This window comes from Callospermophilus lateralis, chromosome 1 (assembly GCF_048772815.1).
Source record: "Callospermophilus lateralis isolate mCalLat2 chromosome 1, mCalLat2.hap1, whole genome shotgun sequence".
Classification (NCBI taxonomy): domain Eukaryota; kingdom Metazoa; phylum Chordata; class Mammalia; order Rodentia; family Sciuridae; genus Callospermophilus; species Callospermophilus lateralis.
Window position 1 is genome coordinate 125,999,999 of NC_135305.1, and position 72,089 is coordinate 126,072,087.

Here is a 72,089-nt window from a genome sequence, read left to right on the forward strand (position 1 = left end):
CCTTGACTCTCCCCCAGAATATTATGGACCTGATCCACTTATCAGAGAATATATTTGGAACTTATTTTGTTCCATGATAGTCTCCAACTCTGTCCATTTATTTACCAATGCTATAATTTCATTCTTCTTTAAGGCTCAGTAATATTCCACTCTGAATATGTACCAGTTTGTTTATACATTCAACTGTTGAAGGGCATCTAGATTGTTTCCACAGTTTACCTACTGTGAATTCAGCTGCTATGAACACTGATGTCACTGCATTACTATGGTGTGCTGATTTTAAGTCTTTTGCATATACACCTAGGAGTGGGAAAGCTGGGTCAAATGGTGGTTCCATTAAAAGTTTTGTAAGGAATCTCCAATCTGCTTTCCAAAGTGGTCACACCATTTTGCAGTCGCAAAAATCTAAATACTCTTTTGCAGACACATTTAGTTTCTCTCATAACTGAACAATGGGTCTCACATAATCAGGTAATTTTGCACTCCTTTTCTTTTTTGTACTGCCATTTAATAAGTGTACATGTCTTTCAGGTGCTCTGCTAATTTCTTCCTCTGTCAACCTCTGGAGGTGGCTGAAGATCCTGTAGAATTTGGACAGGCTGCTCAAGAGCTTCTTGTCCTTCACCAACTGCATCAGGTTATCTGGGATTATCATTTCCCCTGACCGTATTCCAGGCTCCACAGATCACTTCACCCAATTCCATGGCACCAGCACCAGAGAGGAGAAATGGGCTGGGGCAACCCCTGGGCACTGTCTGCTGAGGACCCAGTGTGCCTGTCTGCACTAGTCCCTGCTCTGGGCCCAGAGCTGAGGCCCATGGAGGCTTGTATATGAGCTACAGTGAATGTTGAGGAATGTGTATATATTCCACTGTGAGGAGATACAGTGATATATGCCACAGTGGTTCTGGTGGCCCAGCTGTACGGACAATCTTATACCCTAGATGTATGCTAATAGAGGAATTGGTGATAGGAGACAAAATCTGCTGTTTAGGGCAAGCCCCGCAGAAGAATCCTAATGTAGACCATGGGAGTTTGGTAACAGTCATGTCACCTGCTGTAGAGAATTATACACCTTTTGAATTACAGCTCATGGTGAAAATCCTGTTGCTGGTAGGTACAAAACAACACCAGTCATCACTTTAACATGAGGCCAGAACTGTGTTATTTGCCAGTCAGAAGGTCAAGGAGGCTCAACATAGTGAATACTTTGCATCTGGGAAGGAGCAAGAGCAGGGTTCCCTCCCAATACTCCACATGGGCACATGGTAAAGGCCCCATATCTCCAAGTTTCCAGTACCAGACACTCTCCCAGGAGTCCCATGTATGTCCCATGGGTGGAGATGAGGCTTTGGGTACAAGGTGAGTGTGACACTACTGCTACCCGAGGGCTCCAGTTCAACAATGTCTAATAATAATACAGTGAAAGCTGATTATGCAAAGTCTCCTAACCACGTTAAAATTAAAAAGGCATGCATAATTATTTTAATAATGTTATATAACCCACTATATCAAAGAAGTATGTATCATTTCCACAAAGATTGGATGAACATTATTTATGATATAAATTACATTCTTTTTCTCAGGTCGTTTCTTTGAAATATGTTACATGTCAATTTAGACAGTAAAATTTTCTCAGAAACATCTGCTCTGTTTTCTATTTTCTCATTTACATTTGTTGAGGTAGATTTACTTAACCAAATAACCGAAGCATGATTGGTAATTTTCTAACCATTGAGTTGTTAACAAAAATAACATTTACCCTTTGATATTTACAACCACATAATATAAATGTGATTCGTGTTTTTTAGAATAAATTCAACTTTGAAGGAAAATGATGTTTGTTTCAAAACTACAGTTTGATCAACTATCTTATGAAAGTTCATAATTTAAGTAATATACTAATATAACACTTCTAAATCTATATAGTATAATTGCTTAAGTTCTTATTTCTTCTGTTTAGATATAAATGACATTTACCATTCTTGTGGTTATACATGATGCAGAGTTACACTGGTTGTGTATTCATATATAAAGACAAAAGATATATAAATAATATAATTTAGGGGTATAAAAGCAATCTTTTCATTGTTCACTGTTACAAGCTTCTGCTATTGTTACGTTTGTGTTCATAGAAATGCAATTTGGATTTTAAGTGACTTTTTTGATCACCATGCTTTAGTAAAAAGAAAATAAACTCTGTGTTTGAAAAGTCATGAAGATATTTTGATGCCAGGTCATAATCACCAAAGAGTGACCTGAGAAAGAAATGATCCTGATGATGAGGTGATCTTAATTCAATTGGTGTGTCTCAGGTGGCTTCCTTCCCTAGACATACATATGTTTTCCCAAGCAGCTCATGAACAAAATGCCCATACTTTCATGAAGAGAGAGTATTCATGTGGTCATGAAAATAGATTTCCACTCACAGAGGTGACCTGCCTATAGCCAGGTAGCAACAGCAGAATCCAACCCTGAGTTCTAATATGAGGTTATTTCCTATGGGAAGCAGCCAGGTACCTCAGAGCAGATTGATGACACTAGACCTTTCATCATGGCAGACTGATATTAGTTCTCAGTGAAATAGGCAATTACCCTTGAAAGACCTTGTTTTCCTTGCCTGTAGCGCTTCTACCAAAATGGTTGTCCATGGACTTAGTGAACACCTTAACCACCATTGTGTTATTCAACGTGGGTCTTCTGAGCACAATGCTTATGTCACAGCCAATAATCAGGTCATATTCCTGCCATTACTACTCTTACATTTCCCCAACATTCTAAAACACCAGGTCTGACAAAAAGGTTAACTGGCTTTTGAGGAGTCAAAGATGAATCCTGGCGAGTGGTTACACCCATATCCAATATATGATGTTTGTGGCATAGGCAGGATTCCTGGAATTGGAATGAGAGCATGGGAATGGGAGTGCTCCACTAGTGACTAACTAGCACAATGTTTGCTTCCCATTTCAGTAATTCAACTCTATATTTGTCTAGTGCAGAGGACTTAGTTCCAAATGAAGGACACAAGAATGACTGCTGTAACCTGTGTCCAAGCCTCCCTTTTTCTACTAATGACAATTAGTCACTAGACCAAGTTGGGGCTATTGGGATATGATTGGTCTTGATAATCAGGGGAATTAAGTTGCCACTGCTGACTCAAATAAGGAGACAATGCATGGAAAGAAGCATTTCTCTAGTCCTTCCTTGGACCGTGGTTAAGATCAGAATACCAACACAATCCACTTCAGCAGGGCTATTGCTGCACCAATGTTGTCTGCAGTGATGATTTGGACCATTCCACCTGGCACTACTAGCTAGAGATCAACACTATCCAAAGCACTTTTGGTGGTCAAGGGACTTAGAAATGGGAAGTGAAGAAAGTATCAATGATGATCACAGGAATTAAAATTCTATGGGAAAATATTTATTTTAATTTGAATGTATTTGAATATGTTTTCCTTCCTCTGTCTGATCCTAGTGTCATCTAACATAGATGTGTTAAAAATAGGTAACTTTAGCCAAGCATGGTGACACATGCCTGTAATCCCAGCTTCTCAGGAGCCTGAGGCAAGAGGATCATGAGATCAAAGCCAGCATGAACAAAAGCAAGGCACTAAGTAATTCAGTGAGACCCTATCTTTAAATAAAATACAAGATAGGGCTGGAGATGTGGCTCAATGCTCTAATGATCCTGAGTTCAATCCCTGGTACCAAAAAGAAAAAAAAATTAGTTAACTTTATATTTCAATATTTAATTTACAGGATATCAAAATGGAGGGAAATGAACATAGTTGAGGTCAAAAAGTATATTTTATTTTATTATTGGGAAAAGATGAGCATTTTTGTCGTGGCGGTTTTTTGGATAATTTTATCTTAGTAGATGTGGCCTGGATATCATATGGATATGGGAATGAGTTTCTGGTTAACACAGGTGGGATATGGTGCCTTGTTTAGTTACAAATTTCATAGCTTCAGTTTATTTCTTAAAATTGATTATATGTATATTTTTGGTAGTAGGAAGAACGCTTTCTGTTATACTAGCCATGGAGGATAAAAGTGAAGCCCTGCAATCCTGTGACTCATGCCTGCATATGTGTATCTATTGAGCCACTACATAGAGAGGAGAGCTCAGGTTGTTCACATGTCCTTGGATTAACCTCCAGCATGTTTTTTTTAAGAGAAAGAGTGAGAGACAGAGAGAGAGAGAGAGTAAGAGAGAATTTTTTAATATTTATTTTTTAGTTTTCGGCGGACACAACATCTTTGTTTTTGTATGTGGTGCACGCCGGACCGCACGCATGCCAGGCGAGCGCGCTACCACTTGAGTCTCATCCCCAGCCCTCCAGCATGGTTCTGATACTTCAATTCTTTCATAATCCACAGTAACTAGGAAGTCTGACTCTATTTTCATTTTACCAAGTGCAAGGAATGAGTGGTACTAGATGGGGCATCTGGATATTTACCATGGAATTTAGCAGCATAGAGCAGCTTTCTGAGTATAGAATGGCCTTCCTGGTCCATGATTAGTCAGATATGTTGCCGATGTGGTGAAAAACTAAACAAAAACAATTTAGAGGAGGAATTTTTTTTTGACTCAGTCTTTCAGAGATGTCAGTCCATATATGGCCATCTCCATTGCTCTGGGCCCAAAGTGAGGTAGAATATCATGGCCAGATGACATGGAAAAGAAAAGCAACTTGAGTCATGACCATCAGAAAGCAGAGAGACCTCAGCTCACCAGGAACAAAATATAAACCCCAGTGTCCCATCTGCAGTGATAACCTCATTCAGCCATAGTCTACCTGCATATAGTTACCACCTATATCATTGGATTAACCATGGATTAGTTTACACCTCACAACCTCTTCATTTTTCCTCTCAAGATTCTTGCATTGTCTCACACATGAGCTTTTGCAGGACACCTATATTCAAATCATAAGAATCCCTGAATGCCCATGTGGGAGATCTCTCTTCATTGATTTCTGTCCTCAAATGCATGGCACAGCTGGGCTTTCTGAGACCTCTCTCAATCATCTCTAGATTTTGGGAGTAAGTGTGTGTTTGGTCACCATGCAAACTATGAATCCTCTGGGCATAATACTAATAGGAAGCCACTCAAATAAACTGTGGGGACAAAAGAAGAGTCTGAGGATTTGGAGGTTCAGCATTCAATTTCCTTAAAGCTGCTTTGGGCAAAGTATCACCCTTGACTTCCCTGAACAATGGTTACAATCACTTTTCAGTTTTTAACACCTTTGCCACTCTTCCAATTCATCTGAGCTGTTTGTTTGTCTTTTTGTTTGTTTATTTGTTTTTAATCTGGGTCTAGTTCAGATGGTCTGTTGCCCTTCCATGTTCCTGTCCATGGGCAGGGCAGCTCCCTGCCGAGAGACCACTGATGACAAATGCCTCAGCATAAGGTCACCATGGACCCTCACATTCCTCATAGTTTTCTCAGTAGCTCCCAGGTGGACTTTGGTTTCATCTTTGGCATTTTATTTAATATTCCTCTTGTTGTTGACAAGCTTTTATACATTTTACATATTATACATTGTTTATTATTCAACTGCCTTCTTTTATGGATTTACTACCAATTTTATTTTTTTCCATTAATTTGATTTAATTTAATAATGCATTTCAAATATGCATAGGAATAAATGGGCTGAGTGTTCTTCAGGAACTCTGTTAAAGCTTTCAATAAAAGGCAAAAAATAGAGATTTGAGGTTACATTACAAATATGAACCTGAAGTGCAAAAATTATATATTATGAGTTCAAAGAAGATTAGCACAATAACAATCACACATTTTGTAGAATTACAAAATTAGAGTCTGACCATCACATAAAACTGAATGGATGACCATCTCAGGTCAAAATAAGTAAGGTAAGGAAATCCCTCTGGATAAACAAAACCAAAAGATTATTCAGAAGACAATCTGGAGATTGATCTTTTTTTTGCCATTTTCTTTTTTAATTTTTATTGTTGGTTGTTCAAAATATTACATAGTTCTTGATATATCATATTTCACACTTTGATTCAAGTGGGATATGAACTCCCATTTTTACCCCGTATACAGATTGCTGAATCACATCAGTTACAATCCATTGATTTACATATTTCCATACTAGTGTCTATTGTATTCTGCTGCCTTTCCTATCCTCTACTATTCCCCCTCCCCCCTTCCCTTCCCTCTTCTATCTCTACCCCCTCTACGGTAATTAATTTCTCCCCCTTATATTTTTTCCCTTTCCCCTCACTTCCTCTTGAATGTAATTTTGTATACCCCTGAGGGTCTCCTTCCATTTCCATGCAATTTCCCTTCTCTCTCCCTTTCCCTCCCACCTCTCATCCCTGTTTAATGTTAATCTTCTTCTCATGCTCTTCGTCCCTACTCTGTTCTTAGTTACTCTCCTTATATCAAAGAAGACATTTGGCATTTGTTTTTAAGGGATTGGCTAGCTTCACTTACCATAATCTGCTCTAATGCCATCCATTTCCCTGAAAATTCTATGATTTTGTCATTTTTTAATGCAGAGTAATACTCCATTGTGTATAAATGCCACATTTTTATCCATTCGTCTATTGAAGGGCATCTAGGTTGGTTCCACAGTCTTGCTATTGTGAATTGTGCTGCTATGAACATGGATGTAGCAGTGTCCCTGTAGTATGCTCTTTTAAGGTCTTTAGGGAATAGTCCGAGAAGGGGAATAGCTGGGTCAAATGGTGGTTCCATTCCCAGCTTTCCAAGAAATCTCCATACTGCTTTCCAAATTGGCCGCACCAATTTGCAGTCCCACCAGCAATGTACAAGTGAACCCTTTTCCCCACATCCTTGGCAGCACTTGTTGTTGTTTGACTTCCTAATGGCTGCCAATCTTACTGGAGTAAGATGGTATCTTAGGGTGGTTTTGATTTGCATTTCTCTGACTGCCAGAGATGGTGAGCATTTTTTCATGTACTTGTTGATTGATTGTATGTCCTCCTCTGAGAAATGTCTGTTCAGGTCTTTGGCCCACTTGTTGATTGGGTTATTTGTTATCTTATTGTTTAATTTTTTGAGTTCTTTGTATACTCTGGATATTAGAGCTCTATCTGAAGTGTGAAGAGTAAAAATATGTTCCCAGGATGAAGGCTCCCTATTTACCTCTCTTATTATTTCTTTTGCTGAGAAAAAACATTTTAGATTGAGTAAGTCCCATTTGTTGATTCTAGTTATTAACTCTTGTGCTATGGGTGTCCTATTGAGAAATTTGGAGCCCGACCCCCTAGTATGTAGTTCATAGCCAACTTTTTCTTCTATCAGACACCGTGTCTCTGATTTGATATCAAGTTCCTTGATCCACTTTGAGTTAACTTTTGTGCATGGTGAGAGAAAGGGATTCAGTTTCATTTTGTTGCATATGGATTTCCAGTTTTCCCAGCACCATTTGTTGAAGAAGCTATCCTTCCTCCATTGCATGCTTTTAGCCCCTTTATCAAATATAAGATAGTTGTAGTTTTGTGGATTGGTTTCTGTGTCCTCTATTCTGTACCATTGGTCCACCCGCCTGTTTTGGTACCAGTACCATGCTGTTTTTGTTACTATTGCTCTGTAGTATAGTTTGAAGTCTGGTATCGCTATACCGCCTGATTCACACTTCCTGCTTAGCATTGTTTTTGCTATTCTGGGTCTTTTATTTTTCCATATGAATTTCATGATTGCTTTGTCTATTTCTACAAGAAATGCCATTGGGATTTTGATTGGCATTGCATTAAACCTATAGAGAACTTTTGGTAATATCGCCATTTTGATGATGTTAGTTCTACCTATCCATGAACAGGGTATATGCTTCCATCTTCTAAGATCTTCTTCTATTTCTCTCTTTAGGGTTCTGTAGTTTTCATTGTATAAGTCTTTCACCTCTTTTGTTAGGTTGATTCCCAAGTATTTTATTTTTTTTGAGGATATTGTGAATGGAGTCGTTGTCCTCATTTCCATTTCAGAGGATTTGTCGCTCATATACAGGAATGCCTTTGATTTATGCGTGTTGATTTTATATCCTGCCACTTTGCTGAATTCATTTATTAGCTCTAATAGTTTCTTTGTAGACCCTTTTGGGTCTGCTAGGTATAGAATCATGTCATCTGCAAATACTGATAATTTGAGTTCCTGTTTTCCTATTTTTATGCCTTTAATTTCTTTCGTCTGTCTAATTGCTCTGGCCAGTGATTCGAGAACTATGTTGAACAGAAGTGGTGAGAGAGGGCATCCCTGTCTTGTTCCTGATTTTAGAGGGAATGCCTTCAGTTTTTCTCCATTCAGAATGATGCCAGCCTGAGGCTTAGCATAGATTGCTTTTACAATATTGAGGTATGTTCCTGTTATCCCCAGTTTTTCTAGAGTTTTGAACATAAAGGGATGCTGTACTTTGTCGAATGCTTTTTCTGCATCTATCGAGATGATCATATGGTTCTTATTTTTAAGCCTATTGATGTGGTGAATAACATTTATTGATTTCCGTATATTGAACCAGCCTTGCATCCCAGGGATAAAACCTACCTGATCATGGTGCACAATTTTTTTGATATGTTTTTGTATCTGGTTCGCCAGAATTTTATTGAGGATTTTTGCATCTAGGTTCATTAGAGATATTGGTCTGTAGTTTTCTTTCTTTGAAGTGTCTTTGTCTGGTTTAGGAATCAGGGTGATGTTGGCCTCGTAGAATGAATTTGGAAGTTCTCCCTCTTTTTCTATTTCCAAAGCATTGGTATTAGTTCCTCTTTAAAGGTTTTGTAAAACTCTGCTGTATACCCATCCGGTCCTGGGCTTTTCTTAGTTGGTAGTCTTTTGATGGCTTCTTCTATTTCCTCAATTGATATTGGTCTGTTTAGGTTGTCAATATCCTCCTGACTCAATCTGGGAAGATCATATGACTTAAGAAATTTATCGATGCCTTCACTATCTTCTATTTTATTGGAGTATAAGGATTCAAAATAATTTCTGATAATCTTCTGTATTTCTGAAGTGTCTGTTGTGATATTGCCTTTTTCATCCCGTATGCTAGTAATTTGAGTTCTCTCTCTTCTTCTCTTCGTTAGCATGGCTAAGGGTCTGTCAATTTTATTTATTTTTTCAAAGAACCAACTTTTTGTTTTGTTAATTTTTTCAATTGTTTCTTTTGTTTCAATTTCATTAATTTCAGCTCTGATTTTAATTATTTCTTGCCTTCTACTACTTTTGCTGTTGTTTTTTTAATATTTATTTTTTAGTTCTCGGCAGACACAACATCTTTGTTTGTATGTGGTGCTGAGGATCGAACCCGGGCCGCACGCATGGCAGGCGAGCGCGCTACTGCTTGAGCCACATCCCCAGCCCCCTTTGCTGTTGTTTTGCTCTTCTTTTTCTAGGATTTTGAGATGAAGTATTAGATCATTTATTTGTTGGTTTTTTCTTTTTTTAAGGAATGAACTCCAAGCAATGAATTTTCCTCTTAGAACTGCTTTCAATGTGTCCCATAGATTCCGATATGTTGTGTCTCTGTTTTCATTTATCTCTAAGAATTTTTTAATTTTCTCCTTGATGTCTTCTATAACCCATTAATCATTCAGTAACCTATTGTTCATTCTCCAAGTGACACATGATTTTTCCATCCTTCTTTTATCGTTGATTTTCAGTTTCATTCCACTATGATCAGATAAGATGCATGGTATTATCTCTACTCCTTTATATTGTCTAAGAGTTCCCCTGTGACATAATATATGATCTATTTTTGAGAAGGATCCATGTGTTGCTGAGAAAAAAGTGTAACTGCTTGATGTTGGGTGGTATATTCTATATATGTCAATTAAGTCTAGGTTATTAATTGTGTTATTGAGTTCTATAGTTTCCTTATTCAACTTTTGTTTGGAAGATCTGTCCAGTGGTGAGAGAGGTGTGTTGAAGTCTCCCATGATTATTGTATGGTGGACTATTAGACTCTTGAACTTGAGAAGAGTTTGTTTGATGAACATAGCTGCACCATTGTTTCGAGCATATGTATTTATGATTGTTATGCCTTGTTGGTGTATGGTTCCCTTGAGCAGTATGTAGTGTCCCTCTTTATCCCTTTCGATTAACTTTGGCTTGCAATCTATTTTATATGATATGAGTATGGACACTCCTGCTTGTTTCCGAAGTTCATATGAGTAATATGATTTTTCCCAACCTTTCACCTTCAGTCTATGTATGTCTTTTCCTATCAAATGCGTCTCCTGAAGGCAGCATATTGTTGGGTCTTGTTTTGTGATCCATTCTACTAGCCTGTGTCTCTTATTGGTGAGTTTAAGCCATTAACATTTAGGGTTATTATTGAGATATGGGTTGTGCTTCCAGCCATATTTGTTTATTTATGTTACTGAACATGGTTTGTTTTCCTCTTTTATTATCCCCCCCGCCCCGCTTTACTGTACTACCTCCCTCTGTTGGTTTTCATTGATATTTTCCATTTCCTCTTCCTGTAATATTTTGCCAAGGATGTTTTGAAGAGATGGTTTTCTAGCTGCAAATTCTTTTAACTTTTGTTTATCGTGGAAGGTTTTAATTTCCTCTTCCATCCTGAAGCTTAATTTCGCTGGATACACAATTCTTGGTTGGAACCCATTTTCTTTCAGTGTTTGAAATATGTTATTCCAGGATCTTCTAGCTTTCAGAGTCTGTGTTGAAAGATCAGCTGTTATCCTGATTGGTTTACCCCTAAATGTAATCTGCTTCCTTTCTCTTGTAGCTTTTAAAATTCTCTCCTTATTCTGTATGTTGGGCATCTTCATTATAATGTGTCTAGGTGTGGATCTCTTATGATTTTGCACATTCCGCGTCCTGTAGGCTTCTAGGATTTGGGATTCTGTCTCATTCTTCAAGTCTGGGAAGTTTTCTCGTATTATTTCATTGAATAGATTGCTCATTCCTTTTTGTTTGTACCTCTATAACTTCCTGTATCCCAATGACTCTTAAGTTTGGTCTCTTTATGTTATCCCATATTTCTTGGATGTTCTGCTCATGGTTTCTTAACAGTCTTGCTGAGCTGTCTATGTTCTTTTCAAGTTGAAATACTTTGTCTTCATTGTATGATGTTCTATCTTCTAAGTGTTCTACTCTGCTGGTAGTATTCTCAATTGAGTTTTTAAGTTCGTTTATTGCTTCCTGCATTTCTAGGATTTCCGTTTGTTTGTTTTTTATAACCTCTATCTCCCTGTATAATTGATCTTTTGCTTCTTGGATTTGTTTATGTAATTCATTGTCGAAGTTGTCGAAGTGGTCTTTCATTGTCTGATTTTGCTGTCTAATGTCTTCCTTGAGACTCCAGATTATCTGAAGCATGTATATCCTGAATTCTTTATCTGACATTTCATCTGCTGCAGATATTACCTCTTCTAAAGTTGAGTTGACCTGCATGGCTTGTGGTCCTTTCTTTCCTTCTCTTTTCATACTCTTCGCGTTTCTTTCTGCTTGGTGAAACTGTTGTGTTATTGTTTTTCCCCCTATATATTTATATTGCTCTTATATAGTTGCAAAGTCTCCCTCGCAGGTGCTGGTGGTGGCTCTGCCCCTCCTCCAATTGGGGCAATGTGCCTACCATGCCGGCAGGCCGGTGGGCCTGTTCTTTCTGTGGTCGCAGATCCGCCTACCTTGCAGGTGTGGGCAGCGGCTCTGACCCTCTGCAGGCTGCTGTGCCTGTTCTGCCGGTGGGTTGCAGGTCCGCCTACCTTGCAGGTGTGGGCAGCGGCTCTGTCCCTCTGTGGGCCGCTAGGCCTGTTCTGTCTGTTGGTTGCAGGTCTGTCTACCTAGCAGGCACTGGTGGCAGCTCTGCCCCTCCCCCAACCGGGGCGATGGCAGGCCACTGGGCCTGTTCTGCCTGTGGGTCGCAGGTCCGCCTACCTTGCAGGCGCGTGGGGCGGCTCTGCCCCTCCGCCGGCTGCTGTGCCTGACCTGCCAGTGGGTCGCAGGTAAGCCTACCTTGCAGGCATGTGGGGCGGCTCTACCCCCCTCCGCATGTTTCTGGGCCTGTTCTGCCGGTGGGTCGCTTTACTACCAATTTTAGCCTCAAACATTGTGTTTGACACATCTCATTCTGCAATGTACCATTAATACCCACGTTTGTTCTTTTTTTTTAATCGTCCATGTTTTATGTGGGATGTCTAAAAGCACCAGAATTCAGCATAGAAAATTCTTCCTGAGGTAAGGTATGTATGGCTGGAGGTGGGAGGAAATGCCAGAGAAGAATGTGCAGGCATATTTGGAAGACCTTAGATAGAGAAGCCTCTCCAGGGATGACTTCTGGACAGTGGTAAATCATTCCCTGAGATTTGCAGGAGGCACATGCAGTCATGCTGGGAGAAGGAAATAGACCCTAGGACCTCCATCTTCTCACACTGTGCTCCCTCCTACAGAATCTGGACCTCAGTGTGTTCTTCCTAATGAAATTCAACTAGCATGGTCTGCCATGCTTACACATACAATTAGCCTCCTTCAGTACATTTCCCAGGTGAGGTCCTCTGTATGCCTTGGCTCATGCCAGTGTCCTGGGGGTGACTTTGTGTTAGTACAACTCTCAGAATGTGGTCACTGCAGCCCCAGATACAGTTTAAACTCTCCTGATGTCCATTCAGGGACTGAAGTTGGACTCCTCCTGTTCACCCCCAGGGTTGCTTATGCAACCCCAGCTTATCTCCTGGCTTCCTCTGAATTCCCTTACACTGACACTTGCTGGTTGAGGATTAACAGAGTAGCAGTGCCCCTCCTGAGGACCCCAAATCTTCTGTCACTGGAGAGCCTGTTGTCAGGATGTCCAGCCTCACTCTGTTTCACTTGTGCCAAAATGTAACCTGTCCTATGTCTCAGATTGGTGGCATTTACAATGCATGGGAAGTCATGGCAGGTCAAGTTCCTGTTACCAGGGGCTTTGTTTCTGTTAGAAGACAATCCATCAAATGCAAGCCTATCTCCCCACATGCAATAGTTAGAGAAATTTTGTCAAACCTTGTGCAGATGCAGGCTTCTTAGGTACTGAGAAACCAAGACTCGTGTGTTCCAACTAATGTCATCACAGATAGTAACAGACTTCTGCCAATGTGCTGTTTTCTGCATGTGTTTTACCTTTTCGTAAGTTCCTCACTGCTCCACTACCATCTTTCATTGTGATTGGTTTATTTTTCCCCATCATTCCACTTTGGTTACCTTTCATATACTTTTATCTATATTTGAAATTTATTTTCATAGTGGTTCTACTATGAGTCACAACCATAAGAAAGCGACAGTTGCTTTACACCAACTACTTTACATCAATACCAACATAGTTTGCAATGATGCTGCCTGAGTTCTATTACCATGTTCCCTCTCCTCCTACCCTCATCTATTCTTGCATATGATGCTATTGTCACAAGTATGATGTGCATTTTGGCATTCTTGTGCTCATTTCCATTCTTGATTCAAACTATGAACTTTTTTCTCCTGTCTTTTCATTCATATGGTAAAATGGTAATTATTTCAGGTGTTTGTTAGAATGATGGAAAGCTAACACAACAAGAATGCAGAACCACAGTCTAATCCCTGCATCCCCCTCCTGTAGCTGCCCCTGCAACCTTCCACTGGATTCCAGGCCTCCTCCCTGCAGAAGAGCTTCAACTCTTTCTAGTCTTCAGTTCCTGCTGGTCTCTGCTGCCCCCTATTGGACTCTGTCAGGGAGCATTCTAAGCAGTTGGATGAAGAGTTTGAAGTTAAAGAATTGAAATTGCCCTAAACACCACCATTGGGTTCCAGGCTGACTCCATCCCAAGTATAAAGTGCCTGGTTCTCTCAGGTCTCTGGCTTGTACTGGTCAAGTGCCAGGACACAGACTTTACAAAAATATGCTCTGTGTCTTAACATGAGAAACCCTCCCTCTCTGTACCCCCACTAACTCAGCAATATAAGAAAATAGAAGATCCTTGCCAGGATGGTAAGTCTTGTACCTGAGGTAGAGCTATGAAAGGGTCTACTCATATCACCAAAGATCACCACAAGTGCCAGGGTTCTTAGGTTCTCAGAGGCTTCTCAAAGAGAACTTGGATCTAGAGAACTAGACTCTAACTGAGGATTGTGAGACTCAGAACCATTGTTATGCCCCCAGACAAATACTCAGTCATCCTCTGCCTCAGAATCCCCAATTCCCCACTCTGCAGTGGGACAATCATGTGACATGAGAAGAACCATTGGGGATAAAATGGAGCAGAAAGCTAAAGACACCTGGGCCTAGGAAAGATGAGTGTTCTATAGCCACAGACATAGTCTCTAAGGTCTGTGAGTAGAAATCAGGCAGCTGGAGGCTATAGCAAGTCCTTCTGACAGAGGAGCAACTGGAAAGGCATACCTACTCTTTTTCCCCAGGAGAGACAAGCCAGGCTCCAGGGACACTGAGAAAAGGTCCAGCTAGACCCAGACTCCTTTGTCACTACCAGAATTTAGCTCTCAGTGAATGTCAGTCTGGAGAAATGGAGGGTGTGGACATCTAGAGCTGCAGCTGCAACAGCTAGGGAGATCCCCTGTCAGTCCCCTGAGAATTTCCCAGGATCCAGCCAGACCCGGATTTCCGAATTTCTGAGTGTGGCCACCATGTGAGGATGTGGTCTGTGGTGAGACAGCTGCTGCAGGTGCAGGAGCTGGAGGGGGGAGGGGACTTGGAACTGGGTGATGGTATAGCTGGGGATGCTATGTTTAGGGACAGTCCCTTTTTTCTCCCTGAAACCTGGGACAGTCCCTGGGGGAAACCACAGCTTCTAGATCCTAAGTAGTGAGAGAGTCATGCCCATATGGGGGTGCTGTGGAAGGAACAGCTGTAGCCCAGACTCCTAGGATGGAACCTGCCACCAATCTCCAAGTTGTGAGGAGTCCAAGGCCAGAGGCAGGAGTGAGACATGTACCCTAACAGGAGAGAAGCAAAACTGGCTCAGGGAACTCCCAGGGGTTGCCCACTGAGCCCTGCAAGACATCTTTTATGCCACCTTGTTCATCTACAAGGTCAGTGACATTTGGGGTTTATTAGCACCAGTCCTGGCCCTCAAAAAAAAAAAAAACATTGTGCAATGGAAAGATCCAACCTGGAGATCCCTGAAAACTGATCTGATGAGTTAAGAAAAATCATTCAATTATGATTACCATCCTTCACTTTATCTCTTTCTTCCTTCTCTTTATGATCATAATTGATAATTGTGAAGGTTCTAAGACTTTATCATATTTTCAAACTAAAATGCAAGCCAGCCACATTTTCACAGATGCTGCAGAACACAAAAGACTCCTAGATCAGAGACAAAGAACAGATTGTCACTCACAGCAATAGCAGATGCCCAAACAACAGCATTTTCTTACACTGTTTTCACAAAGCCATGCAAAGAAGGTCAGGTGACATTTGTGCACCTGAGTTGAGCACCCCAAATCTTTTATTTAGTACAGCAAGCCTACCAGTTCTCTGCTCCAAAGGGAAACACTCTCTCTACCTTCCAAGGTTGCTCACTCTGCAAACATCTTGAAAATACAGTCCAGAATAAAGGTGTTCAACACTTTGGCTCAAGAAACATGAAGAAAGGCAGAGCAACATTAACATTTTTTTTCCTGACAACCATGATCTATACCAACAATGGGAAATCCCATTTCCATTACCACATCCCATGGATATGGCTAGACTGATTTTCACCAAATGTAGCAGGAATTTTGATTAGTTTATAACTCAAAACACGGACCAAGCAAGTCCTCAAAGAAGTCTTTCAGAAAATTTACCTTGGTTGGTCTTAGCAGGTCCGTTTAATAATTGCTAAAACAAAACAAGACAAATTCCCACAGGGCTGCAGCTATGAATTTCAAGGGACGAATTTAAGATCTTATGGTATAACAAGAAATTATGGTTGACAAAAATTCATTGTATATTTCAAAGTAGCTAATAGAGAGGATTTTGAAAGTTCCCCACACAAGAAATGATAAATGTTTGAGGCAATGCATTTGCCAATGAGCCTGATCCAGTCATTTTAAATATATGTATAAATATAAATACACAAACTTAAATATCACTCTAATCCATAAATGTGTACAGATATTATGTATAAATTAACATTAAATGTTTTTCAATGAATTTCCTGGCAGAAAAATCAACAGGAAAACAAAAAAACAGATCCACACTGCAGTCCTAAGAGGGGCAGAGCAGGGAGCTTTCTGATCAGGATCTAAAGTCCAAAGTCCTACGGATCTCAGACATTTGTGTACTAGTCTTCAGGGCATCAGAGTGCAGAGAGGTGAAGGAGCCCAAATAGCAGCAGTGCACAAGTAAGGCAGAAGAAAGCTTTATTCAATCAGGTTCAGATTAGGCCCATGTTTAATTGAGCAGCTATCATAGGCCTGACTCTGAGATTTGAGTTTTCCATGCACTGAGCAGCCTGACACCATCTGAAAAACAGTGTCATCATCAACAAAGAATGTCCTGATGCCACTCAAAGACCAGGCATCAAAATACAACTCTAGGCTGGTTGCCTCTTGGCCCTGTGGCATCATACAAGTAGGGAAACTTTCTGAGCTTCAACTTCTTCATATTCAAATAGGGGAGGATTAAAGTGTGTAAAGCACTCAGTGCTAAAGCATCACTATTACCATTAAATTATGAATAATATACCTTCCGCTCAATGCACCCCAACTCTAAGCCTGTGCCCATCCCCCTCCTCCTTTGGCTTAGCAGGGAGCCAGGCACAAGTCTTCCAGGTGGACCAAGGACTAGAAATGCAAGGAACAAGCTCATTCCTAGTTTCTAGCTCATCCTGCACCCCACTTCCTGAACAAACTTGGACCCTACATTCAACTTCTCTGGGTCTTAGTTTTCTCATCTGTGAAACAGGGATACTTGCCCTAAGGATAGCCCAAGAGTTATTCTGAACCCCAAAGTGAGACAGCAAACAAGGAAACCAGCATTCATCAGACACCTGCTGGTCTCAATAACCCTAATAACCTCCCTGATGCAGAAGAACATTCTCCCCATTTTACAGACAAGAAAACTGAAGCCCAGAAGTGATCTATGGCTGAAGGGACTCAACATCTTGATCTCACCACCACTGCTTGTCTGGGGGGAGGGGTACAGAATCACTCCCTGAAAGGAGGATCCTTTCCTGATTTGAGAGAGAGCCAGACAGGAGCAGGCCAGGCTTGGCCAACCGAGCCAAGGTAGGATTGGTCTAAACTGGCCAGAGTGCAATGTGTAGGAGTTGAGCCTGGGGCCTGATCAGAAAGCCATAGCCTTGTCCCCTCCTCCTGACACAAAGTCTTCTGGTGCTCCTGTTCCAATGAGTGCTCAGCCAATTTCCACAGCATCTCTAGGCCCCTGGTGACAGTCCACAAACCCATGACGTCCTTGGGGAACTAAGGAAAGATGCAAAAGATGATTCAGGAGGGCCCCACCCAGGGCTCCAGGGGTGGGGCCAGACAGGTGGCTGCCCTGAGGAGCAGTTGGGCCCTGGGTCCTTATCATAGCAGGGCAGTTAGCAGATGTCTCTCTGCAGGAGACCCCCAGGGGTAACAGCCATGGGCCCTGGATCAGGACAACTGAGGACAGGGACAAGAACCAGTCCAGGGTGAGGAAAGGGCCAAGGGCCTCATGGACCTGTATATACTATAGCAGTCACTACAATCAGAAGGACCAGGACTATACCCTCTATGGACCCCATGCCACAAGGGCCTCTGACCCTGAGAGCAGACAAGGCCCAGGGTAGGCCACTGGGTACTGGACCCTCCTGCTGCTTCTGGACCTGCAGAGCCCTTGGAGCAAGTAAGTAGTCTTGGGGGAACATGGGAGTCTCAGTTGAAGCTGGGAATGGGTGGTAGAGGAGGAGGGCAGGAGAAGTGGCAAAAGGGGTGACAAAGTATCAGCCTGAGACACTGGCCTAAAGTGCTGATTTTTTGTTCATTGTGGGTTTGTTTGAATTAATTTTCAACATTGTATTGAAGTATTATTTATCTTGGTTCCTCAGTCTTTTTGCACTAAGGATAGTGCCTCACTCACTCCCCCTAGTCCATTATTAGTATCTCCCATTTGCACAGGGTTCAGCCTTTCCACTCCTCCTTCTCCCCGCTTCTGCTTGGCTGTGCTCTGAACCCTTATGGTTTGGCTGAGCCACTGATGGTGGGAAGCAGGGATCCAGTCATCAGACCCTCAGCCAAGGGTCCTCAACCAGGGCTGCATCCTGAGGTTGCCTCCTTCCCAGAGCTGTAGATGCATGACCATGTCTTGTATTTTGTGACAAAAATGGAGGTGCTGGGCAGTGAACCCAGTGATTGACCCATAATAAGCCCCTCTCTACCACTGAGCTACATCCCCAGCTCTTTCCTATGATGGTGTAAGAGAAGAGGTTTTCTGCAAAGCCCTCCCCCTCAGAATGAAGTGATGGTTTGGTTTGGTATCCCCAAAGGATGTGCCCTCACTGCCTTGTTCATAAACATTTCCTGGGAGCCAGGCCTGGATATAACAGAGAAAGCTGGCCTGCACCAAGAGACCTATCTAGTTATGGGGGACAAACTCGTGGTCCTTTCAAGGAGCCATAGAGTTAGAGAAGGGGTGCTCCTTCTGTGGGTTGATGCCCAAGCTGGTATCACAGATGAATGGGTGCTGGATAGTGATGGGATAGCCCAGCACACACACTAGAGCTTCACAGAGAGTGTAGGGGGTGGGCACTAAGGAAAGCAGGGAGCTGCTGGGCTGAAGCAGATGGAACCCCTAGGTCTGGTGCCCCAGACTAGGTTCTGCTGTCTAGGTGCAGGCTTTGGGGGATTTAAGTCAGAGTCTAACTTGTGCTTTGGAAAAACTGGTTAAGGTTTGGAGTCTGTTGTGAGACCAGAATTGAGTCCAGGGACAGAGATAGAAGATAGAGATGGGGCAGCAGCAGGGGATCTGGGAGTTGGTGAACTGGGACCACAGACGGCTCCTAGGCATGGGGAGAATGCACTAGTCCACATGCCAAAATTGCTATGAAATTGATGAATGAATTTAGAGCAATGATACCTGAGAGGAATGGGCACTTTCATGGACTGTTTATAAGGATTTCAATATACAACAAATTCAGCAAATAGGCAGCAAGTCATGAAAGAAACTGGGTTTATCTACAGTGTGTAATTCCATTTCTCAAAATTTATCTTAAGGGAGAAAATAAAGCCATAACCAAAGATTTACAAACAAGACCATCTATCTAGCTTAATGTTATTAATAATGGGAAAAATTGGAGATAACACAAATATCCATGAGAAAGGGTGTGACAGAGCAGTGTGGCATATCATAAAGCATCTTACACAAACCTTCAAAGTTATATTTGTAAGGTAGACTCTGGCAACAAGTTACTGCTTAATAATGTTATTTTAATAATGTCATGAGAAAGGAATCAATTTCATAAAAATTGTTTCTGAAGCATATTTATTAATAAGAAAATTCATTTTAAAAAAAGATAATTGTGTGCATTTTCAAAAGCCTATCTTTAAAATTTGAAGAATTTTTTTAAAAAATTTTTAAATTTTCCATAGTATGTCTCTGGCTGGTATAGTTTCACTTCATTTAAATTTTAGTTTTATAGCTTTCTGACTTTATGAAAATGTTCACACAGAGAAATATTGCATTTTCGTCATCTAAAATAATTCTAATAAAATAGTAACAGTTTTGTAAATATATAAGTACTTTCCTCAAAAAAAAAGAGAGGGGCTGAGGTTGTGGCTCAGTGGTAGGGCACTTGTCTCCAACATGTGAGGCACTAGTTACAATCCTCAGAACCACGTAAAAATAAATAAATAAATAAAATGAAGGTATGTGTACATGTACAACTTAAAAAATATATAAAAAGAAAAGAAAGAAGTATATTATATACAGAAGATAAAAAGTAAATAGCAGACATTTTCTGTTACCCTCTCTTTCCTACCACCTTTCCCCAAAAACCCATTCCACTTTCCACGGCCACTGTCTTGTTGGTCTGTATAGTTCAACTCTTTCACTGTATGTGCATTCTTGAAAACACACACACACACACACACACACACATTCAGGGGGAGAGAGTTGGTGTTGAGATTTTATTTTTTGAAAATAAAGTCATTATATACTGTATATTACTCGAGAATTAGCTTTTTAAGCTATCTATAATTGATTTTTTAGATTAGTCCATATGAATCTTTGATATTCTCATAAATAACTATCTAGGAAAAGTTTGTATGTACCAGAATTTTGTAATCATTCCCCTTTTAAGGGTCACTTCAGGGAGCTGGGGATGTGGCTCAAGTGGTAGCGCGCTCACCTGGTATGCGTGCAGCCTGGGTTCGATTTTCAGCACCATGTACAAACAAAGATGTTGTGTCCGCCGATAACTAAAAAATAAATATTAAAAAAATTCTCTCTCTCTCTCTCTCTCTCTCTCTCTCTCTCTCTCTCTCTCTCCTCTCTCTCTTTTAAAAAAAAAGGGTCACTTCAGTTGTTTCCACTAGAAAATACGCGAGTGATGATGCATTAAAAATCTGGGGGTGGGAAGTCAGCATAGTGTACTTCTGTATCTCTAAAGATTAAATGCCTAAAAGTGAAAATTCTGGATCTCAGAGGAATTCCTTTGAGATTTTGTAGGTAGTTCCAAACGACTTCCAAAAGGCTGCTCCAATTTATACTCACTACAGTGAAAGACAGTGCCCTTTCTCCTACCTCCTTGCCAATAATGTGACGTTGTTGATCTTTTTTTACTTTACCCTTGTGTTAAGAATAAAGGGAATGTGTTTGATTATTATTTATTTCATTATTGGTCAAATGTCTATTCTTTCTTATTTTTGACTTAGTGTATTCCTCCTGTGAATTAAGAAGTCATTTTGTTGCCTGCTTTTTTACTCCATTGCTTGTATCTGATTATATTGTCTATAGAAACTTAACCCCTTGTTTAGAAAATGTGTTATAAATATTTTCCCTTGGTCTGTTTTAGAACTTTTGTTTATGAGGTCTTCCACCATAAAGTGGTTGTTAAGCCTATTGTGTCGCATTGGTTTAGCCTTTTCTTGATGGTTTCTGTGATCCATGCCAAGTTTAGGAAGGTGATTTCTATTTTGATATGATAAAATTATTCTTCTATTTTGTTCTAATACTTCTGTTGGTTTAGCAAATATGTGTTTAATTTTATCTGGAGTTTGTGTGCATAGGCATATAACTTATTTTATTTGCCAAATGGAAAGACATCTGTTGAATATAAATGAGATTTTTATCAAATGCTAAATGATGACTTATCATATTCTCTCTGTGGTTCTCTTAAAGTATTGGTTTATTCCTGCATCCTTCTACTTTGTTTTGATTATTTTAGCTTTATGATGTGTTTTTTGTATTTGCAAGGGGAAACAATGCATAATTATTACTGTTTTGTAAAATATTCACACATACTCTCCATCTTTCTTCCTGTTGAACTTTGGAATCAATTCCCTAATTCTCAAAAATCATTCTTTTGGTGTTATGTTTGTAATTTCTGGGAATACATGGTTGATTTGAGATGAACTGATACCTTTATAAAGCTCTGCACTTTTACCCAGGAACACGACATGCTTTCTATTCACTCACTTTTATGTTCACTAGTCAAGTAGTCCTGTATTTTATTCATTGAAACTCTAGTGTTATTTATTTATAAATCTTAGTTATGTGTTGGTGTTTCAAATATAATTTTATTGAAATTGAAAATTTCCCGCAATTTCATATCCTAAAGTGATACTTATGCAGCAGAGAAATCTATTCATTTTTATATGTCACTCTTATGTTCAGCCACTTTAATTCTTGTATGGGTTTTAACAGTTCAACTAATTCTCTTAAGTTGGTTGGTTTGTTTTTTAGTAGACTAGCACATCATTTGCAGGAAACATTTTCACTCTCTTTTCTTAATACTTACAACTTTTTCCCCCTTCATCTGTTGAATATTGAAAACTGTGAGTGAGCAACTTTCCTGGTTTCTACCACAAATGTTTTTTTTTCCTTTACACATGAAGGTTGTTGTAAGTTTTGGAAGACACCTTTTAATAAGTTGAGGAAATTTACTTGAATACCTTCATGCAAGGATAAATGTTTCCTCTCTTATTCAGAAACAAGAGTTGGGTTCATATTAATATTACACTAAAGTCTGACTTGCCCAAGACAGGAGGGGTATAGGACAGACTGAGAAATGTCAGAAGAGCTACTTATCTAGAACAGGGAGCCGGATCCCATCCCCAAAGACATACCACAGTGAATGAGATATGTCTTCTACACATATTCTACACTAATTTCAAAGAATCTAAGTGCATGTCTTTAATACAAACATTGTCAAATAGTCCTGATGCTAAGGTTAAAAAATGGTGATCCCAATGCAATGAATAATCTTCCAATGTAATATAAAATCTTTATTTATAAAGATAAAATCTCACTTGGCAAAGCCACCATCAATTCTTAGAGTATAACTTCTGCAATTTTCTTTTTATTTTTCTTTTGATTATCTTAATGGTACATTGTATTGTGGTATAAGGATACACAAGGTGATTCAATCAGGGAATGACTAAGATGACTCCAGGCCATTGACTTGGAGACAAATTGCTGAAATGGGGACACTGCAGGGGATCAGATCTTCAAGGAAATGTATTTAGTTGGAAGCTGTTGAGTTCCAGGTGCCTGCAAGACATTCAAGCAAAGATAGGTTCAGGAATCAAAATATATGTAGATCTGTGGCTGAGAAGAAATGTCAGAGCAAGAAAGAGGAATCTGGGACCTCTGGGCAATTGTGGAGTGCATCGTAAGACTCAAATCAAAAAGAGAGGGAAGAGTACAGAGGGAAAAGCACCTGGTAATAGTCTAGGGTCATCAGCTATGCATGGGTCAGAGAGAAAAGGAAGCTATGGGAGCAAGAGAGTGGGCCATCTCCACAATCAATGAGAAGAGAATGACCAGAAAAAGGGAACTCCTGCAGAGACCTCAGGCTACTGGGAAAGACCTACAGATTGAGACAAGGGCCTTTTAGATCTTGACATAAGAAGTTTCAGGAAAATATGAGGGTAAGAGCTAAAGGAATCCTACCATGCTCCAGCATGCAAAACAGTGCCTGGGGTAGGTGGGGGTTTCATAGGAATTTTGGATAGTTGGATGAATGGATGGATAAATGGAAGTATGTATGGATACAAAGAGTAGCCTGAAATATCAGGGAAGGTTTCATGAATGTGGTGGGACTGCGCTATGTCTCCACAGGTAGAAATGCAAGTAGAAGAGTCCCCATGTGGAGGTGCCTTAAGTCAGGCATGACCCAGTGTCAGTGGGTCCAGGGAAGAAACTGTCATGGCTGGATGATTGGGGTTTGTCTAAAGGATATTCAGAAGTTCTAAAATGAGGCCAGGAGAAGTTGAGCAGGTCCAAGTCAGCTCAGGACTCTCTCCCACCTCACATAGCCACTTAAGAATATGCTTCACTAAGGGATTCTTGGCAGCAACTGTGCTTAGCCTTTCTGTCAGCACTGAGAACCTCAGAGATAGGGGACACGCTTGGAGTATCTCCAAGGCCATGGGCAATGCATGACTGGGAGAGGAGATGAGTGTCTGGAGGGCCAGTCAACAACCTGCAGTATGCCAAGGACACAACCCCACCCGTCACACTCAATAGTTTTCAGTCTTGCCCAACCCCTAGGGGGCAAACCCCAGGTGCTGACCCTGTGGGTTTTTGTCCAAGCCTCAATCACTGTGTTATGTCTTCGGTGGTGGGACCCGGCTCACCGTTCTAGGTAAGTGGCTCTTCGACTTTTCTCAATCTGTCCCATACCCCTCCTGCTTGGGAAAGTCTATTTTCCCTCTCTAAGGGCTCCTTACCCTCTTCCCTACCCTGTCTTAAGGACAGACCACTTACCTTTTTTCATGGGGTCTGGGGGAGGTTGGTGATTGCGTGGTAGCCAGCAGGAAGGGTCCCAGCAGCAGAAGGAGCCACCTTCAGATTCCAAAAGCAGGATGTGGCCTTGTCCTGAAGGCCTGGGCTGGAGACAGGGACATGGGTCCCTTTCCCTCCTCTGGGGCTGAAAACCAAGTGGGGACCAGGGGCTATGTTTAATTAGGGAGCATTAGGCCTTAGAGAGAGTTCACAGGCCCCCAGAATCCAGGCTGGGGCTGGATGTTCATCCAGTTTGGGAAGGCTTCAATGAATTCCCAAGGACAAGACTAGAGTTGGGACCCTAGCCCCTGGGCACTCAAGAGGTTATCCCAAATAGACACCACCAGAAGAGAGAGAGAGAGAGAGAGAGAGAGAGAGAGAGAGGGATCTGGCTCACTCTAGGATGCACCTGTCTGGTTCTCTAATGGGCCTTGGGGGCAGAGGGATTCAGAGCCAGATTAGACTAGGCAAGGTGACCAGAGTCCAGCCTTCCCAGGGTGGTCCTCAGGAAGAAGCAAAGACTCATCTTTCCCTGGAGCCCCTTAACGCTGGGGTTTGAGACCTTGATTATTCATGCATCAGACTCTGCCTTCCTCAAAGTGCACGTTAAATTCAGGAGATGATAAGTGAGAAAGAAAATGGAAGCTCACAGAACTACTTGGCTGCTAGGTGAATTCAAGTGTCATTAGGAACTATGAGGGTGGGTGAGGGCTTCTGTGCCCCATAGTCTGTGGCAGTGAGCAGTCCCAGGCAGAGGCAAAGGGTCTTGTAATGAGGAGATGGCAGACTTGGGGGAGCCCCCACTTGTCTGGGTAGAGCACAACTCCTTGCCAAAAGAGCTGAGAGGACAAGGATGGAGCAGAACCTGATGTCAAAGAGGACAGGAAGTTTCAGGAACCCTGTGAACTGAGTACAGGCTCAAGGCTTCCCACACCCACCAGAACCATCCTTCCATCCTGGATGGACCAGGAACACTTAACAAAGGAGGTTCTGGGTACTAGAAGGATAAAGTAAGGTAGAAAATCTGGACTGGTAAACTAAGCCTACAAAGGGGAAGGATACAAGACTATCTGGGAGAGGTAACTTGGAAGGTGCTATCTATTCTCCAGGTGGCTTAAGTTCACAAGAAAGGAAAGAAAAGGGAAGGGGAGTCCCTGAAGGGATAAGAAAACCACAATAAAAATGATTGCAGAAACTTTGGGGCATCCCCAACACCTGGGCTGTCCTCTGCTGACCCACACCACTTCTCTATCCACACAGGTCAGCCCAAGGCTTCCCCCTCGCTCACTGTATTTCCACCCTCCTCTGACGAGCTACAGACCAACAAGGCCACACTGGTGTGTCTGATCAACGACTTCTACCCGGGTGCTGTGACTGTGGCCTGGAAAGCAGATAGTACCACAATCAGCCAGGGTGTGGAGACTACCCAGCCCTCTAAACAGACCAACAACAAGTACATGGCCAGCAGCTACCTGACCATCACGCCTGACAAGTGGAAATCTCACAAAAGCTTTAGCTGCCAGGTCACACATGAAGGAAACACTGTGGAGAAGAGTGTGTCCCCTTCAGGATGTTCTTAACCTTTTGTCCCTCACCCCACCCTCATGATCCTGGAAGTGAAGGACCCTGGTGAGGGACCCCTCCTTTTCCTAGTCTTCCCACTGAGCCCTTCTCTCTGAACCCACTGACTGCTCAATAAAATATCCCATTGTGAATCAGAAATCTTGCTCTATCTCATTTGTTCTTATCTTTATTTTAGTTGCAATGGCCTCAGAGTTCTCAGTGTAGGGTGAAGGGAATCCTGGCATCCAGTAGGAAAAGGAGGGCCATTTGGATTATCTTCTGGGGTATAACCCCAGGAGTATCCTTCCTCAACCAAATACCCATCTCCCAACTCTCTACTGTATTCCTGAGCCCCCATCACACAGGGTCACACCAGGTTCCTCATTCCTAAATCTCATCAATGAACACCTACTCATATATCATATTCACATTTCTAATGTGCCAATGGTAACTGGTTATGTCTCTAGGCAGAAAGGTCACTGCTCAGGGGCCTAGATCCCCTAAACCCTGGGGCTTGGGCCTTGTTTATTCATGCTTCAGACTCCTTCCTTCCTCAAAGGGCATGCATGTCTGTTAAACTCAGGAGATGAGAAATGAGAAAGCAAATGGAAGGTTCAGAGAACTACTTGGCTGCTAGGTAAAATCAAGAGTCATCAAGGGCTGGGGCTGTAGCTCAGTGGTAGAGCACTTGCCTTGCATGTAGGAGGTACTGGGTTCAATCCTCAGCATCACGTAAAAATAAACAAATAAAACAAAGCCATGCTGTCCATCTAAAATTACCAAAAAAAAATAATAAAAGAGTCATCAGAGTCTGTGAGGATGGGTAAGAGCTGCTATGGCTCATAGTCTGGGGATGATGAGCAGTACCAAGAACCCAACAGAGGCAAGGCTTTGTGAGATGCCATCTCCTGCTCATCCCATCCACCAAACCCACCATAGAATTGGTGAGTGAATTCTCTTTGCTGGTGGGGTCTGTGAGCAGATATTTTATCCCTGCAGAGTGGCCTTGCCTACCTGGAAGGGAAAGGACTAGTAAGAAGAATGGAAGTTGGCCATAATGAGGTATTAGGGAGAAATAAGGGGGACTCCAGGAGTTCAGCTGCCAGCTATTGGCAGAAGCATTAAGGTAAAGAAGACCCTTGATCCAAGGTCATGGTCTTAGCAGGAACAAAGTTTGAACTTTCTATTTCCTATGAGAAACCCTTTTGGGAGACTGTTAACCAAGTGAGTTGTCCATATTTTCTTATCACCAGGGAATCATGGAAAGGCTTGGAAAGTGAAATCTACATGTTAATTTCTCAGACTTTCACATTGCATGCAAGCTAAGTAAAGATACAACTTCTGCAATAGGGAAAACAGCTAATATAATAAAACAATTTTCCACATTGTGTTAACCCTCTTCTCCACCCTTGGGAGTCCTATAATATTCAGAAAGAGCCTCATATTTCATGGAGCTAAGTAGGGAATCATAGGGTAAGTCAGAAGCATATAAGAATGATCACTGAATGATCCAATGGATATGAAATTAGGCTTAAGTTTGACAATATCATGATGTTGGAATGAAACCCTGAACGATTGGACCACAAGCTTCCAGGATGAAGAAGGTTTACAGTTAGTTGATGGCTAGAGTTGTTTGATGATCATCCTGTAAAAGGAGGAAATTGAAATGGAAATGGGTGAAAAAGATATGAAAGAAATTAAACAAGTAACAAAAGACACCAAATTAGGCACAGAATCCGCATTCATTGATTGTCCTAAGGAAATTGTGTCAGAGATCAACTAAAGACAAGAATTGTGTATGGGACAGAATAAATCAGGGCAGAATGAATGTAACAAAATATCTACAAGTAAGGTTTAGCTTCCAGGAGGACTAAGAGCCCCCAGATTCTCCATCCCACAAGGCTCACTCCCTTCCTCTCTCAAGTGGCTCAGATAATCATGTGCACCTCCAGCCCAAAGTCAGAGACACACTCTCAGGGGACATGACAATGGGTTAGGGAACCTAAATATGCATCCCTATGTGTCTCTATTAGTCCTCTGTACCCCAGATGCTCACAGGGCCCCTTCTGAGTGTCCACCTCATCAAGACCATGGCAAACGTACTCACCAGAGCTGCCAAGATGGAACTTGCAAGCACAGGGAGTTCTGGAGTCAAAATGGGACAGAGAAAGGGGTCCTCCTGGAGCTTGATTATGGCCACCCCTGATCCCAAACCACAGCTTTAACATGCCTCAGCACTTAACTGACTCCAAGTCATGGATATAGAAGCTGAGACCATCCAATGACATATCAATGGCCTCAGAGGATACAGTGGCAGGATCTACGTCATCCAAAATCACCGTCCCAAGAATAACCTCCTCTTCATTTTAAAAATTGGTGTTTATGATGAGAATTTTCAACACAAAAAGAAAACAGGAAATAATAATGACTCCCATGGTTCTCATCAACTACCTATCAACATTATCAATTCATGGATGATTTTGATCCACCCACAAAATTAACATCACCCTTACATGATGTTTTGAAATAAATGCCAGACATCTTCTCTTTTCATCTGAAAATATTCCACTTCTGTTCTGGAAAGATGAGACATAACTAAAATATGATTATCTACCCTAAGCAGAAATTTTCAATGATATCTTAATATCAAAAGTCAATCAGGGACTCACAAAATCTCTCCCAAATATCATACATGTATTTATTTTGTTTTGAGTATAGTACTGTGATAGTGCTAGTTCTTCCTCTGTGTGTAGGAAGCTGAAATGAGAGTTGAAAGGGTGCTTTCTGCATGTGGTCTTGACATCGTCATCTGCCATAGTCTCCACATCCCTCTGGTGGCTCCAGGACAGGCAGGAACTAAGAGGAATGAGCTGTTGGTCCTGGTACTTTCTCAGGTTCCCACACAGCTCATGGCCTCCCAGAGTTGTCACTGAGGACTTCTGTTTCTTCCTTTCCCAAAAAGTGGTTCTTCCATGGAGAACATGAAAAGGTATAGTTGACATTTTGGTGAGGCCTTTTGCCAGGATGGTGGTTCCTGGGAAGGACATCGTGTAGTGGCCATCACTCAGTAAGGGTAACTTCCCTTCATGCAGGTTGCACAGATGCAGCTGGTTGGGGGAGGGTCAGGGCAAGGCAGAAAGGGGTTTTTGCACGAGTCTGTGTCATAGTGTTGGGTGTTCGGCGGAGGGACCAAGTTGACCGTCCTAGGTGAGTGATTTTTTTGCCCTTCTTTCTCTGCTCTCTCTAAGTTTAGGGACAATTTTCTGCTTTTTTATTCTTTGTCTGTGTCCTGTCTCTGTCCTGGGACAAGAATTCTCCCTGGATCTTAGTTCTGGGACACTGAACTCTACCCTATCTGTTCAGATGCTTGTGATTGTCTCAGTGGCTTGTAGGCAGATATTCAATCTCTGACTCCAGAGGCAGGGGACTGCACAGAATGACCTACTAAGATTCCATTGTCTGTCTGCCTGTCTCTCTGTGTTGGCATGCTGGTCCATAAGAAGTGCTCTGATCTGTTCTCCCTTGTTGGGCACTTTTTGGTCTAATTAGTTTGTAAGGGGATAAACTTCAGGCCCTATCTAAGGGCAAGAGGGAATAAAAGACATTGTGGAACTGAAAAATGGTGAAATCAAAGACTTAGGACACTAAGGGAACAACATGTCATAACTCAGCTCAGGCACCCTGGACTGTAAACTCAGGATCAAAGGTCAGAAAGGAGGTAAGAGGTAGAAGGGACCCCAAGCCTTCAAGTATTGCCAGGGACAGAGCCCAGACACACACTGGGTTTCAGGAAACTTAGGAGGAAGAAAAGAAGAGGAGACTCTGGATAACAGATAGGCAGGAGAAGAGTGACTGAAGATGAGAGTGGTGGAGGTGGGTCTCCACAGGGCACATGCTGCAGAAGCACAGGCTCCTGAGTTTACATATGAATAGGTCCCAATACAGGAAACCTACAGATATGACCTGTAAAAAGGAATTATGGTCTCACTCTGCAAAAAGGAGGTGGGCCAAGCCAGTCAGACAGACTTTGAGGAACAAAGACCCTTACCCACAGCAGAGACTCAAGAAGAAAAACATTAGGGTTAAAATGGGTTCCTTAGTAAAAACTCTGGCCCTCAAAGCCAAGGAAGAAGGTCAGAACTCACTCATAAAAAACTTCCAGAGAACTATAGAAAGAGACTACAGATGAACCAGAAAGATGGCAGAATGACGCATGGCAGGAAGGCATGGGTGACATATTTGTGACAAAGCCCAAGATCTAAGAGGTGCCAGGTAAGGTGACACACAGGTGTCCTGGGTTATTTAAAGACTGTGAACATGGGGAATAGCTTGAGGAATTTCCTAACACACTTCTATATCACACATGCTCCAACAGAGTCCCTGAACAAGACCGTCCTCACACACTAAGTGTGTGTCCCCGGGTGGACACCAGAACACTGATCCCTTTTGCCTGGTCCATCTTGCAGGTCAGCCCAAGGCTGCGCCCTCGCTCACTCTGTTCCCACCCTCCTCTGAGGAGCTCCAGAGCAACAAGGCCACACTGGTGTGTCTGATCAACGACTTCTACCCGGGTGCCGTGACCGTGGACTGGAAGAAAGATGGCACCAAGGTCACCCAGGGCGTGCAGAACACTCAGCCCTCCAAACAGACCAACAATAAGTACATGGCCAGCAGCTACCTGACTCTGACAGCAGATGAGTGGAAATCTCATAATTCATTCACCTGCCAGGTCACTCATGAGGGGAGCACCGTGGAGAAGAGTGTGTCCCCTGCACAGTGTTCCTAGGTCCCAGACCCTCACTCCACCCTGGAGCTGAAAACCCCAGGGAAGCTTCTCTCCTCCCTCCCCTACCATCCCAGCCCTTCTCCCTCAACCCAGAAACCCTCAATAAACATTCTCCTTTTCAACCAGAAAACATGGTCCTGTTTATTTTAGTTTACACACTTCCCATCTGAACTTTGACCATCTCATCAAGTGTACACAATTAGACCTTGAGACTAAACAGCCAGGAAAGGCTCCTGATATTACCCTGGCAGATCCACAGGATTTTCTACAGCAAGGGAATGGCCCTCAGCAGGAACCCAGCCTCCACATTTTCACCTATCCACCCTGTGCTTGTTCCTCTTGTGCAGACTTGTTCACCTCCCCACTCCCAAGGATCAGTCTCTCCTTGGATCCCCAAGGCCTCCGGGAGAATATGTGAGCTCCCTTCCCTGAAGCAGTCTGAACATCACTCCCCCCTTGAATATCTTTTCATCTAAGGTCTAAGCCCCCATCACTGAGGCCATCCCTCCTTTGTCTCCCTTCCCCCACCTGTAATCCCTGTCCTTGCTGCCTAGAGCCACTTGCTCTTTCTTCTGTGACCACCCTACTCCTACCTCACTGGGGACACTGCATGGACCCCATAGCACTGCCCACTCTTGGCCCCATAGCAATTTTTAATAATATATTCAGTCCATGAGCCCTGATGATTCATCCTACAGTCCCCTCTTGGTACCACTCATCTATGTGTGTGCCTCACTTTTCCAACTATTTTCCAGTCCCCTGAGAGGCAGGAATCAGTATTGCTTCTAATGGACCCACCATAGGTTCCCTAAGGTTGTCAGTGGGTTTAGTGTGTCTAAAGACAGTAGCCACATTCTTGGATTCTTCCATGTGCTTGTGTGCAAGCTGATGCACCTTCTTAACAACTTGGTGTAGGCTCCCTGCTGTTGAATCAACACACACACATAAACATATATGCCTGTGAATAAACACGCACCTTTCCACACAAAATGCACATAACAAGCTCATACACTTCCTTATACATTGTCATGTGTATCTATCTATATATATATATATATATATATATATATATATATATAGAGAGAGAGAGAGAGAGAGAGAGAGAGACAGAGAGAGAGATTCATCCAATCAGTAATTTTAATATTTTCATATTTTTTGGAAATTACAAAAAAATTATAAAGATGAGGAGAAAGTTATCTAGAACCCCATCACCTCATATAATTGCCATAATTTTGAAAAAAATTCTACACTTTCATTTTTCATATCATAATAAAAATATATAAATGAAATTAAATAAAATCCTTGCCATGACTCACAATGGTCAAATTCCACAGCCTCCAAAGAGGTGATGTTCTAGGTCAAGCAAAAGCCACCAAATCTCACCGACCCATGGCCTGAGCAGCCCCTGTGAAAGGAGGCTGAACCCTGGGCCTCTGGTGCAGCTGCAGGAGGGTCTGGGCCATGGTGTAAAAAGGGGTTTATGTACAGATCTATGTCACAGTGTGCTGTGTTCGGCAGCGGGACCAAGTTGACCGTCCTTGGTGAGTTTTCCCTTCCACTCCCCTTTGGGGTCCAAGGCTAAATTAGGGTAGATTTTTCTCTCCTTTCTAGCTTTTCTGGAGCTGAGGTTTCAACCTGTGCAGGAATCTGTTATCTTTTCCCCTCCTCATCTGCTTACTCATTTTCTCCAGTCCATCCCCTATTCTTAGTTACTTTCTGGGGCAGGATAGAAATGACCATTTTCTGTACCCTGCTGGGAATTCTCTCTGGCTAAGGAACTCTCTCATGGAGTTTTCTTGTCTGAACTTCAGAATATCCACCCCCTCCATTTGCTGAGGTCTCTGAACCACAGGGTTCAGAGACACCAAGTGTCTCAGGCTAAAGCTCTAGGGATATGGGGTCTTTAAAGGGGGAGGGGAAGTGCTTGACCTCCCAGGGTCTATGCTCCATGGTCCCAGCTATGGCTGCTTCCACCCATTGAGGAGAGACTTAGACTAGGGACTTGGAATGAGGGAGAAGGAAATAGAAAGGAGATAGGGTTGGAGAAAAACTTTGTGTAGAAAGGTGAATCCAGTTGTTGGGTCCCTTCTCCTGCTGCCCCACTAGAGTTAGGATGCCTGGCCAGGGTGGGGTGAAGGACTCACAAGCTAAATGTGTCCACTCTCCATCCTACAACTGGAGGAGAGACCCAACAGAAGATTCCCAGGGAAGACATCCTGCTAGGCAGAGATAACAGGGACTGTTGGGACAGGAGATGTCCCAGGACTGACACATCCCCCAAGAACTTCACATAATAGTGTGACACTTTAGAAGTCACAGCCCCAGGCTAAGTCCCAATTCCATGGAAACCCTCAATTTACTGGCCTCCTTGGGATCCAGACACAGGGACTGTCACTTCCACTTGGGGTAGGCAGCCCAGAAGGGTCCTGTGGGCAGAGGCTGCAATAAGGGTGCCAGGGGAATGTGTGAGCATGAAATGGGCATTTCCTTTGTTTCTCCTTTTCCTAACAAGTGATTCTTCCATAGTGAAGAGAAATACATGCAGGTGATCTCTTAGGCTTTTTCACAGGAAGGTGGCACCTTCCAAGAATGACACCATGTACTGGTCATCTTTCAGTGATTTTCACCTTCTTCTCATTAAGATGCCAGGTCTATCAGATGCTGCCTCTAGCACAGCTGAAGCTGGGTCTAAGGGGGTAGGGATAGGGCAGGGAGGGGTTTTTGCACAATCTTGTGTCACAGTGCTTTTGTGTTCGGCGGAGGGACCCAGCTGACAGTCCTGGGTGAGTGATTCCTTATTCCTCTTTCATTGTTATCCATGAAGATTGTAAGAGTTTCCCCTGGTTGTGTTCTTCTGTGTCTTGTCTCAGCCTGGGGTTAAACATTCTCCATGGAATTCGGCCCTGGGGCACTGAACTTTCCTTTTCTGTTCAGAACCCAGCAAAACTCAAATAGTATCCATCACCCTTCAGCTCTGACATCAGAGGAAAGGAACTGGACAGGATAACCTTTGGATACTCAGCTGTCTGTCTCTTTGTGGCATATTTTTCCCTAAGATGTGCTCTATTGTTTCGTCTTCTGTTGGCCTAATCCCTTTCTGATGAACTGTGTGAGCATATGCACTGAGGCACTATCTTATGGGGAAGAAGGACCAGGTGCTATGAGGAGCTGAAATTAGCTGAATTAGGAAAGAATTGGAACACCTAAGACTGGGAAATCAGAGGTCAGAATATCATGTGCCAAGGCTGTAAGACTCAAGAATACAGAACAAGAAACAAGGTAGGAGTTAGAAGGGATTCTTAAGCCTCCATTGGTTTCTAGGTAAAGGGCCCAGAGCTGTATTGGGACTCATGAAACTTAGTCAAGAAAAAGAAAGGAGGAGAAGACTGTATATATGATGCTGGGTACACATTCACTGAAGGGCATGATATGGCAAAGTGAGCTCCTCAGAAGAATGAGATCCTGGACTTACAGAAAATAGTTCCCAGTGCAGAAAACCTGTATCTGGCCTGTAAACAAGGACTCTAACCTTGAGGCCATGCCAGACAGACAGACTTTTAGGAACAATGACCCTTACCCATGGCAGAGACTCAAGAGGAGACTCATAGGTTTGAAAATGGGCTCCTTGGTAAAAACACTAACCATCAGAGTCAAGAAATCAGGTCAGAACTGACCCATAATGGAATGCACTGGAATCCCAGAGAGCTCAAAGGACAGAAAGAGATGACAAACGGGCCGGACAAGATGAAGGGGGAGTCAGGACAGGAATGCAAGGGTGACATATCTGTGTGAAAGGCTATGGTCTAAGAGGTGCCAGGTAAGGTGACACACAGGTGTCCTGGGTTGTTTAAAGGCTGTGAACATGGGGAATAGCTTGAGGAATTTCCTAACACACTTCTATATCACACATGCTCCAACAGAGTCCCTGAACAAGACCCTCCTCACACACTAAGTGTGTGTCCCCGGGTGGACACCAGAACACTGATCCCTTTTGCCTGGTCCATCTTGCAGGTCAGCCCAAGGCTGCGCCCTCGCTCACTCTGTTCCCACCCTCCTCTGAGGAGCTCCAGAGCAACAAGGCCACACTGGTGTGTCTGATCAACGACTTCTACCCGGGTGCCGTGACCGTGGACTGGAAGAAAGATGGCACCAAGGTCACCCAGGGCGTGCAGAACACTCAGCCCTCCAAACAGACCAACAATAAGTACATGGCCAGCAGCTACCTGACTCTGACAGCAGATGAGTGGAAATCTCATAATTCATTCACCTGCCAGGTCACTCATGAGGGGAGCACCGTGGAGAAGAGTGTGTCCCCTGCACAGTGTTCCTAGATCCCAGACCCTCACTCCACCCTGGAGCTGAAAACCCCAGGGAAGCTTCTCTCCTCCCTCCCCTACCATCCCAGCCCTTCTCCCTCAACCCAGAAACCCTCAATAAACATTCTCCTTTTCAACCAGAAAACATGGTCTTGCTTATTATAATTTACACACTTCCCATCTGAACTTTGACCATCCCATCAGGTGTACTCAATTAGACTTTGAGACAAAATGGCCAGGAAAGACCCCTGATATTTCCTTGGTAGATGCTTTCACTCTCACCCAAGCTCCACAGAATTTTCTACAGCAATGGAATGGTTCTCAGCAAGAACACAGCCTGCATATTTTCATCTATTCACCCTGTGCTTGCTCCTCTTGTGCAGACTAGTTCACCTTCCCATTCCCGGGATCAGTCTCTCCTTGGATCCCCAAGGCCTCCAGGAGAATGTGTGAGTTCCCTTCCCTGGGACAGTCTGAAGGTCACTTCATCCTTGAATGTCCTTCCATCTCCAGTCTAAGCCCACATCACCAGAGTCCATCCCTTTTTTGTCTCCCTTCCCCCACCTATAATCCCTGTCCTTACTGCCTGCAGCCACTTGCCTTTCCTTCCATGTCCATCCTGCTCCTCCCTCCCCAGGATACAGCCTTGGTCCCCATAATCCCTCTGAATATCACTCACTGAAAGGAATTCTTAACCCCTAGATCTTGTTTACTTACTCCACACTCTTCTCTGTGTGCCCTGTTTGGCTATTTTTTTCTTTTTCAAAGCCTCTCAGAGACATGGATCAGCTCTACTCTCTACTGTCCCTTATGGCCAGCTCAATAGTTCCCTGTCTTTAGTTCTTCATGTTCAGCAGTTCATGGCTAGTCAATGATTGCTCCAGATTACAGTCAAGTGCTGAATTCCAGCCTTACATCTTGCATCAGTCTTTGAACTGACTCCTCTCATTTGGAGCTTTGTGTTAGTCCTATTAAACAGGTTATTGTCCTGGCAGCCCTACACAGTGGGGACCTGAGCTATGAGACAAATGAATGCACACGTGAAAGCCCATGCATGCACCCACATATGTTACAGACATGAGCACATATACACACATTCTCTATTGTAGATCCTTCTGGGGTTTAAAATGGGCACCCAGGACCCTCTTAGGTGCCTCAGTTCCACACAGGTCCCCAGCTCCACTTTCACTATGATATAAAGAAGTCTCTCTCTTTTTGCCCAGTACATTCTCCAAGATGAGCTGAGCTGGGGACACAGCCCCTTCCTGGACCAGACATTAGCAATGAAACCAGTTGTGAGGTACATTTATGCCTTCTCCCTAACCCACTCCCTTTTAGGTGGATGGATTCTACGAACCAAATACTGTGTGATTCCATGGAAGGAGGGGCCACCTCTGACACTCTCCCATGTATTGTACCTGTCCTCTGAATAGGTGGCTAGCCCCTAGATTCACAGTACAGCTGTAGGTGGGTCTGAGACTGATGATAGGAGGGGCTGGAGTTCAGGTCTGCACTCCTATGTTGTGCGTGCAGAAGAAGCACCTAGCTAACCATTCTTGCTGAATCTTTCTCTTTCCCTTGTCTTTGGGGTTCAGGATGAAATCTAGGTAGATTTTTCTCTTTTCTGTCTTGTGAGCGCTGAAGTCTAAATTTATCTGGAGGTCTGTAAACTTTCTCTTCCTTATCTGGCCCCTCACCTCCTCCAATATGTCCCATCTTCTCAGATTACTTTTGGCACAGGATAGGATGATTCAAGTGATCCCTTCTTGCTTCTTGCTCAGGCATCACTGTGATTCCATCTTTCTCTCCAGTGAACATTCTTCCCTGAATGGATGAATGGATATCTATTTCTTTTCTTTGGGCCTCTTATCCTTGGGGCCCAAGGGAATAGGGCAGTAGTTTGGGCCCCCAAGACTATCAGGTGTAGGAGGGAGGAAGGGAAGTGCTCAAAGGATCATCCCCCAAGGTCTTGGCCATGGGATGCCTTCAACCTAGGGAAAAGATCCTTAGGACTGGGACTCAAAGAGATGATGAAGGAAATAAAAGGTGGTAAGGATGTGAAAAGAATTTCCTTTGAGAAGATGGACATACAGCCAGATGCAATGGCAAATGCCTGTAATCCCAAAACTCAGGAGGCTAAGGCATGAGGATAAAAAATTCAAAGCCAGCCTGAGAAAATTAGCTAGGCCCTAAGCAACTTAGCAAGACCCTGTCTCCAAATTTAAAATAATAATAATAATAATAAAATAAAAAGGGCTGTAGATGTGGCACTGTGGTTAAGCCCATTTGGATTCAAGCACTGGTAGAAGAGAGGGAGGGAGAGAAAGGTGGGCATAACTGCTGAGTACCACCTCCTCCCTCAGCACAAGCAGGACACCATAGACATGATGGAGCTCAGGACACACAGGCCCAAATGTTGGCAACTTCCCATCCTATAACTGAAGGAGAGACACCAGAAAGAATCTCCTGACCAGAAACTCCTGAAAAAGACAGGTGACAGGGATAGGCCTGTGTCAGGCAGCACCTCCTAGGACAGAGAAATCTTCCACCACAAATTCACATGGCAGGGAGGCCTCTTAGAATTAACATAGACCCAATCTCTAAACAGGAAAGACTCCAGAAACTGAAGCCCTCCATCAACTGGACTCTCTGGAATTCAGACTCTGAGTCTCATGTCCCCTCTCCCACCAAGGCAGCCCTAGAAGCTTCTCTACAGGTAGATAGAGCAGGGTCTGCAATGATGGTGCTTTGTTAATCAGAAATCTTCTCTATCTCCATTTCTCTTAACACCCATTCATTTGCAACTTCCCTGAGATTCTTACTTTGTAGAGGGAAGATTCTGGCACCCAGGAGGAAAGTAGCCCAGAGAAGAAGTTCACAGTCTCTTGGAGCATCAGATGGAAAACAGTAGTCTGAAGGACTTGGGTGTCTCTTCTCTCTCCTTCCTCTTTTTCTTCCTCCTAGTACATGGCCCCCAACTGTTTGGGTCCTTACTATATGGAGCTAACCATGTCTGGGACCTCCTGAAATAGTTTCTTTCTCCACCCTGGTCAGGTCACTGTACCTCATGTCCCCTCTACCTTCAGCCTAGAAACTCTGCTCTGGGATGGACTCCTGAAATCCTCTCCTCCTCTTTGCCCAACTCAGCTCCTACTCACATATAGCCCCTCCCCATCACTCCTGAGAACAAGACAATCCACAGAATTCAGAGCACACCAATGCCATTGACTTCTAAACTCTTAAATTCAGAGCCCACCTCAATTCCTTATCCAATGGTAGGTTTGGGTACAAAAGAGAAATAGGAGGAAGCTAAGAAGGACACGGCCACACAAAAGGCCTGCCAAGAACTTTGGACACTTGCCAACAATGAGCTCCTAACTCCCAGGGAACCAAGGAAATGCCTCATAATTTCTATGAGGTTAAACAAAGACATTGCTGGATGAAACTGAGACAGGGCATATTGTACCACAATTAGAGGTGGAGACATGTTTTATCTGAGGCTTCAGCACTGAGAATACTTGGGTTCTGCCATACACCCAGGTGACCAATCCGTGGCCCCAGAACATAGTGATTCTCTAAAGTGTGTGGCACAGAAGGTCACCTGCCATCTTCTTTTGTTGAGGGGGAAGTCATTATTTATTGGGAGTATTTCATTCAATTGTGGACATCAGCAGGAAAAGTAGGTTCTGTATTGGGACTTTCTCTGTGAGACAGTGACTAGCAGGGTTGGAGATCCAGCCTCTCTCTGACCATGCAGGAATGGTGAGTCTGTGGCCCAGCCCCACCCTACCACTCATGCAGTCCCTGAGCTCCAGTCTCTTTACTCTACCATGGAAGTTAGCAGGGTTAGGGCTCAGGGCCTAGGGTCAGGCCTGTGTCACCATGGGCAGGGCCTATGGAGGGGCCACAATGAGTGCCCCACTCCTGTGGGAATTTTCTGTGGCTGCTGAAATAGATCACTGCAATACAGTGGCTCAAAGCAACATTGATTTATTCTCTCACAGGCCTGGAGGTCAGAAGTCCAAAATGCATCCTGGGAATCTAGAACCAAGGTATTGACAGGGCCAGACTTTTTCTAGGAACTCAAGAAGTGTCCATTTCCTGACTTTTTCCAGCTCTTGGAGGATACCACATTCCTGGACTCCTGATCCCTTCCGACAATTTCAAAGCCAGCTATGCAGCACCTACAAATCTCTCTTCCTATCTTTCTCTTCCCTTCTCCCCTCCTTCTCTTCTCTTCTCTCTCTCCCCCCCACTCTCTCTCTCTCCTCTCCTTCCATTCCCACATTCCTTGTCTTATTCTGACCTCCCATCTCCCTCTTTTCCTTATAAAGACCCTACCTTGGACCTACCCAGATAATCTGGGATAATCCCCCATCTCAGGTCCCTTAACATTATCCCCTGGGCAAAGTCCCTGTGGTCACAGAGCATAACATATTCTCAGGTTCTGGGATTAGGAAGTACTATCCTTAGGGGTCCTCATTCAGTCAAGCTCAGTTTAGTTCCTAATTCCCTGGTGATTTGGGGAGACTTCTCCCTAATTTTTCTCCCTTTTTATGTCCTGTCCATCCCCAATCTGAGCAATTCCTGGGGCCAGCACAGGCTCAACCCTGCCCTCCTCTCTGGTCTTCCACAGTCCCTACTTTGTCTGGATCACAGGGAAGAGCCCTGCCCCAGGATGGGCTTACCATTCTGAGTCTGTGATTTCAGTCACATCTCTGAGACATTTTCTTCCCATGACCCCCTGAGGAGTGCTCTCCAGGATCTACTTCTCAGTCACCAAACTGCCCTTGGAGGAAGATCTTATGAGGATCTTCAGCCTACAATGGAGACTATGAGATGCCTCAGCTGTCAGCTCTGGGCCACTTAGGGCAAGTCACAGTACCTCATGATCCAGAGACTGAGTGATTTGCCAGAAGTAGATCACTGGGTTGTCACTTCCCTGCTCCTACCATTATCAGCGTGTCTCCAAGGACTCCTGGACTCCATGCCCTTCCTTCCCACTTCAAGCCCAGAATCTCCTGCCACGTTCTCTCTCTACACTTCCCATGGCACTGATGGCCTTCAGGTGGCTTCATCCAAGGATCCTCTCACTATCCTCCTCTGTTGATCTTGACTCTGAACACTTCATGCCACTCTCACCATCTTGAAACTCCTCACCCTGCTGGGCCCCTCTGTCTGGTCCTCTATGCTGGTGCTGCCCTGTCAGGACTATTGAGAACTGGCTCCTTGTATACTCTGGGCCTATTGCTTCTTTGCCTGCTCAATCTCTTACCCTTGCTGGGGCTTGATGGCTGCTGGAAGCTGCTAATTTGGCTCTCCTGGTGGCAGCCCTGCCCAAGGATGGGCTTACCATTCTGAGTCCCCAATGGAGGTAGGCACCCAGTGACAAGGGTTGTGTCTCTAGCAGCCTATCCCTCAGAGTTTCAGTTGGGTTCTGGACTGGACCTTACTGAGCCCTCCATGTTTGCTGTTTCACTGTAAAGTTGCTCCCAGTTCTACAGCAGATATAATCTCACCTGCCACCACCTTTCAATGTATTGACCTTGGCTGAGGGTTGCTTTCAGGGAAACTCTGAGCTGGTATCTGACATGTTTTATATTATGTGATCCAGACCACCTTGGAGGCAGACATCTATACTCCCACACCTTGTGGTTGAGGAGACAGAGGTTCCAAGAGCCAAGGCAGCTCACCTGAGTCTCACAGCTACACAGATGGTAAGCACCTAGGTCCACTGTCCCAAGGTCAACCCAAGGTGACTACATCTTCCCCCATACCTGACTGAAAGGGCTAAGCCAGTCTAGGTGCCACAGGTGTTAAAGACCACATGGATATGGTTATCCAATTGCCTGGCCTTAAATCACTCTCCCTCCTAGGCAGGCTGTGCCTATACAAGGCCAAGAGAAGATGCTGAGCATATGGACACTCTTGTGGTTCTGTGGAGTTGGAGGACCTGGATTCCTATGTCTACTCTGGCTCAGTGTGTCTACAAAGCAAAGCAAACCAGATGAAAAGACTGAGTCTCCAACAATGGGGTAATGACACAGTCAGGGTCACAGGGAGTTGTGGGGTGACCCATCTCCAGGCTCTTTCCTCAAATCCTCATCCCTGTGGCCCATTGTCATTGAATCATTAATTCACTCACACATTCATTCAACAAACCCTCAGTGAGCAGGGTCAAGTGCTGGGTGGAGGGACATGAGGACCACCTACCCTGGAGGAATTCACAAGCTGGTGGGAGATAATATGGAATTTACCACTACTCCCCTCCTCAATTCCTGGAGGTCAGCACCATCCACACAGACTAGGGAATGTCAGACAAAGCCCAGGAATCTCCCCCTAAGCTTGGGATGAATTTAAACAACAGAAGCGTCTATGAGATGCCTCAGCTGCCAGCTCTGGGCCACTTTGGCCATGTCACAGTACCTCATTGACCCTCAGTGACTCTGACACCTGAGGACTATGATTGCCCATCTTACATATGACCCTGAGAGACATACACAGTCTGCCCAGGCCCACATAGCCCAAAGGCAGCAGATCCAGACCTAAACCCACCCATCTGCTCCCATCTCTGTGCCCAGCTCAGACCTATATTGACCCTAGGAAGTAACAGCCCAGGCACACAGGGCAGGTCTATGCTGGGCAAGCCCCTCAATGTACAAGGAAGAATGTCAGGGTCCAGTAGCTGATGGGCCCTTGGCTGAGACAAGGTTTTTAGAGTCAGAAGGGGGAGGGAGACTGGCTTCCTCTACAGCAAAAGTCATAGCCCAGAATAGCACAGGTGGGTGTGGGGGAGCCCTAGGGAGGGGACTGTGGGGCTCTGGAGGAGAGACAGTGAAGTGGCTGCTCAGGCCTGGGGGAGGGAGGGAAATAGCTATTTGGGGCCCTGGGGGAAGGGAGAAGCAAAGCCAGCAGCTTCTGCTGAGTTGAGCTGGGTGACTCTCTCATCTGGCCCAACCCCCCTGCAAGACCTGCAAAGGCACCAGGAGAATATCCTCCACCAGGTCTGGACAGGAGACACCCATATCCTTCATCCCACAGTACTCATGACCCCCAGCCTGTACTTCCCAACTCAGAGGTCCAAAACAAAGTTTTCAAGCCAACTAGAAATTTGAACTTCTAGGAGTATGGATGACATAGTCACTGTCCACTGTAGTGCCCACTGACATTTAATGACACAGCATAATGTTAGTGGACTTTGCCCTTTCTTCCTGACACATCAGCTTCTTCACCAGGGGCTCTGTCATTCCTGGACTAGTTTCCCTGTCTCGCACCTCATCTCCAGAGCATTTCCCTGCTGCTGTCTGAATCCTTGTGATCTCACAGAAACCCCAGTCTTCATCCCCTCTTCAGGATGGGTTTCTATGGCTCTGAAGAAGCCACATGTCATGACCTTGAATCAAAGCACCTCCTTGAGGCTCCTCAATGAGGTATGCATGAGGAACAGTTCTAAATCACCCTGGATCCCTCACACACATGAGATTGGATGACTCCCAAAGTAACACTGTCACAGGCTGGGAAGGCTGTTTCTTTCTCAAAAGCATTTTGTTGTGCAAAGTAAAGTCCCCAAGAGCCAAGAGATTTCTTTAAAAGGACCTAGCAAGAGAACATCCTCCATCTAGGGTGATCTGAGGGAAATGCTCACCTATTTAGCCTTCTTGAAGAATTGTAGAGAGGCCATGGGAACATAAACACAGAGACATGGCAGAGAGTGCTAGGATCAGGGCAAGTCTTCCTGAATACCTGCCTAGTTACTTTGAATCTCAAACCTAATCTGTTAGGGCAATAGTTCCACAGAACCACTCTAGACCAGAGGAGCTCTATGCAGAAGGGATCTAGGGTTTCCCCAGACATTCCTAATTTGTGCCTGTTCTCATGTAATTATTACTGGTGGCTTCTCCACTCCCAGAAAAGTCCCAGTTTAGATGATGAATTTTGATCACCCAATCTCAAATAAACTGTCAAATGACTAAATGATGCTTTAAAATGACATATAATGGGGGAGGGGAGCAAAGCCAAGCAAAGCTAGACCAGTCAGGTAAGCCTATTCTCAGGGAGCCCTGCCTAAATAGGGGCTCCAACTTAGTTCTAATGTGAACCAAGGCCAAGCATGGATGGGTTCTAGTATAAGACCCAGTCACCAGGCCATGTAACCAGCCATGCCAGACACTGCTGTCTGGGTTCAGCTTTGACAGAGAAACCATGAAGGAACTACAGCTAGATAACTATGAAGTTCCTGGTCTCACCTGGAGCCCCTGGAAGTGAACTCATACCTGCTCAATTCTTGAGAGGCAAGGAGGTGATGCTGACACCATTTCTTGCTTAATAACAGCATCATCTATGCAGGAACCAGTAAGAGATAAGCCATCTAGGAAGCATTGCTCCCCAGGGGAACTACACAAATCAGGGATAATGCCTCAGTGTAACCAGGACAGGAGCCACAGAAAAGCTGAGTGACATCTGACTCCCCCATCCCCACAGCATTCACCACCTGTTTCCAAGCAGGCCACCCCTTATGGTAACATATTTTCCTTCAACCATATCAACATTTCAACTAAGTCTCAGGATCTACCTGATTCTCAACTCAGGTTCATGTCCCCTGAGCCTCCACTATGCCAACAGCTTACTGGATAATGGAGCCTGGGCCCACCCTCAAGTGTTTACTGGACAGATTATCCACGGCTGGTCACCACCTGGTCTGTGTGTGAAGACCTCAGGGCCTCCTGACCATGGAGACTCTAGAAGAGATAAGGGCCAACACAAAACACACACACACAAACACACACACACACACACACACACACATTCCTCTCACCTCTTTCTTGACCTACATGGTAGGAGGGAACAGCAGCTATACCCCAGTGTAGGCTCCCAACAGAGGACAGAAGGGCTGCATAGGCCAAGGCAGAAAAGAGCAACTCTCACTTGAAAGGGCCTACACTAGCCAGGTAAGTCTATTTTCAGGGAGCCCTGCCTAAATAGGGGCTCCAACTTAGTTCTAATGTGAACCAAGGCCAAGCATGGATGGGTCCTAGTATAGATGATGTCAAGAGCAAAGTCATATGTTCAGATTTCTTTCCTGAGCACATATTATGTGCTAGAACCACTTGGAACACTCCAGGTTTGGAGCACTCAAGTTCAGGGGAGACAGAAATACACCTAAGAGACAAGTTAATTATGACATACAGGAGTCCTGGGGAGAAATAAAATGGGGAGGGAGAAGGCTGGGGTCTTGTGTGGAAAGATTCCCTATTAGCCAAAAGCAAGCAGGAACAGAGGAACCCTGTCTCAGGGCCAGACCCCAACAGCTGAAGTTGGTGGCTGTGCTTAGTCTCAGTTTCCCCCTCTGTGCATCTGGGTTGATAATAATGGAACCTCATTCCTTGAAGGGAAGGTACAGACTATCAGGTGGAAAATGGACAGTTTGCTTGTTTCCACAGCTGATTGTTGTTATCATCGGGCTGTTCCAGCACAAGCCAGGCATGGGTTAGCCCCCCTGCCCTAGCTGGGCTCCCTGCTGTCCTAGTACCTTTACCCTAGTGCAGCTGGCCTGGTGAAACCAAGATTCTCTGAGGCCCAAAATAGCTGGGAAACCCCACCAGGCCCCAGATGTCTCCCTAGGGACAGCTGGTACCTCCTGGTCCCTGGGGTAAGGGGGATGCAGGGGAAGGGCTTCAGTTTCTGAAACTTCCACCAGCCTAGCTGGAGAATGGGCCCATGTCTCAGCACCAAGGCTACCTGAACCCCTGTGCCCAGGCTTGACCTAGTCAGGAGCTCAAGATCATAGTCAATTAACAGACAGAAATTGCATGCTCTGTCTCTGGAATCTTCTGTTCAAGCAGGTCCTACCCCTTTCTCAGGGCTTCTCAGGATCCATTCTGAATGTGTGGCACAGAGCTAAGGCCAACCACAGGCAGAGACATATCCTTGGAGTTCAGAGGATACCTGGGTGGGCAGGACTGGCCATGTCTGGAAGTAGGACTCTGTGTATCACATCTCCCTGCTGCCCTAAGACCTTGTACTCTTTGGGGGCTTTGGGCTAAATACAGAAGTGGGAGAGAAATGTAGGTTCTCACAATGGCTGCCCACCCTTGGAGCCCTGGGTCTGAGGTAATAATGGGGAGTCCAGAACTGGGGCTGTAGCTCAGTGGCAGAGAGCTGGCCTAGCATGTGTGAGGCAATGTGTTGATCCTTATCACCACATAAAAATAAAACAACAAAAATAAAAATAAAGTCATTCTTTCCAAATACAAGTACAAAAACTTTTAAAAAATAATGGGGAGTCCAGAAGTACAGCCTCTACCAAAAGACCTCATGGCATCCCTTGCCAGTGTACAGAACCTCAGACTATTCTATTAGTCATCTATGTGTCTGTTCATCCATATGTCCTTCCATCCATCACCTCCATAAGTCTTCCTGGGGTCCTGGCCTATGAAGGATCTCAGTTCCTCATGTCCCTGGTCAGTCCAGAATGGCCCAGCCAACTCCTAAGTGACACTTGGAATGTGTTGCTCTTTCACCAAAGAAGAAAGGGATGACAGCAATTAGGTATCCAATCCCCTGCCCAGTCTCACCCATGATGGGTCTGGATGCTGAGGACAAAGGAAGTGTGAGAGATATGAAAGATGGGCCAGGTGGGTGAGGCCTGATGCTCCTTGCTAGTAAGTGACCCAGCCTCCTCCATACACACTGTATCCTCCTTCACTTTGGAGGAAAGGTTTCCAAGACATTCCTGGGCACCATGTCCTGATGGGAGTTGGAGAAAGGACCAAATACCCAGACACAGAGTCTAGGCTCACCCTTGCAGGGCAGATCCCTTCCACTGGTAGGACTTCACCAACTCTTTCTCAGGGGACACCAGTTAATATCTCCTCTTGCCCCCAAGCTCCTGATTCAGGGTAGTCAGCAGCCAAGGCTGCTACACACACCCATAGCACATGTCACCTGATACATAAGGTAGGAAGCAATAGGTGGGCAGGCTCAGAACATGTGCCTTCATCTCTGCCTTCCACCCCACGTGCCCACCCATGAGCCTAGGAAATTGTGGCCCTTAACTAGTGTGGTCAATTACTCATCAACTGAAGTTCACTGGCATCCCTTTTACCTCCCCTTCAACACATACACGCACACTCAACCTAGATCAGGTCCTGCAGATGTGAAGCTAGCTCAGGGGTAATGTCCTTGCCAAACCCAGAACTCATGCTGCAGCTGCGACTCCCCCATAAAGTGCAGATGATACCGAGGTCATTAGAGGTAGCCTGGTCGAAGCAGCACCCTGGAACAGAGTCCAGGAGCTGAATCCCTAGGACTGGAGGGATAAAGGGAAACCGGGCAGCCTGGGGAGATCAGCAGGAACAAATGAACAGAGAGGTGGTTTCAAAATATCTCTTCTCAACAGAGCCACTGTCAGCTCACATAGGTCCCTGCTGAAGTACCATAGTCCCTCCACATTAAAGACCCCAGACTCCAGTCTCCTGCACCACCTGGACTGTCATCCTGCTTACCACCCACATAGTCCTTGGACTCTGTGCCACATGGCTAGTCCCTGCTCTCAGCCAGGCCACCACTGGAGTAGGGAACAAGGGAAGGAAATCTGGGCCCTGCCCAGAGGAGGAAGAATAATCAGACATAGACAGTGACCATTGAGGAGACGGAATTAGCAGAGAATGCTGAAGGGTCCCAGGAGGTGAATACAAGTTCTCTAGGCAGTTAGGTGGAACTTGGCCATAGGCAGAAGCACTGCAGGCAAGGTCATGAATGTATTTGTTGGGCCAGGCCTGCAGGCTGACATGTCCTGAGCCTTGGGGCCCAGCACAGAAGAAAGGGCAGGGCCTAGAGGAGGCAAGACTGGAAGTAGAGGCCCTGAGAACCTCAGCTCTAGACATATTTATGATTCAAACAACTGTTTCTTTATCGAGACACATTGAGCATCCTTACTGTCCCTGTACTGTTTATAAAACACAGGACACTAGTTATCAAGCTGAGTACTCACAGGTTCTGAGGCCAGCAGCTAGAATCATTGCTCATTCCACAAGTGGCAAAACTGAGGCTCAGAGCAGTTATTAGTGAGGCAGAATAAGCTCCTGGGTGCCTTGACTTCCAGTTGAGGGCCTCCCATCTGAGGAATGGGGACACTGAGATTAGGAGAGAAAGGGACCTGCCCAGACTCACAGTGGGTGCTCCTGTACCAAGTGCTGTTATCTATCAGGACCTAAACATGCTCACATGGAATAATCCCACACCGTCCTTCCAAAGCCCAACTCCATTTCAGAAAGGGGTGCAGAAAGGAGCCTGAGAGCAGACATGGGGCAGAGGCAATGATCCAGTGGCCAAAGATCCAAGTGGACAGGAAGAAGGAGGGACAGCAGCAACGGGCCTGGGGAAGCCCAGAGAGTTATTCTTTTTGGAGGAGACTATGTGGAAGACAGATAAGGATGGGCCCATTCCTCATCAGTCCCTGACCTTGAGCAATTCATTTCCACTCTGTGAACCTGTTTCCTTATTTGTACAAGGGGACAATAACAACAATCTGTCCCCAACATAATGAGTTTAGAGAATGGTGAAGATTATGGCTATTGCACCTGGCCCACAGGATTCTTACCAATCCCCACTGCTGTCATTGCCTGGACTCTTGCTCAGGCCCACCTCTGACATGCTATGTAATCCTGAGGAAATAACTTCCCCTCTCAGGATCCTAGTCTTCCCATCTGCCCAAGGAGGAGCTGGGTAACATTCCCAGAGGATCAGCCATCTAGATAATCATAGCATTTCCTGGATATTGGGGTTAGGATAAGCCAAGGAAGCCCAGGTCCTGATGGGTCAGTGAGGCCTGAGGTAGGAATAGGGTGGGGGCCAGTTCAAGGGCTGAGGTGGGGATGTGTGGCATGAGTTCCTTTCCCCAGCTCTGGTGGGCCTTCCTGCATCTGGTCACCCCTGGGAATCCCCTAAGCTAAAGTTAACCCTGCATTGGCTGAAACCAGAACTCAGGGTGACAAAAGGAGAGAAATAAGGGGAAGAGAAACCAAAACCATGGCCAGTAGGGCATGGGATGAGTGACAAACAGGGCCAGGTGTAGCCTAAGAGGGGCAAGGGTGGTTTCAGGACTGAAACCGGATGTTTATGCAATTCACAGGTGGGGACAGCAGAACCCTTCCTACCCCTCCCAACCCCCAGCCCCAGACCCTGGGCCTGATGCTGCCCTCTGGCTGACTCCCCACACCCTGAGCTCTATCCTTTGTCGTATGCTGAAGGGCCTGACTAGAGGGATCTCAGAATCAGATAGTGGTGGCCCTTACCATCAGAAGGGTCCCAGGGAAGGTAATGACCAGGGGAGGCCCTGAGCAGAAAAGTCGATGACTAGCCAGGTGTGGTGGCACACACCTGTAATTCCAGCGGTTCGGGAGGCTGAGACAGGAGGACTGCAGTTCAAAGCCAGCCACAGCAAAAGCAAGGCACTAAGCAATTCAGTGAGACCCTGCCTCTAAATAAAATACAAAATAGGGCTAGGGATGTGACTCAGTGGTCGAATGTCCCTGAGTTCAATCCTCAGTAACACTACCCCAAAAAAGAGTAGATGACTGAGTGAGTATAAGTATCCTCACTTCCTGTGGCCCTACAATTCAGCGAGGCCTCAAGGAGACACCATCCAGCCTTTCAGGCCTTCCTGAATTTATCCTTTGTATCTACAACCTGGGAATGCCCTCCTCTTTCACCAAGAAATCTTGCTCATGAATTCACTGTAGAGTTACTACAGGGCCAGTGCATGTGGATGCATGACCAGTGTGCATTTTTATCAAGGAAAGGTTACCAATTGCCTAATATCCATATCCCCAAACAGCCTTAGAAAGGTCCACATATGATGTCAATAGCAGGGAACAGTGGCATACACGTAGATGACAAAAGAAGATTCTAGTGTTGTTTTAACACTAACACTCTCCCAGAGGTCCTCTCTAGTAAGAGATTAAATGTTTGCTTTAGGTTCTTCTTTAAACTTTCCCTTGGTTCCTTATTTCTTAAAGAATAGGTATTAATTTTATAATCAGAGAACAAACAAAAAATGATTTAAGATACAAGCTCTTCTGAAAACAATGTCTGAGATCTGAACAGCATGGAAAAGGTGTGGACGTAGTGTTATTTCAAAGTTGTCATAAGACAAGATGTGAGCTTGGCACAGTGTTGTGTGCCTATGGTCCCAGCAACTCAGGAGGTGGAGGTGGAAAGATCACTTTAGCTCATGAATTCAAGCCAGCCTATGTAGCATAGCAAGATCCATCTCAATAAATAAATAAATAAATTAGATTTGACATATATATGTGTGTCTCTATATCCATATCTATATCTATATATCTATATCTATATCTATATCTATATCTATATCTATATATATATATATATATATATATATGTATGTATATATATGTATATATATCCATATCCACAGCTCTATCCATAGTTAATCACTGGGCCACTTATGGGACTGGAACTACAGGTCACATTGGCTTTCTCTTGCACATTTGACTTCTCATTTTTCAACAATGATCATAGATTTATTGTGTAATTATAAGAAATAGAAGACTTATGTCACTTGAGTCTATTTCTTTTAATTTACTTACCAATTCAATAAATATTTACTGCTTTTCTACCACAACCTTGACAGGTAGAGTGCAAGATTTGGTATTACACTAATGAAAAAACAGAGTGCCATCTCTCTCAGGAAGTGGTACAGTGGAAGAATATATGTATGGAAAGAGGTTCTCATAATTCAAATATGGATTCTGAGACTCTAAGACTTAGGTTCTTCCCAAAACCAAGAAACTTGTGTTACAGCTCCACCCAGCAGACCAAGGCAGGAGACAAAGAAAAAGTTGGATGAGCCATAAAAATAGAAAGAGAAGGAATTTCAGAATCAATGAGTATGGAGCAGCATGTATTTAACAAATAGGATTAGAGAAAAGAAACTCTTTAAAGGTAAAAAAATGGAGCAAAATTAAAATAGTAAACAATTGCATGACAAAAGTTTAAGAAATTTCTGCAAAGAATAATAAGTGCCTTACTACAAATAAAGTAAGTTGGCATGGGACAAAGTCAGGTCAGGATCAATTCCAATTATAAAAACAAGATACACTGTCTGGGGGCTGGGGTTGTGGCTCAGTGGTAGAGCACTTACTTAGCATGTTTGAGGCACTGGGTTTGATTCTCAGCACTGCATATAAATAAAATAATAAAATAAAGGTCCATCAACAACTAAAAAAAGATACACTTTCTGAACACTAGAATGTACTTCAACAGTTTTTACCAGTGATGATGTGGTTGACAAATTTCTCTACCATTTAGAGATGACAATCCACTTTGACAATCAATCTCTCTCCTCATATTTTGTTCTAGTCAATGTTGATAATATTAATAGCTGTCTTACATGTATATTATGAGAAATACATGAGAGAGTGTGCATAAATTCTTTAAAAGAATATGTGACTCAAAAAATGGTAGAAATAGGTTAAAAATTATTATTGGAGTTCTCTGCTTTCCATTTGCCAACTCCTGAGACACTTTCCTCCCCCACACCCTTCTTCCATGGTATTCTACCTCACCTCAGACCAGAGCTATGGAAAAGGCCAACCATGGACTGAAACTCTAAAACCAGAAATCCTTGTTTGATTTCTCTGGGACCTTTGAAAAAAGAAAAAGAAGAAAGATGTTATAAGATACCTCACTCATAGTTGTCTATACTACTGAGAATTTTCACTCAAGATACATAATTTCATCAAAATCAATGTCCCAATAAATCAAGAAGCTGAAGAATTATAAATGCTTCTCAATCTCATTAGATAAATTCTAATGTCAAAGGGCAATTACCTCTTGTTTTTATTCGTTTTTTAATTTCTCTAAAACTATGGCACATTGGGCCAAGATTATTTCAGAGAAACTATGAAAGATTTGGAAATTTTCACTCTAAGGAGGACAATAGTTTGAAACTGAAAAACTTAATGTTGCTCAATGTATAGAATAACATTAAAAATGTGGCAAATAAATATATCAGTTTGAATGTGACAAATAGATTCATTTGATGACATTTTCAAAAATGTCTCAAAATATAGTTTAACAGTTAAATGCAGTCCCTTTCCATGTCTCCACACTATTCATCTCACCTCCAGAAGCCAGTAACTTCAAGGCTATCAATCAAAGAGGAAGGAAAGGAAGGCAGGGAGGGAGGGAGAGAGAGATTGGTAGATGGATAGATGGGCGAATGGAAGAATGGTTGGCAAATGCATGGATAAGTGGGCACTTGCATAGGGGAATGGATGAATGGTAATGATGTAGTGAGTAAATAGATGTGTGAGAGGTGAATGAATGATTGATGGATGCATGGGTGAATGGATGAGTGATGGGTGGGTAGATAGGAGGATGGATGGATGAATGGATAGATGGCTGAGTTGGTAGATTGGTAGGTGAATGGGTGGGTGTGTAACAAGTTAGATAAATGAATTAAAGGTGAGTGGGTGGCTAAGTGAATCTTAATCATGAGAAACATGGAAACTTGGTGCCTGGCAGTTCTGTGTAAAGGGACTAAATTCAATACTTGAGTTCCAATACTAAGCTCTGAACCTAACTCAAAAGTGTGACCTTGAGCCATTTCCTTAATGTCCCTAAGCCTTGTCACCTGGCAAAAAGGATGTCAGTACCTGTTCTGCCCACCTCACCAACTGTTAAGCAGTGATACATGGAGATACATTTAAAACCCTGGAGAGAGAGGTGGGATCTCAGTATTGGAAGGACCCAGGAATCATAAATCTAACTCCTTCAAGGTTAGATCATAGTTTGTAGTGAGGACCTGAGCTTGGAATACAAACAGACCAGGGTTCAAGTCCTAACTCCTGCCCAAGTGTGTAACTTTGAGCAGGTGACTGTCCCCTCCGCATCCTCCACTGTGATGTGGAGGTGATAACTGTGACAGCTATCCCTCAGAGCTGTGCAAGATTTTGGTAGCATAATTGTGGAAAGCATTTGACACAGCTCCTGACAGCTGTGCAATTATGAATCCAAGGTCTGCTCTCTGGAGTCACAAAGAAAATGCCCAAATGCCCCTCCCTGGAGGCCTCAGGTTTGGGGAAATTATTTAGGACATCTAACCCAAGATTTCACAAAACCCTGAAAAGTATCTATGAAGGTGCGTTATGGGGAGAAATATAGGAATTTATACAGAAAGAGACCATGACTCATAGAGGGTTAACCACATTGATCTAATCCAAGACCCTCATTTAAGAAACAGGGACCAAAAGCCCATTCAGTGGATTAAAGCACAACAAAATCCAAACATCCAGCCTACTGTGGAGACTCTCCCAACCCAGGAGCAAGGACCTCTTGGGATGCCAGACTTGGGGTAGGATTACTGTCACTGGAATCAGTATGCATTGGCAGGGGTAAGAGGGACAGCAGGGCCACTATTTGTATGGAGTAATAGGATTTGGGAGGCATTTCAACTTTCATTTTAAACTTGTCCTCAAGGTTGTTATTTAAGGGTTTTAATAATTAAAGTTTGGAGAGAAAGAGGTAGTAGCTAGTGGCAAAAATATCTTGACACACTCTCCCAAGGGACTGTCAGTTCTCTATTTCATGAGCTTATACTAACAAAAAAAAAAAACACCCAACAAGGGCTGAAAGGAAAAGAAATCAAGTGTACCAAACATACATGTGACATGGAGTTGACCAAAGAACCTGGAACATTCCAGGAAGGGAGTCATCACATCTAGGAGAGATTTGTCTCTTGTCTCTAGGGCCATTCTAGCAAAGAGATTCTGGGTGTTTTCAGGGCCCCCAAACTCCAGGTTCAGGTAGAGGCAACAAGGCGTAGCTGAGACTGAGACAACACAGGTGTCAGCTCAGCATAAGAAAGCATTGTCTTGTTTATTTTCTGACTTGTTCCTAAAATACATGTTATTAGTCTTGGTCTTTGGTTTCAAAATAATAACTGCTCACTGTAAACAATATGGAAAGTTCAGAAAAAAATTAAAAAGAGAAAAACAATTAATTCAGAAAGAAGAGCCACTGCTAATATTTTGATGTATTTCTATTTTTGTTGCAAACTACAAAAAAGTATAATGAATAAACAAAATGCATTTGTAAAGTTTGAAAAATAATTATAACAGTAGTGATGCATTGGATGATGTTGTGAATGTACTAAATGCTACTGAACTGCACACTTTACAATGCTGATTTCTTTTTTAAAATATTTATTTCTTAGTTATAGATGGGCACAATATCTTTATTTTATTTTTAAATTTTTTTAGTTGTTGATAAACCTTTATTTTATTTATGTGTTTATATGTGGTGCTGAGAATCAAACCCAGTGCCTCACACATGCCAGACAAGTGTGCTACTGCTGAGCCACAGCCCCAGCCCCTCTTTATTTTATTTTTATGTGATGCTGAGGATCGAACCCAGTGCCTCACACATGCTATGCAAGCAAGCACAATAGGTGAGCACTCTACCTCTGAGTCACAACAACAATGGTGATTTCTATATGATGTGAATTTCACCTCAATTAGCCTCCCAGGCTAAGAATATAGCCAAGACATCAGGAGCCCCAGAATTAATTATCTCTTTCCTCTTCCATATAGTTTTCCCTTCCCTCCATATACCCTTCAACAAACCATTTTTCAGCTTGGCCTGTTTCTGAACTTCATGTAGATTAAATAAGGCTGTATATATTTTCCATGATATGATTCTCAACATTGTATCTTTGATATCCACTCTCATTGATGAATTGCTTGTTATCACTAAGAACTACTAGGAATGAGTCCACTGTGAGGAGGTGACACTACCCAGCTGTCTACCCTGTTGCCAGATGACACATGGGAAGTTGTTCCCAGGAGCAGGGTGCCATGGACACCCATGTGGGGTTCAGGGTGAGGGTTTCTCTGGGGCCTTATCAGTCTGTAGCACACCCATTTAATTTGCTTTTTCAAAATCAAAGATAGTTTATTCTGATTACAAAAACAATAAAAATATTCTTTTAAAATAAAGCAGAGAAGAAAAGAACACAGGCTGGTGGTATGTTCTGGTTTATGTGGTGTGTGTCCTTCCAGTACAACCCTGCATTTCACATAGACTGAGGAGATGTTTATGTGACAAAGACAAGGTCTATTATGTTATCTACAACAGGCTATATTTATATTATGATTTCCTTATGATATTGATTTTTACCTCCTAATATTAGACTATCAGTTTAAGAAATGTTCTCATTTATCCTGGCAATAGAGTCTCCTTGGACCTCAGCTATATCTACTGTGAAATTGGAAGACTTGTATGACTTTCTAATTTTTTTCAAATTAAATGACATAATAACAGAAAGGGTCTCATTAATTGAAAAAGGCTCATCCTGGATGAGTAAGACAATTCTTGGAGTCTTGTTCTTCCTCTGGAGAAATGTGGGAAATGGGATCAACAAATAGTTGTTTTTCTGTGTGGTGGGAGAACACTTCCCCCGAGAGAAGGGAAGAAAGTCCTCAGTTTGAAGAAAGGACACATTGAGCTGATGGAGAAGTCCTCCCTTATGCACTGCAAATGTGGGTGGTGGAGTAAAATAGTTGTAGCAGAGGTGATAATGAGGAGGAGGAAGAAGATGGTAATAGTGATATACACAAGGTTGGACTGCTGTGCCAGAGCAACAGCTGTTCTGATGACATTGCTACTACTGCTATTGGAGCAGAGGAAAGCATCAGTCTTGATTCCTGCATAAAATGTGAAGGAAGTAAATGCATCAACATGTGTCACAAAAATTTCTGTGGTCCTGGGCACTTTAAAGAATAGCTATAGTTTATTCAATAGGCTTCATTTTCTATTAAAACACAAGGCTAAGAGACAGATTTTTATACTAAGACACAGCTACAGAAAATACACCAATGTCCCTCCATGCACGGGACAAAAGCTGCCTCTCTGTGCTGTGCAGGACAGGGTGCAGCTGGCACAGTGAGGCAGCACTCCTGTCACATTATTCCAGGTGACAGAGGCTTTTGGTGTCATCTAGAGGGAATGACAAGCTCTTGGTCTCCTCCATCAATGGATAGAAGCAGAGGTACTACTCCAGGTCAGAGGATAGAGCTGCCCAGGAGAGACAAAGAGGAGGCCAGTGTGGCGGTCCAGAACAGGAGATTAAGGGTCAGGCATTGAACTGGAAGTCAGGACAGTCCATCCTATGCCCTGGGCTACTGTAACCCAGGTCGGAGGGCTGAATCTCTGTGTCTCTCCAGGACATTTAAAGAAGTCCAGGACATAGAACAAGACTCACCTAAGAAAGGCACTTGAGGAACCTGGCCTCAGGTATCAGCCTGAGTAGATTTTATAGGGTGAAAATCACTCAAGAGACAAAGCTGAGGTACAGGTATCTCTGGAAGGTGGATGTATAAATATCCCTTCAGCAAAGAGAATCCTTTCACTTAAGCAAGTTCAGGCCCATGATCATACCTGAGGCCCTGAGACAAGTGAGATTGTAGATCACTCTGCAGAGTCTCCTCAAGGAGGCTGTGCATGCTCCATCCAGGGAAGGGGCCCAAGTGTCCCCTCCCCCATCTGTTACTGAACATGATCTGATCAAAGAGCCTTATGTGATGATGTGAGTGGACATAGGAGACTTAAACAAGATCTCTCTCTTTTTTAAATATATTTTTTCCAGTAGTCAAGGGCCTTTATTTTATTTATTTATATGTGGTGCTAAGAATCAAGCCCAGTTCTTCACACATGCTAGGCAAGTGCTCTACCACTGAGCACCACCCCAGCCCCTTAAGCAAGATCTCTTAATCTCTGCATAATTATTCCTTAACCAGAATACAAGGGGACATATTATGCTCAAGCATAAATTTGGGTTATTACAAATGTTGGGGAGAAGTGTCTTGTTTAAGATGCTTGTCAAGGAGGCTGTGATACAATAATGGTGAAGAATTGATAATTCTGCATGAACTGATGATGCACTTTGGGTGCCACTTATTCTGTGAGCAGCAGGTGGCACTGTGAGACTCAGGATGGGAACTCCTAGAAATGCTCCACTGCAGAGGGTATCATTCATTCATTGATTTTCCTCTGAGGCTGCTGCTTCCAGGTAAATTGCCCTTTCCACCCCTGACATCCACATGTACCTCTTCTTTTTCTTTTCTTTCTTTTTTTTTTTTTGGCACCAAAGTTTGAACCCAGGAGCATCAGCCTTTTTGATATTTTATTTACAGACAGGATCTCACTGAGATGCTTATGGCCTCACTAAGTTGCTGAGGCTGGCTTTGAACTCAAAATTCTCCTGCTTTGGCCTCCAAAGCTGCTGGGATTCCAAGCATGCACTACTGCAACTGGCCCCATGTGGCCCTTCTTCTGAAATCAGAAAAATACTAGCACAAAGCCACCAGGCTCAGAGCTCATACAAGAGCATAGACAAACAAGCTGCTGAAGAGAAGAACAAATTTGCATCCACTTCTCCTCCCGTCTCTAGCTGCAAGAACACAGGGTGAAAAGATTATTGCCTAGTCCAGGCCCAGCTGGGCACTTCAGGACATAATGTTTGGAAACACCACCTGTCCACCTTGGACTGGCTTCACATTTACTTCTCGCTCCTTGTTTTCTCCATAGGCCAGACATTCCCAAAGCAATATGGGGACCCTCTTGGTATGTCCCTGCAAACAAAGCTTCTAAGGTTAAGTCTTTCCCATTGTTTCGAACACCTACTGTCACAAAATTGTATGTTCTCAAGTCTTTGTGCCCTCCTTTCCCATCTGCTTCTGCCTCACTTGGGAGCCTCAGCCACAGTCACCTACATCCTGAGCAATGAACACAGCAACTACTTCATATGGTGGAATAAGCAGAGGCCAGGAAAGAGCCGCCAGTATGTAATGAAGGTGAACAGTACAGCAACCACAGCAAGGGGGGTGGGATCTCTGATCACTTCACAAGCTCCAACCCTGGGCTAACAACTACTTAACCATTGCCAATACTCAGGCTGAGGATAAGGCCCAGTACAATGGTGGGGAGAAACATACAATTGATGACCAGGGAGGGTGAACCACAGGGACAAAGGCAAAGGAGAAGTGAAGCCAAAACCCCTTTGCCTTTCCTCCTCCTCCTCAGAGACTTCGAGTTACAGCCCCACATCCCTCTCCAGAACCCTGATACCCATGACTTTTCTCCTGGTAAACTCCCTTATTCTGCAACTCAGCTCCTAGGACATTCCTAAGGAGAGGTAACTTGGGTCATAATTGAGGTCATTTTGACAACATAATGTTGTGGTCCTTTAATATCAGCCAGTGGGGATAAGAATGTGAGAGGAGGGAAAAATTTGTTCTGGGGAAAATGGTTGGGCTGAGATAATCCTGTGTCCAAGAGGCCCATTAGGCCTTGGGATCCATCTGGATTTCTGTTTGTTGAAGGGACACTGAGGGAGGTTTCCATAGGTGACAATGAAAGTTGGCTTCTGTGAGTATGGCAGTGCCTGGTCACCATGTAGTGCAGCATGATCCATCAAAACTGAGGATTGCCAACCAAGAAAGGATAAATAAGATTAAGCTCATAGTGAAGACAGATTCTATTCAGGTACAGAACAGATTTGCATATCAGGAAATACAGTTTCAGTTAGAAACCCAGCAAGTGTTCTGTCAAGGTAAAGGCAGACTTGGGTTTTAAAGAAAAAATAGGGATCAACAGGTGAAGGAACTTGTTTTTAAGAAACTTCAATTGATTATTGCATTAACCAAGTTGTTTTGGAAGAATTTGGATTGTTTATGAGGTCTGTTCATACATGTAGCTACACATGCTTGTTTGTTAGGGGCATATCACAGGGGGGATTATCAGCAAGCTCTTAATCTTTTAAGAAAGCACATTGGCACACGTCTCAGGAATAGAATTCTGTTACAATTGGTAGTCTTGTGAGCATATTTTTCCCAAAAAAAAACACATTTTTTATCCAGACATTCAATCATGGGTCTTTGTCTAAATACAAAAAGGGAAGCCTGTCAAATTCTGACCTCTGAGTCTTCCACAGTCTTTCTCTCTCTTGACAAGTGTGCAGTAATTTTAATTTTTCAGGATCCAGCAGGAAAGAGACAAGACAGATTACTAGCCCCTAGGGGTGAGTACAGAGCAATGTCCAAAAGGAAAGGGTGTGCATGTCAACAAGGTTTTGAGCAGGACCACATGGAGCATAGTTTGGCCTCTAATGCTGTTGTAGATTCTATAATACTATTTCCCTGTATTGAGAACCATGTCGTAGTACATATAGATTCTATAATACTATTTCCCTGTGTTGAGAACCATCTCCTAGTACATATAATGAGTCATCACACATGGTTCTCCAAGATATTTCCCATGACATTCTGTGTGGGGGGGTCTGTGTGTGAGTGTGTGAGTGTACACACATCCTCATATGCATCATAAGGAGTTACCAAAGAGGGAGCCTTCAACTCATGATCAGTGGGGATCCCCAAAAATGTTGCTGAAATGAATTGAAGGAGACACCACTTAAGGCATAGAGATTGATTTAGGAAAGTGAAAAATAAACATGCAAAAGAGGATAAGGGCCATCTGGAGAGTAAACAACACTTTTGTGGTTCTCAAACTCTTCTTTTAAAGGAAAAAGAGAGGTAGGCATGGGAAGGGATGTGGGGATGACATTCCCTGTTGATCACAAGACAGTTTATGGTGGTAGGGAAATTCTCAGAATCATTAGGCTAATGTGGTCTCTGATATCTGAATAGTAGGTAACATTGTAAAGTCCCCTATATTGAAGCTTCCTGAAAAAAAAAAAACCTTCTATCTTTGATTTTGTATCTCCTTTCATTGCAGTTATTCTAAAAATGGATGTACTTATGGGTTAAATAACAGTTCATAGGGAAATTTTCAAAAGTCGGTGTATTTTCATTAACTTTAATATTATGCATGAAAATTTGAAGATTTATCAGAAATTTGAGTATGGTATCCTTGGGGGAACCATGTTGGTAAGTGGCAAGAATAGGAGAGAGAACTGGCTTGCAATTGAAATAATGAAGAGTAGCTCAAGCCTTTCAATCGATGTTGTATTTCCTTGTCTATCCTTTAGTTTCCTTTATACCTATCATTTATTCACTGTTTATCCACATGTAGATGTTTTTAATAGCACTAATATTGTATTGCTGCCAAGATCTACACAGTCAGCACAGTCTGACATCCTGTTTATGCTAAATATTGTTCTTTCTCAGAAACATGGTTTCAGAAAGACTAGCTTTGAAACCTAGACAGCTGATGAGACATTGATCCTTAGCTTCACAAGAGGGTCATGGTTCTTCCAATGAGAAAATTAGACTTCCTTTCCAGCACGTGGCTTTCCATCCAAAAGTAAGAGCCCAACCCTTGAAGATGCCATAAAGATTGTTCTGTGTGGCTCTCAAGATGGCTAACTTTACATACAAGCAGTATCCTTGAGTGAAGTTTTATTAACAGGGTGATAATCCAGACAATGGGCACATCAATTCCCAGCTATACAGGGAAATCCAGAGATGTTGAAAAGGAAATACACCAGAGTCAAAAGGTAAATGGTGAAACATGGAACAATCTCCAGAAAATGGGCATCCTATTTATGCCAAGTGATAAGATGGTGGGCATGGTGCAGAAACCTCCTATTTGCCAGGTATTTCCCATCAGAAACCAATGACCTCACTTTCAAAAGCCCTGGTCTCAAGGAAAAAAAATCTAGAATTTAAAGCTACCTTAAAGCAGCTCTTGATGAAGTCTGCTGCTTTCTGGCTGCTGCTGTGACTACCCAGCTCCTCCCTGAATATAGAGGGCTCAATAGTGAATGGTCAAATAGCTCCCATCTCCTGCCATCATTGCAGCTTAAGAAGCTGCAGAAGCAGGAGCAGGTGATTTTGGATGTATGTATTAATCATTAGAAAAACCACGAGGCAAAAAGGAATTCATATTGGTTTCCTTTCTATGTGTGCTGCAGTGAGGATGTTGGATTCAGAGTATTTCTGGCTTATGAGTTCCTCCTCTGGGAGAGCTGGGAGATGGGCTTAAGAAAAGGAGAGTCTTTTCCCATCTCTTTAACACAACCTGGAACAGGTGATGGGGCACCTTCTCTTCTTTTCTCTGAGAATTGATGTCCAAAGAAAGGGGAGATTTTATGAGCCTATGATAGTAATACCTAGTGAAGACATATCCTCACATGGCCTGAGCTGGCCCATCTTTAAAATTCCAAAGGAAGGGCATCTGCTCCCCATGGAAATCTGGGAACATGGAAGGAGTTGCTAATAGATGCCAGCAGGACAAGTCCCACCTCTCCAGTGGGAAGGATGTGCTCAATTCAGGTGTGACCCAGAGTAACTCACAGCACAGGCTCAGCTGTGATGGCTGTGACTTCCTGTGAGCCTTGTGTTATCACTCCACCAAAAATATCTTCTCCAGGGTTTGAACAAAGCTGCCACATTGTCTGCACTTTCTTCCACAGTGCCTTGGTTAATCATTTTAGGAGTTAACTTTTAGGATATTTACCTAAGGACAAATTGTTGGGGGGCAAATTTTAAAAAGGAAACACAGAAACTTCCTCTAGCTCCACTGTGCCTGCATTCCTACTGACATCTCATAGGAATGGGGACACACATGAGAGAAAATCATGTTCTGCTCAAAAAAGCACTAAAAAATCACACTTGGGTTATATTAGCTACAAATTCCTTATCCAACTAATGAAATTCCTGACTCCTAAATTCAAGTTTTCCTTCAGGTTAAAGATCACAAACAGTTGGGCAACAACTGTGTCTCAGGGGCTGAACCTGATCTTTTTCCTTTGGGCTGCCCAGGGACCCCTGCACTTCTTCTTGAGCTTCTGCTTGGATCTTAGCAGGTCCTTGATGGTTGTGTCCAGGTCCTGGTGGCTGTCCAACAAGCTCCTTCTGTCCTTAGAGCTGTCTTTCTCGCCAACACTCCTCTCTTCTTCTCCCTTCCCCTCTACCCAGAGGTCTTGAGACATACAAATATCATTGAACATGAAAGGTCTTGAGAGGACATGCTAGCTCCTGGTCTGGAACTCCCTTCTTGGAGCCTCACCTGCTTTTCCCTGTCTGGGTGGGTCCTGCCCACTATGGACAGACTGAGCATGCCCCAGCTGCAATCACCATCCTGGGCACTTTATTTAATCTTCCTTGTTTTCTTGAATGTGGACAAACTCACAACATGGCTACCACCTCTCTGTTTCCTTTTGTAGCTCAGTGACAGGTCTGGGGTTTTAGAGAGAGGAGACTTGGGGTCAAGAGTCTGACTGCTGTGGCCCAGTGGAGAGAGTAGGCCTGGGTTGGACTGTGAGCACCTTTTGGCTGTGGCCAGCAGACTTCTTTACTGTGCCTTCAGAGCCAAAAACATCTGGATTTCCTTCTCTATGCTGTCATAACTGTCCACAGAGCTGCTATCCCCATTAGAGTGCAAAGGCACATTGGGGGAGCAGAAAAGTGTGCTCACAGGTGCAGGCCCATTGCTGCCCTCCACAGGTGGTCTTAGAAATATCCAGAATTACTTCAGTGCACATCAGCTCAGATGTGTCTGACCCACAAAGGCCCCCTCCATAGGCTCCCTCCTGGTGGTGGTGCTTGCTGGAAGTGCAGCAGCTGTGGCATCCTTTGGTGGCTTGGAGAGGAGGTAGGAGTCCAAGCCCTTTGGGCTGAGGTCTGTGTCCATGGGGACTGATGAGTTCCTCTTGCAGGGTGTTCTCCTGGGGGCATCAGGAAAGGCACTTTTCAGTGAGCTGCCCAGGATGCTGGTAACTTTCAGCCCCTTTTTTCTGAGCTGGGCTCTTGGTGGCAGATGCCTGCTGGCCTCCTTCCTGGTCTTCTCCAACTGACACAGCTGGATGGCCTCCTGGATGTCATCATCGCTGCTGGAGTCAGAGACCTTGTGCTGGGTGGCTAGGGTCCTGGGACTGCTGCCCCTACCTTCAGCCCTGCAATTCCTGCTCTGTGCTGCATGAGGCTTGGGGACAGCAGGCCTTGTGCTGCCCAGGTTCTCAGGCTCTGTGGCAACCTTAGGCCTGAGGCTGCTGTGCGCTGTTCTTACCTTTGCTGACCTGAAAGGTCTATAGAAGACAAACTCCTTCCAGGCTCCATTAGACTGTGGCTGGCAGTGCCATGACAGAGGGCTCTTGGGTGGATTTCAGTGTGGATTGGGCAGAATTTTCATTTGAGTCTGTTTTCTTATCCACATACCTGTCACACTTCTGTTTTTTATGTTGTCTTTTCTCATTCAGAAATGGTTCTATTTCTGCCCAGATGCTCTGCTCAAAGGAGTCCTTGCTGCTCACCCTGACTGGGGAGGCCATGCCCTGTTCCTGCTGGCATCCATAGGGATGCCAGGAATTGCCCGATGCTTGGGTTAGTTTTGGGGGACACAGGGCGGGCAGGGTACCACTGTGTGGAGGGTCTGTTTTGCATCTGCTGTCCCTGCCTGGAGTCCTGCCAGGCTGGGCCCCTTTGGGCATGGGCTATTGTTCTAAGGAGAGCAAAACCAGAATCCTTGTACATAGCCCTGTACTTATGAACACTAAGGATGTTTTTATTTAACAGATGTGTCCTGGTAAATATGATTTTTTTAGCTTTTTGTAAATTAGTTATAGTGCTGTAAAAAATATTTTTGGAAAATGTTGTCTTTTGATTTTGGAGGGTATTCCTAACTGCAGTTTTCTGTGGTTCACTCAGGAACCATTGCTTGGCATGCAGTTTGGTTCTTACCTTCACAGTGAGGGTCACCCTGGCTGGAATCTGGCCAGTTGCTGGTTCAGATGTTCAAGGCTGGAGAGGCAGTGACCACCTTCTGGGAAGCACTAAAATGCCTTAGTGTCTGTCAGAAGCTCCCAGAACAATGCTTTTAATAAAGGACACATTGGTCCCTAGCAGCCAGAGCAGTTCCTCTGAAAATTGTAATCACAGCCTTGGATTAGTAAAATGTTTCTAAGCACAGTGGCTAGCAAACAAACTGACCAGCCAGTGTGTGCCTCTTGAGACATCACTGAGACAGTGGCTCACTCTGCAGCCCAGTCCCCCTGTGTCCAGTCTCCTGCAGTCACTAGGTGATTCTAACATCTACGTAAACCTCTTTTTGTAGGAGAGCTGCTGTTCTCTTTTGATCATGGTTCTAAGAGATCACAATGCATGTGCGTTTTAACTGTTCTTTTCTTGATGTATGCACACAAATGAATAAGTACAGCAATTAGGTGGTTTGTTCCACAGACAACTTGGCCAGAGCTCAGTGCTGGGGACAAGCCTGGCATATCTCCATATCTGCCATCCAGGAGCTGCAGCCCAGTCAGGGGTCTGACCGTTGACAGAGCCAGTACTGTCAATGCCTCCTGCAGCCCACCTCCTTGGGCAGAAGGGTGTTGGTTGTAGACCATGGCCTCTTGTCCCCTGAGTCAAGGCCAGGTATTGCTGCCTTGGTTTTTTCTTACCTTCCACCCTGTGATACTAAGTTATCCATGGTCACTGTGGGAACAAGGTGTGCTGGCCACCTATGTCCTCCAGTCACCCCATGTTCTGCAACTCTGATTCAGCTGTGAGACAGAGTCTACCTTGTAGCCAGAGGATGTTGTTGGTATTCTAATGTGGATGTGAGTCTTGTACACCTCCTGCACCCCTGGGTATAAACCAAAACCCAATTCTGTGCCCAAGTGCAGACCCCTGCCCACAGTGAGCATTGGCTGGGTGTAGGTGCAGTCCTGAGTATACCAATGTGCCTGGGATAGTTTCCTTGTGGTGCATTCATTCACTTAAGTGCTTATGAGAAAAACAGTTCCATGTAATCCATGTTCTTTTATTAAATTTTTTGAAGAGTACTTTTAACTCTTGGAAACAAAAATCTGCTTTTTTCCATAAGCACATTTTTTAATGGATAAATCAAACATCACACACACACACACACACACATACACACACAAAAAAAAAAAGATCACAAACAGGCCACTTTAGTTGATTAAAATCTGGAGTATTTCTGCTGGTAGATTCTAAGCAGCCAAAGGGCACAGATATTGCCACCCTCCCAGGTCCTGAGCCACCCAGGGTTTACTTGGGGCAGTGCCTCCATAGGAAGTAGAATAACCCTTTCTGAGCCCTCATGTGTTTCCTTACTTAGTCAAAGTGATTGTTGTCAGTCTACAGACATGGACTCTCATCTACTTCTCGTTAATTCTCTGATCACGAGGCTTCTTTGATTTCATGACATTATGTCTCTGATTGGAGTGATGCCTTACTACCTACCCTCAAGAGCTTAGCTCTGTGCAACCTCATTCCTGACAAAATTCACAGAAACCATGGGGACTCAGTGAATTCCTTAGGCAAGTACAGTTTTTGGCACTTGGATTATATGAAGCAATAGGAGGGAAAAAAAGAAATTCCCGGTGACATTTGACAGTCTATTGTGGTAAGGAGGCTCTCAAAGAGAGGAACAAACACCACCTATGAAATTACACTAGATAATGTGAAGAATCAACAAAATCAAGAGATTGCTTACTAAAGAGAATGCCATTTATTAACTCACTTCAAAAAATGAATGAAATGTAACAGTGTCACATTGCAATGAAATCATAATCAGTGGACACAAGTTAATGGGGTGACCCAGAGTGTAGGAGGACAAGGTTGGTTTTCTGCTGAACCAGATTTTATCAGTGGTCTCAGCTGCCCAGCTTCATCTAGGGAAGGCTCCAGTAATGTCAACAGCCTTACTGAGCTGGGCCTAGGGCATACAATAACCCAGTAGAGTCAGCGCAGTGGTCATGGGTCAATTCCTAGAAGGATCCTCTGACCTGGGTCCCTGGAGAGTAAGGCTGATTTTATGCCCAAAAGAGTAAATGAAGGAATCTGGGGCTCCAACTCTCCCACTTTGTCTTCTCTAGAACTCCAAGGCTCAGAAGAAGGCTCCCCAGTAGTCCTAAATCAGCTGCTTCATGAGAGGAGAAAGTTTGCATAATCACCAAATACTAGTCGCTCCCAGAATCATGAGAGCGCATAAGATGATTCGAGAGGACCAGATGTGCTCTGAACATCAGGAGTTTGAGCTCTGGGAAATTTCCAACTTGGCCTGGATCCCCATCCTGCTCCCATCTTTCTCTGCACAGATGACATGCTCAGTCCTGTCCCTATTCTCAGCCTTTTCAGGACCCTCAACTGAACCCACTCCATACCCTGACTTAGCCCAGGCAGAGCCTCAGGATGGAATGTTGGGATGGGTCCTTTATCCCCAAGCACCCTCTTCTCTATCTCTTACAGGCTCTGTGGCTGTCTTAGAGCTGACACAGCTGGCCTTGGGGCCAGTTGCTGTGGGACAGATGGCCACCATCATCAGCTCTGGAGACAGCCTTGCCAATGAATATGCTTGGCACTGGTACCTATGTGGATTAGCCAGCTCTTGGTGTCCACAGCTTCTTTGGTGTTAGCAGAGGCAGCACTGCCCATGGGGCCCAGGTCCCTATGTTGTAGAGCTAATTCTCCTGTTGGTGGCATCAGTGTTTGTCAGCCTCGCCCTCAGAGTTCAGCTTCTCCACCCAGAAAACAACCAGCAGGTTCCTGCTCAGGTACTCCAATGCCTCCTGCTCCATGCTAGGCCTGCAGAACAAGGAGGGCACCAGCAGACACAACCTCGGGGAGGTGGGGTGCATAGGTGTGAGAGGTCCTATCACTGCCACCTGTATCAGAGGCTCACACAATAGATTCCAGAATAGCTTAAGTCCCCATTTCCCCCTTTTCATGTCTTGAACTCATTTCTTCTACCACACTCTTCTGCCATGATGTTCACACTTGCCTCAAGTCCTAAGGAATGGAGTCAATTGTTTATAGATTGAAATATAGGAAACCTTGAGAATCCAAATAAATTTTTTATCCGCTAAATGTTGTGTTTTTTTTCCTTTTTCTTTCCTTCTTTTCTTTTTTTAACAGTAGAATGCATTTTGACAGATGGTACACAAATTGAGCACAACTTTTTCCTCTGGTGGTACATGTGGCAGAGTCACTCCAGTATTGTAATCCTACATGTATATAGGGTAATAATGTTTGTCTCATTCTACTGTCCTTCCCATCCCCACAGCCCCACTTCTCCCATCTGTCCCCTCAACACAAAACAAAGTGCCTTTCGGATTCTGCCTGATCCTCCCAGCCCCATTATGGATCAGCAACTGCTTATCAGAGAAAAATTTCAGCTTTCTGATTTGGGGGATTGGCTTATTTCACTTAGCATGATATTCTCTAGTTCCATCTATTTTTACCTGCAAATGCCATAATTTCATTCTTCTTTTAGGCTGAATAATATTCTATAGTGTATATGTACCACATTTTCTTTTTCCACTCATCTGTTGAAGGGCATCTATGTTGGTTCCAAAGTTTAGCTATTGTGAATTGAGCCACTATAAGCATCGATGTGGCTGCAACACATTAAGCACACAATAAAATGACATATATGCTGATTTTAAGTCCATTGGGTATAAACTGAGGAGTGGAATAGCTGGGTGCTTCTAGTCTAAGTTTTCTGAGGTATCTTCATAGTGCTTCACATAGTGGCTGGAACAATTTGCAGTCCTACCAGCAATATATAAATGTAACTTTTTTCCCACATCCTTCACAACACTTGTTATTACCTGTGTTTTTGTTACATTGCCATTCTGGAGTGAGATGACATCTTATAGCAGTTTTGATTTGCATTTCTTTCATTGTTAGAGATGATGAACATTTTTTCCAATGTGTGTTGATTGATTGTATTTCTTCTTCAGTGAAGTGTATGTTCAGTTCCTTAGCTCATTTATTAATGGTGTTATTTGGCTTTTTGGTGTTCAGATTTTAAGTTCTTCATATATCCTAGAGATTAGTGCTCTATCTGAGGTCTGTGTGATGAAGATTTTTTCCCCATTCTGTAGAATCTCTCATCATGTTATTGCTTGTTTCCTTTGCTGAGAAGAAGTTTTTTAGTGTCTGTCCATCCCAGTATTGATTCTTGATTTTACTTCTTGCACTTTAGAAGTCTTGTTCAGGAAGTCAGGTGAGGAAGATTTGAGTGAACTTTTTCTTCTATTGGGTACATAGACTCTGTTCTGTCAATCTTTGATCCACACTCAGTTGATTTTTATGCAGGTGAGAGATGATGGTTGAATGTCATTTTGCTACATATGTATTTACAGTTTTCCCAGCATCATGTATTGAAGAGGCTATGTTTCTCCAATGTATACTTTTGGCACCATTGTCTACTATGAGATAAGCATATCTATGTGGGTTCATCTCTGTGTCTTGTATTTTATCATTATTGTTCCACATGTGTCCTTTGGTACCAATACCATGCTGTTTTTGTTACTATTGCTCCATAGTATAGTGTAAGTTCTGATATTGTGATGCCTCTTGCTTCATTCTTCTTGCTGAGGATTGCTTCTTCTATTCTAGGCCTCTTATTTTTCCAAATAAATTTTGTGATTCCTTTTTCTAATTCTATGAAGACTATCATTCATTGGTAGAGATGTAATGCAAATCAAAAGTACTCTAAGATTCCATCTCACTCCAGTCAGAATGGCAGACATCAAGATTACAAACAACAATAAGAGTTGGCCAGGATGTGGGGGGAAAGGCTCATTCATACATTGCTTGTGGGACTGTAATTTGGTGTAGCCAATCTAGAAGTAAGTATGGAGAATTCTTGGAAACTTGCAACATAACCACCATTTGACCTATCCCACTCCTTGGCTTAGATGTAAAGAACTGAAAAACAACATACTACAGGGACACAGACACATCAATGTTTATAGCAGCAAAATTTACAATAGCTGAAGTGAGGGACCAACCAGATGCCCTTCAATAGATGAATACATAGAGAAACTTTTGTATATATGCACAATGGAATATTACTCAGAACAAAAAGAGAATAAAATAATAGCATTTACAAATAAATGATTGGAGTAGGAGAATATAAGGCTAAGTGAATTAAGCCAATCCCAAAATACCAAAGGCCAAATGCTTTCTTTTATATGAGGATGCTGACTCATAATGATAGGAGGGCATGGGAGAAATGGAGGAACTTTAGATAGGGCAAGGGAAGGGAGAGGGTACAAATGATGATGAGAGGGCATGGGGGTACAAATGATGGTGGAATTAGACATCATTACCCTAAGTACATATAGGAAAACATAAATGGTGTGAAAATACTTTGTATACAACCAGAGACTTGAAAAATGGTGATCTCAATGTATGATATGAAATGAATTGAATTCTGCCATCATATATAACAAATTAAAATGAATAAATATTTTAATAGAAAAGTGAATAAATGAACAGGGGGAGGACATCCACCTTGTTTTCATGAAATCAAGAAATAAAGGCCGCAGCCGCAATGGCAGTGGAGTTTGGCGACTGTGCCAGGGGCTTTTGCCACAAGGAGGTGGTCCGATTCATTAATGATGAAGTTCTCCTGAATGGTGGTGGCCCAGAGTTCTACATGGCCTTTTGGTCTCATCCCTAGAACAAGGTAGAGGACCGCTTTGCACTGTGGTGGTGGACTCTCAGGTGTCTGGAGATCTCAAGAGGGTATACACCTGGAGTGCCCTGGCTCTGGGCATTCAAGTGGTGGCCAAGCTGCGGAAGCAGCAGGAGAGTGGGGTCTGTCAGCTGCAGAATCAGGTGGAGGAGTGCGAGGCAGCTTTTGCCTCTGCGCTGCAACAGCTGCGTGAGGAGTGTGATGATGCTACCACTCGTGGCACAGGTAGCCTTGCAGTAGGTGATGGATGAGCGTGAAGTACTACGTTGGAGGCTACTTCAGGCAGAGAGTCAGCATTGGCAGATCCATTGCCCCCAAAGGTTGTACCTGTTATGGGAGCCCAACAGCTTGGTGCCGTGGCATGGTCCCTGGAAGGAGAGGAGCAGGCAGAGGTGTTGGTGCTTGGAGCACAGTACATGCCACGTTTGGAGGACCAGATGCCAGCCCCAGCACCTTTGCTTTATGTGCCAGGACACCTGTGTCCTTGGTCCCAAGCAATACAACCCCATGTGCAAATGTCTGTGCCCCATACAGTGCCAATCCCAGTGGGATTCTTATACTCAACACCTCTACAAGCCCCTGTAGTAATGGAATCAGAATCAGCAGGAGAAACAGCCACAGCAGTGGCAGCAGTTGCATCCCAGGTGCTTCCTGTAGTTACCTATCCACTCGGCTTGTGGCCTCCAGTGGGGTGCTAGGAGGGAATGGCTCCTCAATGTGTCCAGAGTTGCTGGTGTGTCCAGAGTTGCCAGAATTGCCTTGTCCAGAGTTCCCTGAGTTGCTGGGGCCAGGAAGAATATCCTGAGAACTTCTCAGGCAGATTCAACCTGGGAGATAGAAAAAGCCCCAAGCAAAAAGAAGGTCCTGAAGGTCCCCAGGGAATAACTTCCCTGAGGGAAAGCATAAGCCAAAGCCAGAAAGAGGGCCAGGAGAGGCCACAGGGGAAAGACCCCATGTGGGAGAGCATTAGCCTTAGCCTGGTGTTTTTAATAAAAAAGAATGTCATTGAGATTTTAATAGGAATTGCATTTAATCTTTCTAAAAGTTTTTGTAGTATAGCCATTTGGGCTATATTAATTCTGCCTATCCAAGAGCATGAGAAATCTTTTCATCTTCTAAGATTTTTTTTCAATTTCTTTCCTTAGTGTTCTATAGTTTTCATTGTAGAGGTCTTTCACCTCTTTTGTTAAATTGATTCCCAAGTATTATATTTATTTGAGGCTAGAGTGAATGGAGAGGTTTTCCTACTTTCTTTTGCTGTGGATTCATCGCTTATATATAGAAATGCATTTGATTCATGGGTATTGATTTTATATCCTAATTTGCTGAATGCATTTATTGGTTCTAGAAGCTTTCTGGGGGATTTTTTTGGATCTTCTAAATATAGAAGTATGTCATCAGAAAATAGCGATAATTGGAGTTCTTATTCTATGCAAATCACTTTAATTTCTTTCATCTGTCTGATTGCTCTGACTAGAGTTTCAAAGAGGGCAACCCCATCTTGTTTCTGTCCTTAGAGGGAGTGCTTTCTGTTTTTCTCATTTAGTAATGATATTGGCCTTGGGTTTAGCATAGATAGTTTTTACAATGTGAAGGCATTGCATACATTGTTTGTATAGACCTCATCATGTGCATGTTCAACCATGACTTTTTGTGGTATGAGATGACAGGGTAGGATGAGAAACAAAAGAATGGATTCCACAGCAGGAGTCATGAAAGAGAAAGTTTAATTCAAATGACTGGATTAAATCATACTAAATAGAAAAAAGTTTTGTTTTTATATTTCAAATAAGGATGTGATTTAAAATTTCTCCCTTTGGAAAATTTCTTCAACTTTTAAAAGATAATACTTTTTATATATTTTCATTCTGAATCGAAAAGATGTTTTAATTTTCTCTATCTGCAAATGATTGGAGATTCAAAAAGATTGAGTCATGTGTAGGTTTAGCATTACAAACCAGGAATGGAATCTTTTATTCTCAAAAGTGTAGTTATGCTTCCCTTTCATCCCATGATTTTATGGTCAATGAAGTCACTTGGGGAGTAAATCCTTTTTTTCTGATTTAACTTATTTTCATAAACAGGGAATATTAATGTGTGGGTCTAGGTTTCAGTTTTTGAAGCAATACACAAACACTTCAACAACACACTTGGACATGTAAAATACACTTACTAAGAGTAGCAGCTCAGAATGTGGCATGTGTTCATAATGAAAGTTCCATGTTGACCAGTCATCATGGTAATGTGGGATGCACAACTTACCTTCCATTTCCACTCAGTTGGTGTGGTGAGCGAAGTGGTGTCAGTTAAAGTTGGAGAAGACTAGGGAGGTTTTGAGTTCTTGGTTGACCATGGGAAATCTAATCTGCTGTGGGGAAGGTATGTTGTTAGTGATGTTTTCAAGGCTGTTTCTTCAAAGGGCAGTTAAAGTTTACTGAATATATTTTCCTCTTGATTTTTTTCATCTTCAATGCTGAATCTTCTCTCTTGAGATTTAAGTGTTTGGTGATATTATTTTATCACTCAATTCATATATTTGCTTGTTATATTGACCTGGTTACTGAAAAAGCTTTTCTAAATTTATAAATATAAACAATTCCTAATGAAAATATCATTTGTGCCCTTAAAGTGAATTAGAGTAGGAGGACATTGACCTTGCTTTCATGAGATGAATAAATTTGAGAGAGAGTATATGGACGCTAAGTAAGGCAACATATATCCCATGAAAGGGCAATTAGAAACCAAACTCATCTCAATGTATATGAACATCTAAACATAATGTTAGAGAAGTCTAAATCAAGACATTTGTAAAAGAAAATAGGACTCAGATTTCAGTAAAAGTTTCCAATTATGACTACAGGATCCCTGGTGTTTGGGGGCTACTGGAAAGGAGGTAAAAAGGACAGTGCCTTGAGGTCAGTGGAGTGGATGTCCAATAATGGAGGAAATGAGGGCCTCAGTGGTCTTCTGGGAGGATCCATTGGTGGAGGTTCACAGGTTGTAGTTAGTGGTGGGTCCATATAGGCAGATAAATCTCTGTCCCCTGGCCCTACAGGATCTAGGAAGAGGCTTAGAAGGCCAGGAGCAGAAATATGTCTGATCAGAGCTGGTGCATCTGGAGAAGTGACATTTCAACCAGGCCTTGTCTGGCTTCTCAGATGGTAGCTCAGAATATTAGTCTGCAGACCTGGGAACAGGCAAGCTTCTGACACTGAAACACCAAAGCTTCAGCCCAGGGTATCTGCTTCCCCCCATTAATTCACATTAACAGGCCATCTAGGTGGGGAAAGCACAAGGAAACTTCATTCTTGGCACAGCCATCAAGTGGCAGTTGGTTTAGAATTTCCCAAGTTCTGAACAGTTTGTGTGCCCTATAGAGCCCTGATGATTTGGGTGGTCAACTGCTCATCAGGCCTGCTCACTGAGAGGCAGTTGACATTGAGAAGACCCTGGAAAAGGATGGCTACAATGTAGACTCTACCCTTGACCTTCAGATAGGCTTCATTTGCATGAAATAATCATTTTTAAGTCAGTAATTGTAATGAAGAGACAGGAGCCTGGGTTATAACTTGAACATTTCTCATGGTGTCTGCTACTGAAACCTCATACCAAGGAGGCCTGAAGGAAGGAGTATTTGAAAAGAACTGAGAAGAGTTCTGGGTTCCTGGTTCTAGGGTATCCACAAGAGGACTCAAGTGCTCAGGAATCTCTGGTCCTAACTAAACAACTACATTCCTGTCCCACATCCACCAATCATCACTGTTGTGAATCTGGGAAAGTCAAATAAAATCTCCAAATTAGGAACATCTAAACTCAAAATTGTGGTGGACAGACTCTGCTCCACCAATCCCTTCAGGCTGATGAGTCACAGGAGGTCACAGATATTCCCCATGAGCTTTACAGATATCCATCTGTAAAGAATGAGGAATAGACTTTCTTCACCCATTACTCTGGAGGATGACCTCTGTTTGACACCTCTCTGTTCAAACACTGTCAACGATTGAGCTTATTTTTCCACACATTTAATGAAGTGTCCTATTTAAT

The 72,089-nt window shown here is 43.6% G+C and overlaps 1 pseudogene and 1 gene segment (V, D, J or C); one reads left to right on the plus strand and one right to left on the minus strand.

Moving 5' to 3' along the window:
- LOC143398555 (KH domain-containing RNA-binding protein QKI-like) overlaps window positions 1-655 on the minus strand; it is a 1,687-nt pseudogene extending 1,032 nt beyond the window's left edge.
- A 31,077-nt stretch (window positions 656-31,732) lies between these two features.
- Window positions 31,733-34,688, plus strand: LOC143398566 (immunoglobulin lambda constant 6-like). The segment is given in 2 exon segments: window positions 31,733-31,781; window positions 34,252-34,688. Coding segments are annotated over 2 exon segments (369 nt in total).
- The last annotated feature ends 37,401 nt before the right edge of the window (window positions 34,689-72,089 follow it).